Raw genomic sequence first — 54,787 nt, forward strand, 5'->3', positions numbered from 1 at the left:
TCTTCTACCCTGGTCGATAATGGTCGATAATAGGAAATGTGGAATGTGGGACCATTGGATCAACAAAAATATAAACACCAAAAGTGGAATTGAATTTGTTATGATTCCAGATATTGTTGTTAATCTACACCAGTAGGAGTTGTCATATATTACCACCAAGAGTGGAATTGAATTTGTTATGATTCCAGATATTGGTCTTAATCTACACCAGTAGGAGTTGTCAAATATTAACACCAAAAGTGGAATTGAAATTATCTGATTCCAGAAAATGGTATTGGGTAACACCAGAGGAGTTGTCCGATATAGATACCAAGAAAGTGTTAAATTGAACACCCTTGGTGTTAATTTTAACACTCTGGTTTTTGCAGTGTACGATCATTGCTACGTAAGACATGAACAAGTTCAACTCAAATTATTACAAAGTATCTTACAGCTAAATTCATCATAAATATTACTTGTCAACTAGAACTGGGAACGTTACTATTGACCCTAGTTATTCATGCGTTTTGAGATGTTTGACGGCAAGATTTACACGCATAGACGATTGTTTAGTTAGGAGGTTTATTTTATGACAGGAATGTCAATAATTGCTCATTAAAACATTAATCATAATTTCCTTTTTACACTTGAAAGATGCCATGATGTCCTTAATATTGGCAATAATATAATTTACATAATTATATTCTATACGACAATTATATTTTTTCATAAAGTTAGACAAAAGCTGTATGACAAAAATTAAACTTAATGTATATCTCTTAGAGTACTTTAAGAATTATGGACGTGTATTTATAAATTTCACTGGCTGTGTAAAGAGTTTAATTCAATAAATGATAGCATAAATTCTTAACTTAAAGTCCGCCAGCATAAAGTAAAAAGGGGACATACCTCAAACACCACAGTGGTACTGTTCTGCAGAGGATAAGTGTGTGGGCGTGTGCGTTTCCGTGTATGTCGTGTTAGTGCGTATGAGGGTGGTTTCGTGAAAGTACGCGTGTGTGCGTATGTGCGTGTGTATGTGTGTAAAATGCTACCATTTAATTGGATAAAACTGGCTGACATTTAGAGACTAGAGATTTTCCAAAACTTAAGGCGATTTGAGAAATATATATCAGTATGACCAGTACTAACTCATCATTGTAATTTGCATTATGGCAATTGTTGTACAAAGGAGAAAACAGCAGGTGATCATTCATCACCACACACACCTGGGTAAGCAGCATCCATAAATTTGAATACATTCACTTGATAGACGACTTCACATAATAAATGGCGATGCCCATGTGGTGAAAAACTGTACATTATTTTTGCTGTATGCCTCTTTCATAAAATTTGGTGGGTAATCTTGTATATCAATGGGCAAGAGTATAATAAATCTCTCAGAACAAGTAAAGTTATTTCTTGGAGTGAAGTTTCCTTTAAGTCCTTACAGAAGGAATTGTAGATATGATGATTAACGCCTTACCCCAGGGACAAGCGCGACCATTTGTTTCTAACCCGAGATCTCCCAGCTACTAGACCACTGGTCTACAACTGAGCCATCTCGCATACACCTAACAACAGTATTGATTATTGTTCAACAATGGTGCATATAGAATCGGTTTCAACTGAATATCAACATTTCATATCAACGTTGTTAAATAAAGGTTTATGTACAAAGTCGCGACCGTTTTTGGTTTCAACCGAATATTAACATTTCGTATCAATATTGTTGACCAACCGTTTACATACATGTCGCGACAGTTCAAGAAAAGGTACAACTTAAATTATTTTAAAGGTCGTCATGTGGTTTATTAGTTTGATATGAAATGTAAAAGAAAACATTCCAAGATCCCATTTTTAAATGGGCCACTATTTGTTTATTAGGGGTGAAAGTAAAGGTCATATGCAATTCAGCGGCTCGAATTACCCTCAAATCGAATGAATTGCATTGAAATTCCATAACATTGTCACCACTCATAGGTATAACCTTCATAATCTTGTTTTAATCACCATTTCGACTTCATCACTCAACGTAATTTTAACAGTTAGAAAGCATATACAGTGTACTACCTTAATTTTGTTCACAAAATAATTTTTGAATGAGTCTTTTAATCTGTATAATACGAAGTTAAAGATACATCTTCAATAATCAGGGGAAAATAAAATCTAAACCGTTTAAGGGAATGTTATGTTGATATACATGTGAATATTATTGCATTTCTGGCTGCACTTAAGTAATAACACTTAGGTAAAAAATTACTTCATTCAGCAATTGTGTACAATTTTCATCCCATAATATATATTGATAATGTGATTGTGAAAGCTATTTACACGTAAGGAATATAAACAAATGATATACCAAAGAGTAAAGTGTTAACAATAGACTCCTTAATGAATTTCAAAATATTGAGAATAAAGTACATTGTATTAAAAACTCACGTTTGCAGGGTTTAATAATGGATATTGCTCGAAAATGTAAGATTAACGTAGACATTTAGGCACCCTCATTACTATTTCACAAACTATTAATTAAAACATCACAGCGTTCAATTAAGGTGTTGGAATGGTCCAATAATAACAATACATTACAATACTTCATGGAGACATCCTGAAAAGAGTTGTAATGCTTATACTATATTTCAAACAATCAATTTCTCACATTGTATAAGTATAATCATTTATTTTCCTTTTCAGGAAATTTGGTTTCGACTGGTTACAGAGTATTACAATACAATTATATAAATGAAATATTACAGGACAGTGATAAACATACACATATGATAACCATACATTATGAATGAGGTAATATATGAGTAAGCCACGGTGTAAATGGTGGTTATAGAGGTAATATCAGATTCCATTTTACAAAATATGAAGCTAAATTATTTAATATCATTGATTATTCCATAGTAAATCTTAAAATGATAATAAATACCTAAATTATTATTATTATTATTTTTATTATTATTATTATTATCGATTACCATTTTCAGTAGTATAATTATAACCGATATCGTTATTATTGTTAACTTTATTAATGACACATACATTGTACTTACTGGCTCAATCGGTAATAGGTAAGATGTAAACAGAAAATGGTCTACCACCTGTTAGAACAGATTTAGTGCTTGATCATATATTCCCTGCAATCCCTATTTAAACCCTTATCTCTATTAACGTGGCTAAAGAGTCTATAGTCTGTTTAAGGTCTCTTGCGATGGTATTGCTGTACACTTTCTTGATTTTGTTTTAATCGAACAGTTTACAATGATGTTCGATAAGCAAGCTATTCGTTTCCTTTTCCCCGGCATAACAAAACACAAATCAGTGAGTAGGGAAAGGAAGGGCACAATTTTGAAAGGCATGGTGAGTGAATAGATGTGCTATCTTCAAATTGCCATGGTAATGAAAAGAGTCACTAGCAGCAACATGAGTGCAGGAATAGGTCGAGATGATGCGGCGTCCATATCATTACAATCGTTAGTGTTACAGCATCTATGGCATTCAGTCTTGTCCATTCCACCGGTAGGTTGCGCGTGTCTGCATGACATTGAAGCCATGTTTGCACCCTCACAATACATCACAGTAGAAGCACACTTGCGTTCGACGGAGGTGTGTGTTGTGTTCGAAGTCTTTAATGTCTAAAATATAAAGAGCCAGAATGACGAGAGAAATTCGTTTCTTCCGAGTCTGGCATTCAATGTTCAAGTATTTCAAATAAAAACTAAGGCCCTTTGAAAGAAACGTTTTCAAAATGAACGAAGGTGTAATCATATAGATATTTCATTTGCTTAATTCGACTTATCTACTCCTCTTTGTGATATTTTTCCACATCTACTTCATTAACTGATTACAACGTAATATTAACCAAATATTACGATTGACAAAATTATCAAAATAAAGTTTGTGCATTATCGCATTAGTGATTATAGCGATAGTGTTTTCTTTCTTTTTTGCTCGCCAATTATTATGTTTGGTTAACAACATTTGAAAAGATTTTTTTTTTAAAGAATTCTGTAAACTATTCATAGTTTCCTCTCAGTGTGAATGACCTACCAGGCAACTCTCTCCAGCTTTACACATGTGAGTGGAGAATGCTGTGATCCGCGATCCACCAATTGAACAAGAATGCGTGAGGTCATTAGTGCTGCATGCATAACATGTCAAATCCTGTAAAGGGGATGGTCGAAGTGACGGGAAAATAATCATAAGATTTCAAATGAAATATAATTAGTAGGAGACTAGCCTGAAGGTCCCGTGACCAATCTCTGGGAACAAAGATTTGAAAGTGTTTTTGTATTCCCTGATGAATACCGAACAATTTTGACTTGGCCTGCCCCCTTGAAAATCTCGGGCATTTTCGTGACGGGCCAACAAAGGTCAAACAGGGGTCGAAATTGAAACATATTCAAATCGTGTCGATATGCATATCAAATTTCTCGTCTGGCCATGAGGATTCCAAAAATGTATAGTTTGTTTTACCTCCGACCTAAAATGAGGGCGCTATGGTCAAAGAGGTCAATGCACTTTAGACTGGTGGTCAAATTCACCAACACTTCGATTCTCATGATTTTAGTGTCTAATAATACGTTTTCTGACATAACAAAGTCAACTGAGCAACTTTTAAAATCAAAAGAGGTTTCCATAACCTTGAAATTTCCCCCAAACCCATGGATAAGAAGTTGTTAAATGTTTGTCACCGAAACGGCAGCCATTTTGAATTTTCATGGTCAAGGTAAGCACTTTTACTTTTGAAAATTGTATAGTTGAATTTGCCATGTCAGAAAACATATTATTAGTCACTAAAATCGTTAGAATCGGACGTGTTGGTGAATTTGACCACCAGTCTAAAGTGCATTGACCTTTTTTACCATAGCGCCCTCATTTAAGGTCGGAGGTATAACAAACTATACATTTTTGGAATCCTCATGACCAGACGAGTAATTTGATATGCAATTTGATAAAATTAACTGTGTTGCTGAATTTGACCACCGGTCAACAGTGCGTTGACCTTTCAACGTTTTTGACCATAGCGCCCTCATTTAAGGTCGGAGGTATAACAAACTATACATTTTTGGAATCCTCATGACCAGACGAGTAATTTGAATTTCGACCCCTGTTTGACCTTTGTTGGCCCCTCACGAAAATGCCCGAGATTTTCAAGGGGGCAGGCCAAATCAAAATTGTTCGGTTTCCATCAGGGAACACAAAAACACTTTCAAACCTTTGTTCCCAGAGATTGGTCACGGGACCTACAGGCTGGTCTCCTACTAAATATTGATAAACTACTGCTCTCAATATCTGACCAGATAAAGATTGTGTTGATCGACACTAGCAGAACTCATTTAAATTGTCCTTAAATAGATCCACTAATCGACACATTCGAGTTTATATATTTTTTTTTTCCTTTTATACAGTTGGTTTTCGCCAGGAAATTAAATACGCATAGATGTGTAAATATAATGACTGTTGCCGCGACAATATCGTTCAGCTGTGTTAACAATGCTATTTTATTGCGATTCTTCGCGGTCTATATCCTACACTAACTGGAGTCCTAACAACAACCCTGGCTTAAACACTATAACTTACCCTGGCCCTTGCCCTTACTCAAGGCTAAGCCGAACAACAATCCTAACCCTAACCCTAACCCTATATCTTTGACGGAGCCATTAATGCTGTAGAAAGTATCCTTTTTTTCGTTAGTGCTTTGCATGTTATGTCTCATATGAAGAAAGAAAAAAAAAATCAAAAAAAATCTGCCGAACTGTATAGATCTGCATTATATTGCTTACTGTCAGGGATGAAAAAAAAATCACCGCTCATTTACATTAATGAAGAAAAAAAATCATTATTTGTATCAATCAATTTGAAATTTTACACCGATTCCTACAGATTGTAAATTTGTATCCAAATTTGTATCCGAAGACACATTTCACTTACCGAATAAGCGCTTATAACAGTTACAGGAGCCTCAGTAATAACTGCAAAATAATGGAATCAACGATGGAACACATGAAGTACAAGAATTAAACATGTTAGTAGATAAACATTAAGCCTATAATGGTAACTTTCCCTCCTTCCCAGCAATGAGTAAATATACCGTATACCACAACACCAAAAAATTCAAATGGAACATAAACATGAATAAAGTGTGCATTGTTATAAAGGAATGTTAGATATTATATAAAGCACAATGAGCAATGTCTTTCGATATATTCTCTCTTTAACTGCTGAAGAGAGAGAATTGCCAGATGGAATATGCGAAGTATGATGATTTATGGCAATAATCATTAAGGAGAGGGATATGGTATGTTTCGTGACCTTGACCGTTTTTGTATTCTTAACTTCCAAATTGAACGTTGAATGGTGAAAACATCATATGTTATCGATTTCTTTATATAGATTTATGTAATATAATCTCTTCATTCGTGGATGTTAATGAACACACGAAGTTTTTGTTTTATTGTGTAATTTCGACATGTGAATCTTTTCATAGTTTGGTATAATCCTATTGAATCCGTAAGTTATAACTCTCAGCAAAGTGCTTAAAACCATTTTAAGAGCAGTGGAAATGTTTTTAAAGAAGTTCTGATCACTACTCACGGGTCCGACCAGAAACCGTTGAGTTGTAAGGAATTCCATTTTCGTCCAAGATTTCGATGTCGTTTTCATTGAGAATGAACTCTGTCAAAGTGTTCACTATCTCGTCGCTAGGATGGATAATGTCAAGAATGCCATGAACCATAGGAGGATCAAGAGAGAAGGTTGTAACATCTGCTGTGATTGGGCAGGTACCGTCCCACATGTCAGATGTAGCATTGCAGTAAGCCCTTTCGATCTGTAGTATGACAGAATTTTTCATCAAACAGATTTCAAACCATTTCAAAAAGGTTAATGAAGGATGCTACACCTGTCTCATGTACTTTTGAAATATTTCACAGTTTAATTTTTCTGGAACCATGAAATGTTTCTGATTTTTTTTCTTCTATCAATCAAACTTCTTCATTTTCCGGATTTTGTTTGTACCAATGAACCCAGAACCAGACATAGTTTAATTTATTTTACAGCACCTAGGTTCATTGCAATATTGATAAATAAAAAATTAATATAATTATCTCTACCAAAATCTGACCTTTAGAAAACGTCAGACTACTCCTTTTAATAAATATTATACTCCTTAAATTTAATTCACATTGGCAATATCTTTATACACTTGGAAACGGAGAGGAAATCGGACGATGTCGGTAAAAAAAAAAGGCACCCGTTTTCGGTTTCATAAACCAGAGACTACCTTTCTATTCTTTCAATACTGATACTTCAATTAACATCTATCCTGGACATTATTGGTATGCATGGCTTCGAGTAATGCTAAGCGCTTCGAAATAATGATAACCCGGCTTTTTGGTTATGTATAAACGAGTAACAAAAGTACCCTGCATGTCAGTATTATCATACTCACCGTTCCTTCCCACATTATGGCGGCTATCATGAATTTAGATGAAGAAGTGTCACCTATGGCTTCTTCAAATTCTTCATCGTAGACAGATATTATAACACGTATCGAAGCTATTGCTGTTTCTGTGAAGATCACCAACAAAATGTAAGAATAAAACGAAGGCTTTAAACAAAATATCTGTGATTTTTTTTAAATGAAGGATTTGTATGAAGAAACGATAAAACTAATTAAGTAGATATTCCTTAATTTATTTATTTAATTTCTACAGAAATCAACAACATTTTTGACATTTTCATCTTAAATTGTATTTGGGATCTGTATATAATCGTACGTACCATTACCTGCAGCGAACTGCATGCAATGACAATCTTCTATCATCCTACTAAATAAATCTAAGTTCATTTTTATTTTTAAACAGTAATGAATCCTGCGTTACAATTAACTTTCCATTTGACATGTTAGTCTTGACATTGCTTGTGAATAACAAATGTACATCTCTCTTTCTATATATATATATATATATATATATATATATATATATATATATATTTTCTATTTCTAAGTACAATAATTACATTATCCTGCAAGAGCAACTTAAAGCTTAATATTTAAACCTCGATCCATGGTTATTCCTGTCCTTTCTTCATTGAGTGGTCAATATTGTTAGAAGAAAGTTAAAAATGATAATACATGAGAAGAAAAAAAAATCGTTTGACCCGTTTACAGTCTCTTGAATAGAACATACAAGTTTCGTCATAAATATGTCAGGTTGAAAATGGCCTTTAACTAACCTCGAACTAAAGCAGTTGAATTCTCAGTTGTGTGATATTCATCATAGGTACCATCGCCGGTGGTTCCCTGTGTCATGTCGCTATCTCCAGATAAAGTCGTCTTGAGGGATGTCGTCTTGGGGGAAGTCGTCATGGGGGATGTCGTCATGGGGGATGTCGTCATTTGGGATGTTGTCATGGCACCAGTAGTTTGCATGGTAGTAATATCCGGCAACAAAGTAGTTCCAGCATTTTTTACTTCAACCAAAGTCGTTGCGAATACCAGAGTAGTTACGACGACCTCATCTTGGCCGGCGGTGGCAACATCTAGGGTTATCGTTGAAGTATCCTCAGCTGAATCCATTGTAGTTACGACGACCTCATCTTGGCCGGCGGTGGCAACATCTAGGGTTATCGTTGAAGTATCCTCAGCTGAATCCATTGTAGTTACGACGACCTCATCTTGGCCGGCGGTGGCAACATCTAGGGTTATCGTTGAAGTATCCTCAGCTGAATCCATTGTAGTTACGACGACCTCATCTTGGCCGGCGGTGGCAACATCTAGGGTTATCGTTGAAGTATCCTCAGCTGAATCCATTGTAGTACCCTTTGTATCTCCTGCATCCAAGGCTCGTGTTACTACCATGGTGAAAATTGTGTCGGTCTCATCTGAGGTCGGGGACGCACTGGTGACCATAGTGGTAACAAATTGAGTCGCTGATTCGCGTGCCATGTCTGTAATATTGCCAGTGGTTGAAACTTCGATAGCTGTGGTAGCGCCCATGGTTGAGTTCTGTGTTGTAGATGGGGCTTTAGTGGTAGTATATTGAGCTGTGGTTGAGTTCTGTGTTGTAGATGGGGCTTCAGTGGTAGTATATTGAGCTGTGGTTGAGTTCTGTGTTGTAGATGGGGCTTCAGTGGTAGTATATTGAGCTGTGATAACTTCTGTGACGGTCATAATTTCAGTTCCAGTGGGGTTTTGCATTGTTTCAGTTCTATCACTTGTTTGTACAGCCATGACAGACGTAACAACTGAAATGAAACATAAAATGATAAACCAAAATGTGCGATTTCATCACACAGCAATATTGAATAGATGATAACATGTACCATTTTTCTTCCCTTGTGTTGATACATTTCCTATCTCTCCCTACCTTATAAAAAAGTTTGCCCAGGGAATCCAGAAAAGTAAACTCCTTGCATAGGACAGGTGGAAATTCTTTGTGATGAATTGACAATACAATAATTTTCAGAACCAGGAAACTTTTGAAGTCGTTGCAAACTAAATTTATATCACTATCATTGTGGCATGTATTTCACTAGATTACTTCACTCAGGCTGATTTTTTTCTAGGGCAAGCAATATACAAACTATTATCACGCTATAACAATAACAGAACTGTAACGGTAATGTATCCTAGCTTCGGAGACTCCTTTTATCAGGAATGTACGCATTTGTTTATGTCTGGCTCAGAAGTAAATGTTAAGGTATCGACAAAAGGCATGTAGTGCTTGGCTGAAAATCGAACCCTCAATATTTCGCTGGGAATCCAAAGAAATGAGATCCTTTACCAACTATGTCGGTCTGGTGAGCCTAAGAAGAGTTATGAGGAGACTCAAAAGACCTACATGTCGGTCTCGGCCTCGAAGGCTGTATATACAGCTGATGTTCTTTTAAAACTCAGACTAATGGCGAGACAAGAGGCAGCTCAGACTAAGGTGTAAATCAGAGTTCGTTTATAATTGTGTCTTACCTGACATTACGAATAGGATAAGATGCAGCGTTGCAGGCAACATCCTATGAGAAGCCATCTCGTGATGCCAATGTTTGCAGCTGCTCGGGATGAATATCTGGATATTTTTGTTCCGCAAAGTTCCTTAGATAAAATTTCCAACAAGATGACATTTAGTATATACATTAAATTACAGAAAGTAACCATCGGTGGTTTTTTTTTTCTCTCTCTCTCTCTTTAAAGTTTATACAATTGTGAACTCCAAAATCGAAAGAGTGTACATAATCGGGAAAATATTAATACTTTCTACCTAAATATACAACCACACATAATTACGCAAGACACTGCCAATTTTAGATTTTTCTTCCCTTCTGGTTACTGGCATACTCATTGTACGTACTATGAAAATAAATAAACAACAATTGTGTAACGTGACTTGATAAACAATCTTGTACAATTCCAGCACAGCATCGCTGGTTATAGATCAGATGAAGAACACACAGAATACATACAAAAAGTTAGATGGTATTACGTATTAAAATGAGATCATTAACATCAATGAAATAGAAAAACTGGTACGATCTCACAAGTAAACAAAATATATAACTGGTTACAGAGAGCCTGAGTACCAAAACATTCACATTATTTCTCATTTTCGAAGAAATATCGGTCTTCGAGTCCGAGAAAACTGACATAAGAAAAGTAAAACATAAGACCAGTTACTTCTGGGTGTGGAAACGTAGTATGTAATTAAAATTCATACATGAAACGTAAATGAAAACAGAAGAGCGTTCAATAGAAAAAAAAATCCATCTTTCAGGTCTTTATTTTGATAAAGCAGCGTTTACCTGTTACCTGCCGTTTCCAAGCAAATATATATCAGGTTAAAAATAATGATGTAGTCTGCATAATAGAATATTACTCCAGTGTAGGTATAATAGTAGTAGTAGTAGTAGTAGTAGTAGTAGTTGTAGTAGTAGTATCAGGAACGGTAACAGTAACAGCGGCAGCAGTAAATTAGTGGTAGTATAATTTATATCAGTCTATGGAGTAGTAATAGATATCAATAGAAGCCATGGTGTTAGTATAAGTATTTGTATTAGTAGAAGTAGTAGTAGTTTAGTAGTAGTAGTAGTAGTAGTAGTAGTAGTAGTATCAGTAGTATTAGAAGAAGTAGCAGTAGTAGTAGTAGTAGTAGTAGTAGTAGTAGTAGTAGTAGAAGTAGTAGTAGTAATAGAAGTAGTATTAGTAGTAGTAGTAGTAGTAGTAGTAGTAGTAGTAGAAGTAGTAGTAGTAGTAGTAGTAGTAGTAGTAGTAGTAGTAGTAGTAGTAGTAGTAATAACGCCAGCAGTAGCACTCGAGACCGATAACGAAAGAGACCGTCAAAACAAGGAAATAAATTCATAAACATTATTGAAAACAAGATTAAAGTATGGCAATCCTTTTTTGGGGGGGAATAGAGAAAACGTAAAGACATGTGAAGAGAAATATAAATAGAAGATGAAAAAAGGGATGGATTGTTATCGTCAGTCTTTTGGGTTGTTATCCTTGAGAACTCGTGAGCTCTCGTGAACCCTCAAGAAAGTTGTCAGGAGGCTATAAAGTGCGACGAAATCAGGCGTTGTGGCGTGCGCCTGTATTAAATCCAGCTAACAGTGCACAGAAGTTACAAACTGATTCAGCCGAGGTCCGAGGACGCAGGTTCGAAACTGAGTCACGTTTTTCAGATGGTGACGTTTAAAGGTCGGTCCCCAGACGTAAATAATCATATCTGATTGATACACGTCTGTAAAACCAAATACACACACACGCACACACACACACACACATTCATGAGGTGTCGGTCTCATGGTAGTATAGTCACGGAAGTAGCATTAACAATAGTATCGTAATGACCATGGCAATTGAAGGAGCAGTAGCAGTAAGAGTAAAAGTAATAGCACCTGCAGTATAGGTAATTCGTAATTAAGCTCAAGCGTTGTCTACTCAAAGACATATTTCAATAACAGTCGAACAATGCTTGAATATATTCATTAAATGAAGTTAAGCGATCAAATATTTTTGAGTACAGTAGTATAAGGAACTTTGAGTAAGTTTTTCTGGAGTTTTTTCTACTTAAAGGCAGTCATTCTTCTCGAAATACGTCAATGCAATTTTTCAAATTGGCGCAACGAAGCAAAACCCTCTTTCTTTCTGTTTCTTTTGTCACAGTTCACGAGTAGTAATGGATGTAGGAGAAATAGTAGTAGAAATTGTACAAAATGTGATCACTCAAAACAAACCTTCCAGACGATGATATGCAGATAAAAGTGCCGTAGAAGGTTGATCGAATTTAACTTAGGTGAAAACTTTTAGATTTAACGTCTTATCCTTGAGAAGTCACAGGTAAAAATGATCGAGTCGCATCTGCTTCAAGCTCTTTTACTTAATTTGTTCATTCTGCTTTTCAGAAAACTGTTTTGTTTATCGGCAGTAAATTAGCTCATCGGCATGGTGATAAACTGACGTACTAATGCATAAATATTCTAGTAGCTTTATTAAACGTACAAAGTATCAGCAAAATCTGTATTGCCTAAAAACGAAAACCGTAGCAACTCCTAGGCAAAGTGGGTGTGCCTTAAGAGGTACGTGCTGATGTCCACGTAACATAAAAGTAGTTGGCGCCACGTTTATGGTATAATATATTCCTCTCTTGTTGCATTTGGAAGAAGAAAACCCTTTATATCTACAGAGACAAATTGCTGACAATCCACTTAAGTATTATATGACCACGTTGTTATTATTTCAATTTTATTCAATGTGCAAAAATCCTCGCATCTAAAAACTAGATTTCATATTTGTTAAATACATGTTTACTATGTAAAAGGAAAATACATGTATTAAATGTAAATAAACAATGATAATGATTATAATAATACTAATCATAATAACATACTAATAATAAATATAAATCAAGAGAGATGGGTGTTCTAAGGAGACAGACAAATGGTGCAAATAAGACATGACGATGAAATAAAAAGAGCTTACATTTTCGGTAATTCAATTTTAAAGAAAATTCAACTTTAAAACACAAGCAGAGAGCGAGTTTCCGTCAGAAATTGAAAACAAGAAGTAAGGAAAATATTAGGACACAAGAAGAAGTTATCAGATAGACTTGGATGAATGAATCTCTGAGAACCGAACCAGTTGAAAGACGGTTGATGCAAGAAACAGAAATTAAGTCTTAGGAAGTCTATTAATCACAGAATGAAATCAAATGTGAATTTGATTATCCATTCTTGCAAATATAAAAGGGGAGAAACCAAAATATGGATGAAGTTATAAAAAACGAAAGATTGCCGAAATTAACATTTACTAGGATATATTGCCGGAGTATTATAGCTAAATGTTCATTGATTTATAGCGAACCTTTCACTCCGAACTTGCATTCAGTCATTTATTATGAAGAGAGATCATTTCTCTAGCAACAAAAGTGTAATTGTGTACGCACATTTTTGTTTTTATCGTGTTAAGTTTAACATAGATGTGAAGGAAAGAGTTTAGATTTGTTTTTGAGAAACGGAGCTCAGAAATGAGCATCTGAATGATGTACATCTCAATGTTTTCTGACATAGCCAAAACTCTATATCAAAATAAATAAATGAAGATAAAAGGATTAACGTAAAAAGAATAGTAGGACACTCTTTCATTTAGATTATGACAGCAGCCTGACACCACGACGAAAATATGAAATATACATTCCTTTTTCATTCATATCCCATGCAACGGCTTGAGAGTAAACAAGAGAGAACGTTGAATCGATCTTCTACATCTATTAAACAAAGCTGCTTCTCGTTATTTTTTTGATAACAGGCTTTCAATATTTTCCTCGATTTCTGAGACATATATAATTATTATACGAACTACAAATTAATAGTGTTTTTCTTACAACAAAATTTTACATTAATTTTGCCTAAATCATTTGCAGATATTTCACAACTTACCAATATGCAATGTGCCAAACGGGCTCTTAACCCTTCTCTCGATAACTGAACTTAATATCAATCTCTATTTTTCATTTATCTGTAGGTCTATCATAAAAAAAATAGGTATTGCTTATACTCAAATAAATCAATGTTGTTAGTACTCTTACTTTTGAAGGCGAAAAGGAACTGTGGAATATATTAGGAAATTACGAATTGTAGAAAACATTCTACCGTAAGAGTAATATGAAAGAAAATATAATATCAATATAATAGATATCATGGCATTTAGTGGATGAATGCTTAATGAAATGGATATTGTTGCGAGTTGCGACAATATGACATTTATACCAAAACAAGACGGAAACCGTGACATTGTAATGTTGACATCTGTTGGCATTTTGGATTATCAGACAATCAATACAGTTTATCATCACGCGTTACATACATAATGAGCTTTCTCGTCATTGCCTTTTGCCTAATTCTATTGATTTGCCTAATTCTATATCGATTAGACGCAAAACTCAGTACTATGTGGCCTGTTTATTGGTGGTAATAGTTGTTATTGCTTTCTAAATGAAATGTTAAAAGTCAACCATTCAACTTCTTGTTAAACATGTTAAATATAAAGTCATCAAACAGCTGGGGCCCAAGATTATGACCTGTGACAAAATGTAGAAAATTGAATGACCTGCTTGGTTTAGTATAGGTTACTGATGTAAAACGAATGTGTATCATTACAAATCAAATACAAATATATTAATTGCAGCAGGTGTTCGTTTCTAGGAGGAAAAGTATGAGGTTTCCATAGGACTGGAATTCATTGTATCAACACGAAGTAAAATTGTCTTATGTTTGATATTTTCAAATAGTTAATGAATGGTTTTGCACGATTCACGGTCTTAAACATAATAATAATTATAATATATGTGAGATTTGTAAGGCGCCAAATCCACTTGAAAGTAAATGCTCAATGCGAACTTGTGAGAGAAAAAAGAGATCGCATAAAAGCATCTCCATATAGATAATATACATGTAATCATAAGTTAATTATACTACTTATTGGTGTAAATGGTGTTACATTATGAAAAAGGGAAAAGAAATGTTACTATAGATCGAATCGAATGGACTTGTTCTGAGCTTAGATATAAAGAGGAAGAAAGAAAGGAAATAGGCGAAGAAGCAGCCTCTCCCTGCCTAAATATACACTACATTAAAGAAATTTGTTTGTGGATGTAAGTTGTCAGGACGATGAAACGTTGACACTAGTAATTAGGAGAATCCCCCCCCCCCCCCTCCCCTCCTCATACGGAATCTTACCCACATCGTAGCATAATGGTTGCAAAATCTGTGTTAGACTCATAAAGAAGCTCCTTTCCAATCTAACAAAGATTATATCGCCCATTCAAATGTTCAAGTCTGCATCACCAAATGATCAGACTTATTTTCATGTTGCTATCTACCATCAACCACGGATATTACCATAATAAACGTTGTACCGTCAACCTGTGTGTTATGAATGACGAGTAACCTCTACTATTTGCAATCGTTTGCCATTTCCATTAATGAATAACAATCATGGTTTTAATCTGTGGGCAGTAAAATAACAATACTCTTTAAGAGGGATGTACTCCAGTGGAAGAAGAAGAAGAATGTTATTCTGCCTTGTATCTAGTTGTCTCTAGTCCTTTTCAAACTGTGTCCACCTAGGTGTTTCAGATTTGAATGACCGAAGTGGCTTTGTTCATGAATGTGTGGGGGAGTGTTTGAGAAGTATGCGTGTGTGTGAGTATGTGTATGTGCGTGTGTGTAAATGTGTGCTTTGGGTCATGAGACTCATATCATAAGGATTTAATACATTTAACCATAGGCCTACTACACAGTGTAGACCACAAAACTTTGTATTGAAAATATGTCAAATTTGACAGAACCTGGTTTGCTGAAACTCTAAATCGTTTTTTTTTTCAAATGAAATGATAACATGCTATTCGTTGAATTGGCATAATTAATCATGTTTCCAGAGCAATCGATCATTATGAAATTCTGAATAAATGATAGACAGGACAATAACGATTAACAAGAATAGAATTTTTTCAACTCTACAGTTGAATATACTATTCAAGATTAGAGCAGTTTTTCTAAAAAGACAATCTCGGAATGAAATCACCGACGTCATTTCGAATTCACCATTGTACTTAATTGGAACAACGGCCGTTGGCCTATTACTCTTTCGCCAATTTTATGTCAACAAAGAAGAAAAACGGTCCCTTAAACGTATACATGCACGGGAGGTCATGCGAATTAAACGCAATGCATATCGTCGCTACGTTCCTATGGCAACATGTCAACAAATCCCGACGAAAATGTTATGGTCTGAAGGTAATGAAAGGTAATTGTTCCATTGGCTTTGAAATCGTACGAAATCGTACTTGTGTCTCCATCGGGGCAAATCGATAATTTATTAATATGACGCTTACGCCATTAGTAATCGTACACAGATTAAATTTCCTTTAAAAGAATTGGGGGGGGGGCGAGTACTAACATTGATTCATTGGGCCTTCAGCAGGCTCCGCCTCTCTATTTAGAGCGGTAAATCGATATCGATTGAAAACATATCGTCTGGCTTGCCGTTACTGAACACGTGATGAGCTAATATTATTTGGTTATATCACAACTTGAATTGGATATTGTGCAAAATCCCCTTTGATTCCATTTCATAGAGAAATAACACTTTTGTATTGGGGTCATGTGTTTTATCGGGTTTTTTTTTGTATCTACAACTATAGTAGCTTAAGAATGTGTTTGGGAAGATAATGACGAAGGTAAAACCGAACCTATTGCTGGCTTGCTGCATGAAAAAAGGGTGAAGTTTGCTACCTGATCACAGTTAGGCTATTTCTGTGCCTCGTTAACTTCATGTGTCCATTAACGTAAAAGAAGATTTATAATCCTAGTTTCTTGATCTTTTCATTCTTGTTTCCCAAAATTTAAAAAAATATATTTTCCCCATGCAATTGCAGATGACATTATATAAAGACACATAAACTGAATTCTAGATAATATAAATAGAAAGGAACCCTGCTTTAGCCAGATCTTGATTATTTCATTTTGTAGTATAAACACAATCATGATCTTTCGTTAATCTATCTCATCCATATTTACTCGACGACATCTCAATATTATACGAGACTGGATATTTAATTTGATAAGACCAATCAAATATTTGCCTTACTTTTTTGTCATTCTTTTTTTTACTTGGCTGTTAAATCTGATGCCTCTCGAGCTTGTTTAGACCCATTAGTAACGTGCTTATTACGTCAATATACTCCTGTAAATCGAAATAATAATTGTCTTTGTCTCGCTCATCACCTTTCCTTAACCCCCCCCCCCTCTTCCATTATACCCCCCCCCCCCACTCTAACCCTTCCATCTCTGTCCCTAATCTCTCCCCCCCCCCCCACTCTAACCCTTCCATCTCTGTCCCTAATCTCTCCCCCTCCCCCTCCCCCCCCCCCACTCTAACCCTTCCATCTCTGTCCCTAATCCCTCCCCCCCCCCACTCTAACCCTTCCATCTCTGTCCCTAATCTCTCCCCCTCCCCCTCCCCCCCCCCCCACTCTAACCCTTCCATCTCTGTCCCTAATCTCTCCCCCCCCCCCCCCCCACTCTAACCCTTCCATCTCTGTCCCAAATCTCTCCCCTCCCCCCCCCCACTCTAACCCTTCCATCTCCGTCACTAATCTCTCCCCCTCCCCCCCCCCACTCTAACCCTTCCATCTCTGTCCCTAATCTCTCCCCCTCCCCCCCCCCCCCACTCTAACCCTTCCATCTCGGTCCCAATCTCTCCCCTCCCCCCCCCCCCCCACTCTAACCCTTCCATCTCCGTCACTAATCTCTCCCCCTCCCCCCCCCACTCTAACCCTTCCATCTCTGTCCCTAATCTCTCCCCCTCCCCCCCCCCCCCACTCTAACCCTTCCATCTCTGTCACTAATCTCTCCCCCTCCCCCCCCCCCCACTCTAACCCTTCCATCTCTGTCCCTAATCTCTCCCCCTCCCCCCCCCCCCCCCCCACTCTAACCCTTCCATCTCTGTCCCTAATCTCTCTTCCATTCTCCCCTTATTATTTCACCACTCTCTCTCTCTCCAACCTCTTCCTCCCCCCCCCCCCCCCCCCCCTGCTCTCCTCACTTTTACACTCTATCTTTCTCATTCCTAACTATCTTTCTCTCTTCTCTTCTCTCTCATTGCTAACCCCACATTATTACATCACGATGCTATATACAGTTGACGCATAAGACCGAGTCGTAATAGATTTTAAGGGGAAGACACTCATTATTCTGTCTTTATTATACAACATAGCAATATATATCGATAAAGAGGACAGGCGTACAAAATGGACATTTGTGTTGAGGTGGCATATCATGTACATTCGTCACAGACTGCTAACCAATAACATGCAAAATAAATTAACAATATATTTTTTATAAACTTGTTCCTGTTTTGATCGTATTTGCCAAAGCTGTTTGCAAAGTTACTGTGCCGGCTGTGGTATTGTAGACCAAAGCAAAATAATATGAGATGAATATGTCCATGAACAATATTAGCATTGGAGGCAAAACTTTACAATGAGACAGCTGATCAAACATTTTATGTCAAGATATTATTCCAATTTCTGCTGGAAAAGGTGTTGAACCATTGTAAGATGTCCTTTTCATAACACGTTGCATTAAATGCCAATATAGATGTCATGTTTGAATGGCATTTTTTGGAAATACATGTATTCCGGGTTTGAAAAGACTAAGGAACACAAAACTGTCATCACAATAAGTGTCTCCATCACATATTTATTAAAACCAGAAATGTACCCCAAGTGTGCAAAATACTCAACCTAACTCAACACAGTTGTGGTTTCTGCTGTCTATCATCATCAGGGCCTTTCTTCCCAATATAAATGACCACGATCACAAAACCTGTTGCTTTTAACCTCATTTTACAGAATTCATCATATATCCTCTTTTCACTTGTAGAAGAGTTGCCCTCACCAGACAAAGAGTCTTATTACAATGCATGCATTAATATCTTTTAGAGGTCAATGAGAAAATGGGCAGAAACGGTATTCCTATCTAGTAAATCTGAGTACTTCAATTCAAGTAAACGGTTTTCACTTATTAATGTCCAAACAATGAGGTTGCTTGGAAAGGAAAACAATATTTTAATTATCAACTTGGGTCAATCATGTGTGTGACTTCACAAGAAGTGCTTTAAATGTCAGCTAAACGTTTCTTTGCAAAGAAACTGTACTATCAATGAGCTCAGAAAGTAAATGTTTACTTTGAAAGTTATAGGAATTACAACACAAAGAAGACATAGCCATCTTTTTTCGCATCTTGTTCATGAAATTAACGAATCAACATATTTATTATTGCTTTTCAATAGAAAATTCACTTCAACAGCAGTCAAACAAATAGAGAATATCATGTGGAGCACTTGTCTACAGTCACAATATGTATGACATTACTTTGTGTTCTCCATGACAAAAACGAGATACAAAACACGCAAGGTAAAGTTCACAAGTCTATTGATCATCGTTGCTATAAACAATGTTGCGTTGCTCATAATAAAACTGACTGTACACCAGTTGCTAATAAAAACCCTGGTGAAAAGTGGATATACTTATCTACAGTTACTATGGTAACAACATGCATAGAAAAAGAAGCTCGACTGTAAATGGACTACAATATAATGAAAACCGCACACCACTCTGCTGTGTATAACCTAAACATAATTGCATTTAAACAGGCAAGGCCACTGCATATCAAATATGAAGTTGCATCTCTTGCCAACTGTGAAAATCATTAGATATTCATTACACATGGCCTCTGGGATTATTTATGTTTGGTTGTTGTCTTTCTTCTCACAATACCTTATCTATTTTACAATATATGTGCAAATGTATAGAATACAAAATACAAGGGAAATAAAGATTTTGACTTATTTATATACAACTATGTATCAGATTTCAAAATGATCAATTGAAAAAAAGATACATGTATACTGATATAAATGAGTTGTTGATGAAACATGAGGGGTATAATGCTTAACCAAATGTTCTCATTTTCAAAGGTTAAACCCAAGAAATCAAATGATAAGTGTTGATTTTTGGAAGCACTTTCTATAATGAACTATATTACAACTGCCTAGCTTAACTACTGAAATCACACAACTTATGATTTAAAGATGGGGTTCATCTCATTTTTATACATCTCAAAATGATTATATTATTTGGAATTCTCAAAAAAAAACAATGTAATCTCCGAGAACATGTGCCACATGCGACACCCTGATAAATCTATGCCTAGATTATTTGGTCTTCTGAAATCGTCTGGATTTGTCTGGAGTGACAGTTTTTACAAACCCTTTTATCTCACTATATTTAGTACTATTAAAATCCAACACCATAAAGGTTGCATCTAGCATGTCAGAAAAGTTCATCTACAACTTTGATTATACTGTAACAGCTTAGCTCTTTTACAAGTAAATGTTGATTTAACAACTTTATTTTTTTCAAGTTTACTATAAAGGAGAGTCTTGTACAGAGAAATTGGTTGTGCAATAATGTTTATCAAGTAAACATGTTCAATTAATTACTATTTTATACTCCTCTTGGAGTGCGGATCCATAACTCTACCTCATCTACAAGTTCTAAATTCCTGAGCATGCATACATATATGTATCATGCCTTAAAGGTAATTCAAAGTTTGGGGAAATGTTGAAAATTGGGTGGATAGTGATTCTCTACAATTTTGATATATTTGGATGCCCCTGTGGATGTATTATAAGCACTAGAAAATTTAGCCCCTAAAACACTTCTGCTTTCGAGAAAAATTGAATATAATATATTGAGCTTAAGAGGGAGCTATAAAACATAAAGAGGTTATTATTTACAATTTCATATCTTTAGACTTGATTTCAACTGCGACAATGATCACTGAATATTGTAGAATCGCATATGCTTCCAATATGTTCAATTGAACCAAATTCATGACCCCACTCCAAAACTTTGTATTACCTTTAAGAGGTAGACCCAACAGTTTTAATGGAGATGGATCTGTTATGAAGATCAAATTTCATTTCTGATTCACAATAACGGTGATGTATAAGTGTAGGTCAGATTTTAGGGGTGAATAAGCAAAGCAAACACAATTCGTGACTCAAAAAAATCTCCATGCCTACTATTAAAGAGTCTACTGCCTGAGGGTGCTCATCAATTATTAAAGCCTTTATACCTCTGCCATACAGTCAAATTGACTCCCAAACGACCTCTGCATGCTTGGCTATTTGGGAGCTATGTACTGTAATTTTTTTTTTCGGTCTGACATCTCAAAATCTTAACAATGGTCCACAGTACCCGCCAGATCTGAAAATATTATTAGACTACAGATGTCGTCTTATCTAAATGCAATCAGGCTCAATTCTTTGTAAAATTGTATTTGAGTAAACACCCTAACGGCTGTCAGCTGAGCCTCCATCAATTCTAAACTGATGGCATATGCCAAATCCTGCAAGACTGAGTATGAACAGTATGCTTAAAGATGATGATCAGTGAATGTTTCCTACAGATCCACACTCCTTGCATTCTCCATCATAGCCCGACATTTGTCTGATATTTTCTGAAAATTAAAGAAAATGAAGAGAATAAATTTCAGGAGTAATAAATACCAATTAAGCTCTGAACTTTCATATAGGGTGTGCCTTTTGTTTAAACAATGAATTGTAAATACTTACACAAGATTTTTAATTTGATGAGACGCTGCTATAAACAAATATTTGCTACACTCAGGATGACTGGAAAGGAAACTGTTATCTTTTTATCCATCTCTTCCTATCTGTTATGGTTTGCTATCTGTCAACCCTCTCTAGAAAATTGCATTTATGACCTACTATTAGTAATGCAAATACATTAAGATGTCCATACCATTTACATTATTCTCTTTATTTGTGCATTACTTTTCTTATTTAAAGGGTAATTCCACCCTGATATTATCATTTTAATAAAAGCAGAAAATTGAGAGAAACAAATAAGTGAAAGTTTGAGCAATATTTAATTTAAAAAAAGAAAGTTATGAGTTTTTGAAGTTGTCTTTAGTGATGCACAATTTGGTTCCAAAAGTCAGCAAAAAAACTTCTGATGATAGGATTATAAAATTCATTAGCTCAATACATGGTTCAACCCAATGACTGACCTGCATCGATCACAGCACAAGCCACTCAAATAATGTCCTTCTCACAAACTAAATCTAAGAGGAATAATTGCCCCATACTTTCCATCAAGGTTTACAATATATGTCACAAGAATTTTAATTTGATTTCGCTTCTGATCACTTAAGAATTTATGACATTTTTTGCTTAAGTTTTTATATTGTCATGTTTAAAGGAATATTATTCAAAATCATTATTGGTGTCACTAAAAGATGCCTAACTATGTATGCGAGTATTTCTAGAAAATAAAGAGCATTCTGAGCACTGCACCACGGATTAACTTATGAAGGAAATCGATGTTAGTGTCGGCATGGTAACAATCACAAAAATTTGGCAAAATTCCAAATCACTATTCAGAATCAACACGCTTCCAACGGTGTTATTCCCATGATGCAAGGCATGATATTAAGGGACTTTCATCATATTAAAAAACCAGGCTCTAGCTGTGACATATTTTCCTTAGGTCAACAAGCTATCCATATATGTACAACAGCAACATGGCTCACACCTCATCATAGAATGGAAAGCAATACAATGAAATGTTTAAACTGTAGTTCAAACATTTGCTGTTGTACTATGGCCTTTTTATTTCATATTTTGAAAAGAAACGTTTTTCATCTTACAATCAGGAATATGGCATATTCATGACATGGATGAAACGAGAATCTCCCACTGACATTGAACAAGATTTAGTTGGATAGGCCACATACAGACAGAGAAGAGAGATTGATAAATAAAATGGTGAAAGGGTGAGAATTGGAAACTTCTGTGAATAGGGATTCATATCTTTTACATACTGTGGGTTCATGAATATTTGATAATCACGCAGTCAATGTGGAGATAATGAAATAGAAGCACATATTGCTTTGGCACGCACCATCATCATCATCAACAACATGCCCCTCCTCTTTTCATTATGATTCAGCCAATCACATACGCCGTTACAAAAAACAAAATTGTCAGTCCGCCTTGCCTCTGGCCCACGGTCGAATGACCTAAATTGCATGCAGGTAATGTGAATGGCTCAGATGATTCGACACTTTTGGTTTAAATCGTCTCCACCCCCATTTTTAATGTATTTATTCTTAATAGCAATGAGATGAATAGCATGGTACCCATTCATCATGTCAGGTTAAGGATTACACTGCCAACATACATATGAACAAAATTTAACAGATGGACAAAAGAGTGATCTGGCTTAAGATATTTGTATTAAAACCTATCATCCATTACAAGCTAATTTAACAGCTAGCCAAGTTTTCTCCTTCAAAACAAAGTTATACATAATAACATAGTGCATTGGACTTAATTCAACTATAATGAGAAAATCTCCCCCCCCCCCCCCCCCTCTACCATATCATATCATTTACAAATATTACAAATATACCAATGTGACAGGCAAAGCCTTCACATATGTGCAAAAACAAATAATATAAAAGGAGAATCCAAACAACAAAAGAGCATAACAATATATATAATTTAGATTTAAAATATTGTAGATATTACATACCTTCATTTCTTGTGAGTTAGAGTGCCAAACATATGTGTTTTCTTCAAGTTTTTCTCTAAGAACTTGTACTCTAGCCTTGAAAGCAAGAAAAGTATTTTATAAAAGTGATCAATAAAACAAGTAGCCAACTTTGTATGCATTTAAAAATCCTTTTCACCAAAATTTAAATGAGATACCGATCATAGACAATGTAGATTATTATTATTTTTTTTTTTTTTTTTTTGCATTTTAGCAAACAAATAGCCTTCATTGTAATCTATGCATCCTTCTTTCACTAAAGGTTATTTTGAATTTGTTATAAATTTGCTTTATTGATCAACAAAAGGAATACGATAAACTTGCTTGATGAAACAAGGTACTGGGCAAGTATTAATACATAATAATTGGTGTCTACGGACTGAAATTGAGTTCAAAGGTTACAACATTGTCTGAAAAATGGTTGAGTGATGAACCTACTCTAAATAATATTTTAATGAAAATACATGTATAATGAACTGTTGCATTCCGCAAAACATCTTTGGAATTTTGAGGTTCAAAATGTTTGAGTCTTATCTAGATATTAAGCAGGAACTTGTTGAAATATGCACAAAAATAGAAATGAGATGAGAGGAAAGATAGCTTTGAAAAGCATCAAGAAAGCACACACAAAAAACAAGTGATAGAATATTTGATAATAAGAAAAGTAAAAGGGACATTTCAAAACAGCAACCAGGTCAATCTAACTAAAGGTCTAAATAATTGCTTCTAAATTATATTCATACTTAATTAACACAAAATAGTGACTACAACACTGAGGTCTAGTATGTGTGGGTTCCAATTTTTTCAAAGAGCTATTTATGAAATTGATGGTCTTTTTTCTGTTGCATAATTGACACTCACCACAGCATCACTATGCACCTGTCTCCGCTGCTCTTGATCATGCTCCAAGGCCACAAGGGTCACTTGGATAAAGGACAAAAAAAGAAAAAAAAGAAAGAGCGGTAAATACAGAGACAGTTAAAACTTCCTGATACCGGAACAGAAAGTCAGTCGAAAGATGGGCAGCAACGATAACCTTGTGGGGGGTATCGTAGGGGGCATCGTGGGAGGGGGGTATCACCAGGATAAATATAAGGTAGTTGTTGGTGGCTACCATCTAGGTGATAACCCATATCCTAGTCATTCATCCTCCTTTTCTTCTTTTCCTCCACCTCCCCCTCTTCCACCTACTGCTCCCCCTTCTCCCTTCATGAGCATCACTGCATTATCATCTTCTGCCCCGTCACCTTACTGTTATTCCTTATTTGTACCCTTAATCTTTTCACATTTTGTTTTCTCTATCCTAATTTTTCTTATCACTATCATGAATCTGTTGGGCAGAGTAGATACATATTATTGGATTTTTAATATAGGGGCTTCAAAACATCAGTTAAAGTGGAATTTAATGAGAATGATGAGAATGAGAATGTGAAGGTTCAGTAATCTCTTATAGAAAATCAGGCGTGCCCTGAATTCATGTCAAACAACATTTGTACAATGATGTACCTGTACAACATTAATGTATTTTGTACAGTTTGCCCAGTATAAAATGACAAAGAAGTATCCAGACTAGAGAATATGTTACATTTGTATAATACACAGTACTACATGTCTACATACCTGGATTGATGCCTGATTTCTCGAGAGCTTCTTCAAAGTTTCTCCTGAAGGAAGGAAGGAGGAAAGTGTGTCACTAAACCACTCAACATGGCAAACAGTGAATAGAAAGCATTCATTGTCAATTAATAATATAACAATAAGAAAGAAAGTAGCCCTCTTAAAAAAATATATAAAAAGGAAAAAAGATGCACCATCTGATGCACCTAAAGCATTAGATATCCATCTGCCAAGTCATAGACATTTCGTTCAGCATGCAGAGTATTCTTTAGTCTATTTGGAAGCATTATGTTATGAAAATCAGCAATGAATCAACATGGATTGATATCTGGCAGAATATTTTTGAGTTTACTTTTTGGTAACATCGTGTCACAAATAGCTTGAGAAATTTGCCTTTTTCATTTAATCAAAGGTTATGTACAATATTTGTAAATTTGTGATCTTTCTTATTACATGTACACATGGGGATTTTGCTATTCTTGTTTCCTAAGAACCTTTAGAAACATGAAATTGAAGATAAAGATAAAAGGCCAAACTGGGGCACCCAAAATAGATTCTGACCATCTAACACAAAACTGGCAAAAGGTCTAAATAAATTATGCATGCAATGAAATCTGTCATATTAAAGTTTGGCCTGGCTTGGCTTGATCACGCACTCCCGATTTGCTCTCAACCACCTCACCGTTATTGTGAAAGCAACAATTACATGATTGCATTTTGTTTAGTTTAAAATATATTGGTGCTTTCAGCATTTCTGCGAAATGGACATTGCGCTTTATAAATATTCATAATTGTTAAAATGGCTAAACAAGTGCCAATTTTTGCATTAAGTACATTATACCCTAGCTTAACAAACTGAGCAATGGTAATGTATATAATTTAAAGTTGTGCAGAATTTCCTATATTTCATTATAAAACGAAATAAATAGTTCTAAAATGAAAATAAAAATCATAGGAACTTTAGATTAGATATTCAAGCCTGGAACTTGATTACATTGTATATTTCAGTCCAAATGCATTCAGGATACAGAAGTCATTTATAATTACAGATTCATTTATAATCGACATCTCGTAGCACGAAACTTCATCCCAGAACAAAATTCTTGTTACATGCAAACCTCATACAACGTAGCTAGATAAAAAAATAAAAAAACTAACTTCTCATCATGAGAAAACATCACCCTTAACATGCATTTCCAACATTCCACACCCTTCATAGTCTCATAAGAAATGATATAAATCACAAAATGAAACTCTAGTCTTAAGATGCTATCTTTTCATTGTCATACTATTCAAATTCTCTTCTTATTATGACTTGTCCTTCAATTATGTACTATATAAGGGTGCCAGCAAAGAAGAGTTTTGATAACCATAATCTGTGTGCCTCAAGCTGTAACATCAAATATTCCTATCTCATCCTTTTCTTTTCATAAACATAATTTCATTTAGCTCATGAAGTATTCTAGCAGATAAAAATATAAAAGACAAAAGATAAGTTCAGATCAATTTCATGGTGTCTACATTTATAAAATTAGCACACTATTCAATAATTCCTTAGTTGGGTCATTTCTTCTGTGAGAGATAGACTACATATTGAGACTGATACTAAGCAAATCCATGCAAATTGGAAATTATGTCACATTAGTACTGCACACATTGAAATGTTCATTTTTCATTCATCTCAATGCCTTTACCACAGAACTAGATGTCTAGATTCTGCTTGAAAGCTTGCTTATGTTACTCTTTGTCTCCTTTTCAACTTAGAAGAAATTTAGGAACGACAATGTTTACCAGACAGGTATACGGTAACCACATTATGAATAGATTCAAACTTTGACATGATTTCAAAAATTCAAAAAATTCAAAAAATTTGTAGAACATCTCTAGTACATTTGGAGTACCATGGACTGCCACATGACATGATCATTGCCGTAGTCAAGGATACCGTACAAACAATAGCAGCATATCTCCAATATAAAAAGACAGAAATATGTATGTTGGGGACATGAGCAGAACTATTTTTGCTTTCTATACATTTACACTTACAACTCCTATTGTAAAGTACATTTGGAGTACCGTAGACTGCCACATGATCATGGCTGTAGTCAAGGATACCGTACTTACAATAGCAGCACATCTCCAATCATAGTACCAATTTGTGCTTGGAGACAGACCCTGTGTAGGGATGTGGTGGGGTGAGAATGATCAGTGGGTAGGTGAGTGTGTGTGCGTGCGTGTGTGTGTGTGTGTGTGGGTGTGGGTGCGAGGTGAACGTGTTTGATTATGTGTGAGGTGTGTTGTGCACCTGCAATTTGTGAGCATGTATCCATAGTTACAGGAAGGCGCATAGAAGAGGCCTATAGTGTGGTGTGGGTGAGGGTGGGGTCTGTGTGAGTGTTTGGAAACACGCTTTACATTTCATTTTCAGCTGGCAAGCATGCATGATTTAGCAGACAATAGACTTCAAAGTAGCTGACTGCAGCTTGTCATATCATATTAAATCTTGCTCGGTGTAATCTGGATAGATCTGGTAAACAGAATCATTCTTCACTTTATTGCTTATCTTTGTGAATTCTATCAATTTAACCTTCTTGCTTTACTTATAGGAAAATCACAAGTAACAGCTACATATGCGTACCCTAAATAACACTGAGTGGGGGGCCAGGGTTGTCTTCTTTCTTTTAATAGAGGAAAACATATGCACATGGCTATGAGCATTGATGAATCTCTATATATCAAAATATCTTTATTTCTATTCTAGTCTGGACTTGTTTAATCTATTTATCTTTTCCTCAATGTGTAATAATAATAATTGAAATTTCATTCATAATGAAACAGTTTTAAACTTAAAAATGCAATTATGGGGAATTATAATGTGATATATGAACAGTACAATAAATCTTAAGCAGAAATAAAGCAATTAAATGGTTTATGATCATTGCTATTAATCAGAATTTTCATTTAGATTAATGGCTTTCAAATACTTCAAAGGGACTCTAAAGATATCACTGTATTAAAGATCAATTCGAAAATACATGTAGATTACATAATTTGTTGGTTTGATAAATCCCACAATAAATATCCAGAAGTTAACATCCTTGTATCAATTAGTAGTCTGTTTGTATCTCTTTATCACTGAAAGTTACATTGAATGCTAACAATACCACATAAAAAAGAACTTTATTAAAAAAGTTAACACCTCTAAATATTTAAGGAATTTATACCCCTAATACAGTTAATACTTGTACTGTGAGGTAGATAACAAATATTCCTGATCGCTGTTTATTTTATTGAACTTCTTTTTTCAACACCTTCATGTTTTCAAGCACCCCTTTTCATATTTTCAGTCGTTCAGAATTTCCTACCTGATGTGAAACTTAGGTTTCAATCATACAAGAAAATGATGTCACATTCAAATATTATGAGCCTAAGGTTATAAGCAAGCGACTTTACTAAAACTAACAATAAATTGCAAGGTGCCTAAGACAGAACCTTCCCTACACTGCCAACTATCTCAATCAAGTGAACAGCCTCTAATCAATGTGATTAACTCACAGGAAAACAATTTTAAAAAGTTTATATGAAGGAAAATTATTACTATGTCAAACGTTATTGGAACTAAATTATTTTTCATCAGTTGTAATAAGCATATTACTGGATTAAAAAAAAAACAGTGACTGAAGTATTTTAACTCGACGTGCCACCTTGTACCATGAACTAGGGCATTTTTGTTTTACAGACACTGTTTCGCACGCAGGGGGGTTCAAGTCTATACAATCTACAAGCTTCCCGTTGATGTTTACATCTATTGTCATAGTTGCCATGGATTACCCTTTTACAATTCATGAAAGAAACGTGTCCTTCCTTGCAGCAAAATATTTTGAAAGTCTTCTTTATGCTATTGATAAAAGGATACTTGCGGTAGATTTTCAATAACACTTTTCTCGCTTAGTGGATTTCAATTAAGAAAAAAAACGATAGAAAATAAAAAAAAGTTTATGGTTACTGGTTTAAAATAAACTTTTACAACGTGCAATCAACCGACAGTCATAAACAATTTCTAATTCAATACCTCTTTTCTCTCTCTAGAACGCCAAGGGCCATTAGCAACCATTCAAACTGTTTGTTGCTGATGTTGTACTGGTACAATAATACATATTCACTCTCTACAGTAATTTAAGAAATCGAACTACACATATATGCATACCGGGTATATATCAAAACTTTCAATGTATGTCATATTTCATATGATTAAAATATATCTATTAATTCATAGGAATGCTTTAATTAATACATCTTATTTGTATTGTCTAGTAAAAGCAGTTGCAGTTTACTTCTACCCTGCTCACTGGATTCAATTACAATCCAGTGAATCTACAGTACACTTACATTCAAAACCTGAGTTTGACCCCTGGACTTCACATCTCTAGTCAATGATTCAACTCATTACACAATCAAACCTGTGCATTCCACCAGCAGATGTGCAAATACTTTCTGTCTTCATATCTTATTCTATGATCTACATGTCATTTACTAATAAATATTATTTATTCTACTGTGTTAGCTTCATTTGGAATATATTGATACAAGTGAATCATATAATAGTTTGAACTGATCAATAGATCTTAGAATATATATTCAATGTGTGATATTTATTGTTTCAACTTGAAGTGATCACATTTTTTAACATCCAAAGATAGTTATAAAAGAGATAACTAATGGGCCTCTGAACGTAATCAAGGCTTATAAATGTATAATTATTGCCTATAAGTAGGTCATCATTCACATAGAATATAAAATAGTTGTCAACAATAATTTATCAAACAGTTGGGGCACAGTAATCATTCACAGCAAGCTATTGCTGCTTTGCATCAATCAGCATAGTCATGTAACATCTTATTCCATTATTACTCCAGTGAACAATTGAATATTATGCTACCGGTATATCATTTATGTAAAGTCACATGGTTTGGAAAAGAAGACCTTCAGGTTACAAGTTAATCTTTTTCTTTTCCCGGCATCCATGTTACTGCTGTTTTGGGTTCACTGTTTTCTTGATTTTGTCTTTGCCAATTTATACATCATTCAATCAATCAATGAATAACACTACTACTCCTACTACTAATAATAACAAAATATAGTAATAATATCAATAATAAACATTATATCCCACTATGATTATTTTATTTTATAAACAAGTTTAATAGACTATACATGCAAACAAAAACAACAAGAACAAATTTGGAGGGTAATTAAGCTCTTGTAAGCTGAAATTTTGTTTTCAGACATGCTGAAAACAATATGAAAATAACCTCAAATGATATCCAGGAACAAATCTGAAGAGCATACAGCAAGAAAAACAACATCAAAAATTGTACAAAGCAACCTGTATGCGTGTCATATTAACCTAATTACCTTCTCCCCTTAAACGCCTTCTCTTTTGTGAACTCCCTACTAGTACAAAATTGATAGATTTTTCATCCTGTCACTACAAAAGCCTATTTAAAGTGACTCAGTAACATTGTTGAAGGTTGTTTTTTTAAAAAATGTAATTTTTGTTGAAATGTTATTTATTATATTCCTTTTACTGTACTAAACCTCGAACATGCAAAAGATCCTGAAAAATTCTCAAACCACAAAGATATTTATGGTTTTCTTTCGGAGGGTAACTGTGGGTAACTGGTAAAAGGGTAAATGGTATATACTGTACAGCCAATTAATTGCTTTGTGACAATTTACATTCACCTAAAATGTAATTAAATTGTAATAATATAGTTAGGAGAATTTCTCAATTTTTATCTTATTAATGATGGTCTGTATTTACTCAAACTTTCAGATTATCTTTCATTGTACATCTGGCATTGAAGTCACTACCTTAGTTTCATTTTCTCTGATCTGAACAATGTTACCAAGTCACTTTAAGGCAGTGAGCTTAACATATATCACAAAGCAATTAATAAAGTCAGATATATAATTTGATTGGTTCTCACTTTTGAGGCCTTTGTATTGACGACATGCCTGAGTCAGCAACTAATTCATTTATGCCAATGAAAACAATTTGGTGGTCATGACAACTTCTACCTACTATCAGTAGTGCTCAACTGTCCTATGGAACCACCAAAAGAAATGTTCACCAAGAAGAGCTTGTGATTTCAATTTCGGAAATTAGCTTTCTATGGCAACGGGGAAACAAATATGCCAGAGATTGCTTTGAAAATGCTGGTTAGGAAGCAGAGAACGTTTAATGAACAACAAGTGCTACTCAAGTTATCACATGTACACTCAGCAAAAAGAAAAAGAAAGTGGACACTTTTATTGCTCAAAATGTTCATATAAACCATCAATTAAAACCAAGTTTTGAACTTTGTCTTTCACACTTGGATGGGCACATTTATTTAACCATTAGAAGGTCTGATTAAGAAAGGTGCAAAAATGGAGCAAGTAGAAATTCAAAAGACATTTTTATTCAAAAATGAAAATAAAAGTATGAGATAAGAAAGAGTATTATTAACGGTAGAACTGTGGACTGCATAGCTTTGACAAGCACATTCAACATGCCACTCCTGTTTTGTATCTTGCGATTGTTTTTTTAATGGTTATAATTGTTTAATTTGACTTTACAAGATTGCAATTCTCATCTTAAAATCTTAAAATCTTAATCTTAAATAGTGTCCACTTTCTTTTCTTCTTTTTTTTTCCTTTTTTCTTTTGAAGTACCTATACTTCTATTGTGATAAAGTGCACATACATGTTACTCTAATGTATTATTTAATTTTTTTATATAAACTTGATATTGATATTGTACAGTGTAAAGAAATATGCTGGTACTTCAAAGGTTAAAAAAGAGAATTCAACTTGATATGCTAATGACAATTACACTCAATAAAATGACCAATTCAATAATACATATAAAAAGAATTAGTATTCAAATGGCATTAGTATGAATAGGTATAAGGCATCTCTACACTGCCTCACACAACAATTTGTCATAAGACTTCAAAGAATGAAATTGAATATCATGAATAATTATCATTACAAAGAGAAGAAGAAGAAAGATATATATAATTTGCATAAAAAGGGAAACGTGAGGGGAAAAGGGGACTAAACAGGGGGAAATGAAGTCGACAAGTAGGAGAAAACACACAAATGAAATATATAGAAAAAAGGACAAGAGACAGAAAAAGGGAGGAAGAGAAAGAAATGTATTTCTTTTGTCTTTCTTTGGTTGTTGGAAAAAACTGATAAGGTTCAAATAGATTACTTTTGGATGCCACAATGATGGAAAAGCATATCCCAAAAACATTTTGCTCTAGAATTTCATATTTACGTGTAAACAAGATTCTGGTGTAGCAGATGATTCACCTAACACTTGATATCTCAAATTAACTTGTGATTTTCTTGCCACTTCTAATACTACTGCTTTAAATATTGATGTACATGTAGGCCTACAGTATATGATTCCAGCTCTAAAACATGTCTTGGGGGGGGGGGGTATGGTACACTCTAGCTCTCTTTGGTACTATACAACTAAAGATCCAAGTAAAAATGAGTGTACATTAACATGTCCTTGAATTAAAAAATTGATAATTTTCACAAAAGGTTTGTTATATTTGTTTTGTTGTCAATGGCAACCAGTCAATACATTATTGCCCATTACTGATGAAACATGAGGCTAATGGCACTTTTTGACGCATCAAATCTGTTTTGCCAGTGTAACTGCATTTTATGTTTACTGTTGAGATAGAATGCATGTCTGCTACTTAGCTCAATGCTTACAACAGTATTACAGTTTAAATACATATACAGACAAATTGGTCTATACATGAACAGGCCATAGTGGGTACTTTAGCAAGGTGGAGTTTCTAGAAATGTTTTATTGCACAAATTTCTTCTTTGATGGAATCATGATGTGACCACTACAGGCAAGGTTCTTATATAGACAGGTCATTGACAGGTCAAAAAATTCCCATGTCTTTTTGATATGACTTAATTAATTACATATCACATCGATAACTGTATATTACAAACGATAGTACAATTTTGTTTTCAGACATGCTGAAAACAATATGAAAATAACCTCAAATGATATCCAGGAACAAATCTGAAGAGCATACAACGAGAAAAACAACAACAGAAATTGTACAAAGCAACCGACATGCGTGTCATATTAACCTAATTACCTTCTCCCCTTAAACGCCTTCTCTTTTGTGAACTCCCTACTAGTACAAAATTGATAGATTTTTCATCCTGTCACTACAAAAGCCTATTTAAAGTGACTCAGTAACATTGTTGAAGGTTGATTTTTTTTTAAATGTAATTTTTGTGTGAAATGTTATTTATTGTATTCCTTTTACTGTACTAAACCTCGAACATGCAAAAGATCCTGAAAAATTCTCAAACCACAAAGATATTTATGGTTTTCTTTCGGAGGGTAACTGTGGGTAACTGGTAAAAGGGTAAATGGTATATACTGTACAGCCAATTAATTGCTTTGTGACAATTTACATTCACCTAAAATGTAATTAAATTGTAATATAGTTAGGAGAATTTCTCAATTTTTATCTTATTAATGATGGTCTGTATTTACTCAAACTTTCAGATTATCTTTCATTGTACATCTGGCATTGAAGTCACTACCTTAGGTTCATTTTCTCTGATCTGAACAATGTTACCAAGTCCCTTTAAGGCAGTGAGCTTAACATATATCACAAAGCAATTAATAAAGTCAGATATATAATTTGATTGGTTCTCACTTTTGAGGCCTTTGTATTGACGACATGCCTGAGTCAGCAACTAATTCATTTATGCCAATGAAAACAATTTGGTGGTCATGACAACTTCTACCTTCTATCAGTAGTGCTCAACTGTCCTATGGAACCACCAAAAGAAATGTTCACCAAGAAGAGCTTGTGACCTCAATTTCGGAAATTAGCTTTCTATGGCAACGGGGAAACAAATATGCCAGAGATTGCTTTGAAAATGCTGGTTAGGAAGCAGAGAACGTTTAATGAACAACAAGTGCTACTCAAGTTATCACATGTACACTCAGCAAAAAGAAAAAGAAAGTGGACACTTTTATTGCTCAAAATGTTCATATAAACCATCAATTAAAACCAAGTTTTGAACTTTGTCTTTCACACTTGGATGGGCACATTTATTTAACCATTAGAAGGTCTGATTAAGAAAGGTGCAAAAATGGAGCAAGTAGAAATTCAAAAGACATTTTTATTCAAAAAATGAAAATAAAAGTATGTGATAACAAAGAGTATTGTTAACGGTAGAACTGTGGACTGCATAGCTTTTACAAACACATTCAACATACCACTCCTGCTTTGTATCTTGCGATTGTTTTTTTTTAATGGTTATAATTGTTTTAATTTGACTCTACAAGATTGCAATTTCTTATCAACAATTGGAAATCTTAATCTTAAATAGTGTCCACTTTCTTTTCTTCTTTTTTTTTCCTTTTTTCTTTTGAAGTACCTATACTTCTATTGTGAAATAAAGTGCACATACATGTTACTCTAATGTATTATTTAATTTCTTGATATTAACTTGATATTAATATTGTACAGTGTAAAGAAATACGCCGGTACTTCAAAGGTTAAAAAAGAGATTTCAACTTGATATGCTGATTACAATTGCACTCAATAAAATGACCCATTCAATAATACATATAAAAAGAATTAGTATTCAAATGGCATTAGTATGAATAGGTTTTATTGGATTATTAATCCTGACACATAAGGCATCTCTACACTGCTTCACACAACAATTCGTCATAAGACTTCAAAGCATGAAATTTAATAACTTGAATAATTATCATTGCAAAGAGAAGAAGAAGAAAACTATATATAATTCACAAAAAAGGGGAAACATGAGGAGAAAAGGGGAATAAACAGGGGGAAATGAAGAGGACAGGGAGGAGAAAACACACAAATGAAATATATAGAAAAAAGGACAAGAGACAGAAAAGGGGAGAAAACAAATGCTTTAAAATAAATCATGAATTTATATTTATTTGTTTAAATGCCTTTGGTTGGATTTTAAAGTGCGATACAAAGACTAAGTATCTGAAAGAACTTCATGGTTCAATCAATTTCAAATAGATGTAAGCAACATTTTCTAAAGCAATGAAATATAACAATGGTAATCAATTTATGTAGAATCAGCTTTATTCCTCTTAAAAAGTACAATTGTATTGAACATTTTCAAGTGAATGAGAAAGATTTTGAATTACACATATTTTAAAGTGCTTAAAGAGCACTTGGGGAAATCCCTCTATGTAGACATAATGTTAGTGACGGTGTTGAGAAAGAAATGTATTTCTTTTGTCTTTCTTTGGTTGTTGGAAAAAACTGATAAGGTTCAAATAGATTAATTTTGGATGCAACAATGATGGAAGAGCATATCTAGAATTTCATATTTACGTGTAAACAAGATTCTTGTGTAGCAGATGATTCACCTAACACTCGATATCTCAAATTAACTTGTGATTTTCTTGCCACGTCTAATACTACTGCTTTGAATATTGATGTAGGCCGATAGTATATGATTCCAGCTCTAAAACATGTCTTGGGGGGGGGGTATGGTACACTCTAGCTCTCTTTGGTACTATACAACTAAAGATCCAAGTAAAAATGAGTGTACATTAACATGTCCTTGAATTAAAAAATTGATAATTTTCACAAAAGGTTTGTTATATTTGTTTTGTTGTCAATGGCAACCAGTCAATACATTATTGCCCATTACTGATGAAACATGAGGCTAATGGCACTTTTTGACGCATCAAATCTGTTTTGCCAGTGTAACTGCATTTTATGTTTACTGTTGAGATAGAATGCATGTCTGCTACTTAGCTCAATGCTTACAACAGTATTACAGTTTAAATACATATACAGACAAATTGGTCTATACATGAACAGGCCATAGTGGGTACTTTGGCAAGGCGGAGTTTCTAGAAATGTTTTATTGCACAAATTTCTTCTTTGATGGAATCATGATGTGACCACTACAGGCAAGGTTCTTATATAGACAGGTCATTGACAGGTCAAAAAATTCCCATGTCTTTTTGATATGACTTAATTAATTACATATCACATCGATAACTGTATATTACAAACGATAGTGAAATCAGAAATCATGTTACCTGAATATATTTACATCAAAAACACGAAAAAAATAATATACACACTGTACATGTACATGAAAAACAAGAACTTGATAGACAGTGATATGTAGTCTTAGATCTACATCACAATGTACACAATATACTATTTGTTTTACCAATGTACATGTAAGGTGAATTTGCTAATGGGAGCTAGATGTTAGCACACATTTTGGCACAAACCTAGTCCATTCTTTGGTTAACTGTTTTGTTTGGCTATTTATCTATCCATTCATTTATCTATTTTAGATATCTGCATTGATATGGTTTTGTATGTACAAATATTGAAGAAGAAAAAATACATTATTACTAAACTTTTTACATTTTTACAGAGAGAGAAAAATATACAAGTGATAGAATTTTTTTTGGATAATTACAATAATTTTTATTTAAAATAGAAATCATCTATAGGCAAATGTACTGATCAATTCATAATGATTCATACTGATTATCTGATCTGAAGTGTAGTAGTAATAAGATGTGCCCACATTTCTAATATTTAACTACCACAGGAATGAAAATTGTTACATTGTTCACCTGCTCAAATTAATACACTCCTTATCAGCAAATGAACTTTTTGAACTTCAAATGTTTGAAATTTATCTTAGAAGTGTTGTTAAGTACAAGTACGTACCTACTCCCTAATAAATCAATATTTAATAATCATATCAAAAAGAAACTTTTACCACACACGACTCTCATGCCCAACCGCACCCCCTTTATTAGGATTCTGTTTTTCAGTGGGATGATACAAAAGAACACAAGGGGGTATTACGATAAATCACTGTCTAAGCTTATGAATAGCTTATATGCTTATGAATCCCCCCAGCAATGCATCATAGGTTGCATCGTCATGATGTTGCTAGGGGAAACAGTCTTCAACATAAAAAAAATAAACAAACATGGTGTTGCTTAGCAGCCGGTGCATGAATCAATGGTATTGGTTGGTATAGATCTGGGAATGACGCCACCTGCAAACTAATGATTGGATGACTTTGCTCTACAGAGCAAAGACATACCGTGTACACCAAATTTCACAATAGTACAGTACATTGGACTTCAAATATATATATTTATGGATAAATGTGTTGATTATGTTTTCTTTTCTGGCCTTCACATAGTGAAGTAAAGGACGATTCCTTTGGAGGGAAAAGGGTTTTATGCAGGAAATATTTGAATAATTATGTATCATCATACTCAATAGGCTTTTTATACATATTGAGATACCTAATTCTACCAAATAAGCCCTTGTTTACCAAAATTTGATTTATAATGCACGTAAATTCACAGAGGTCTTAATATTTGAGGAAATTACTGCTTTTGGACATGTAGAGCGGCAAGTAGGCAGAGGCAAAAATCAGCACGCTATCTTGTTTAAGAATAAACCAACACCAGGATAGTCACGTTTCATTTTGAATCTTTTTAATGACAATAGAAACTCATACCAGACCCCTCTCAGGTGGGTTCCTTGGTAACACAGTAAACAAAAATCTTTTCTGGTGGCATTATTCAAACAAATCTGCAACCACACGCAAAGTTTTCATAAAAAAACTTAAATAAACTACAGTGATGACACAGAACTTTACTCAAGTGTGAAAACCTATAGACAGAGGTCACGGTTCAGCTCTCAGAAGTATGAAAATCCTATTGGATTCTGATTGGTCTCTGTACATGTACATCAGCAAGCCATGTATTTGCACCTAGCTACGCCCCTATCTTAGACAATTCAACAGGCTGAGCCTGTTCTTACTCATACACGTTTGAAAATCATTGTAACTACATGTAGGTAGATTCACAAATGTGTTCACATTTAGAATGACAGATATTCACTTTCCTACATTTAATGTGAATGGTACACTTCTGTCTAAATCTGACCTGTAAAACCTTAGATCAAAAAGTTACTAAATAAAATCAATATGGAGACCAATTTGTGCATGAACAGAAGTAAAATGGACTAGGACTAGGTATAACTTGGTTATTAGGAATCAACTTAGATTTGAAATGTGTGAATCTAAGAAATGTAATTTACTTTGATTTGGTGAGATCTTTGTTGCTTTTTTTTATTTTACAAGAGCTTTTGTTTCTTCAAAACGTTTATAGTCAAAACAAGATTCTCTCATAGAATATTTTGTGTACTTCTTTTGTCTTTTACTACACCTTTTGAACTAGCGCTTCTCCTAGTGCTTTTGCTGTTGTGGTTCAACTTATAGGAAATAATCAGGTAAAGCAGTGAATTAATGTATAATTCAAGTTGTATTGTTTTCTGAAAAGGAATGTTGAAAATGTATCTTGTGTGTTACCACCCAATGCACATTGTATAATGAGTTTGAATCAATGTTGGGAACTTACTTTCCTTGTCCAGGCAGATGCCTTAGAGATTCATGCAGGCATCCACATGAATCAATTATTATCAGGCGACCTCTAAAGGACAATATAATACCTATGGTAGTAATTTTTAAATAGATCATGCACCTGTGTAAATAGCTTGAATTACTCACAGTTTTGATTCAAGACCTTGAGTCTCCTCTTGACAATGGCTCACAGACTCTAGACATGAAACAAAAAATGAAGGGTAAACATGATATAAAGTGCATTGATTCAGAAACTACAGTATTATACAAGATATGTATCTAAATAATTAATGTTTTAATCTACTGTATACCCAAACTGGATGAAACTAATAACTACATTTACTTAAGGCTGTTATTGCACAGTTATACAATGAATTCCCCCTCTTTAAAGGCTTATGAAATATATGGAGTGTAACAGTGAATATTGTAAAATATCAGGAATAGAACATTTCCTGTAGAACATTTTTGATAAAAATATAAAATCATCTTTTTTTATTAAAAACAAGATGCAATAAACATGTTTATAGTGATAATGCTCTGATTGCATTTTCAGGAAAGTCTTTTTTATGTTTCTAACAACAGCTTAAAAGCACTTAAAATTGATATACAATTCAAATTGTGAGTCACCACAAGTACATTGTACAGGCAAGTGCAAGCATTATAATGTTGAATGAATAATCAATCACAGTCAGTGCATTGTAACAAATTACTTTATCATAAGCATTGTATGTATTATGAAAGCAATTTCAAGCACTATGATATTGACAGGATAATCCATCAAAGAGTATGTTTCAGCATTTCCGCCACAAGATGGCTCTTTTTCCTATAATCAGCTGTAATTGAGTAGATAAATAGACACATGGTTCTTAAAATAGGCATGATGACACTGTTCACAACTCACCAGAACTATAAGAGGGCAGTATTGGGTTTCCAACACCAGTAAATTTTGATGAAAACTCTTTTGACTTCACATAATTCACATAAACTGAAAGTAATACTTCGCATTATAAAGAAAAGAGAAAAATTACCTTACAGTACAAGTATGTAAAAAAGAAAAGAAAATCTGCTCTAAATTCTGAATTTCAGGCAAACATTATTTCATGTATTAGAAGGGGATTATGCCTTTCTTTTGTCTTGTTTCTGCATCAGTTAGGTCAACTTTGTATACAGTACTAGACAAAAGTGTGGGTTTTTTAATTTGTATGTTTTTGAAAGAGTATTTCTAGATTTGTAGAATATCTTGGTGAGCACTCCTGGTCTGATTTTCCCTCATGTCATCTTAACATTAAATACATTAATTTCATTGCCTTTATTAAATGTTCCCATCAGTTTGATCAAGGTGGTAATATCAGATGCATATTGAGAAATTCTAGATTTTCAGTTCATGCACAGTAAGTGAGTGTAATATCAACAGGTGAAATTTATCAGTTAAAGAGAAACTTCCATAAAACAAAGCAATGATGAAAAAAGGTGTATTTTATAAGAGACAAAATGTGTATTTTATAAGAGAAAAAAAATGGTGTGAGGTAGATCTTAAAAGTTCTAGGCTAACAAAAAATAGTAAATAAAGAATTATCAATATGGCAACATATAAAAGTTTTGAAATGAAAGAAATCTAGGTGGCAAGGGATGATCCTAGATTTCTTTCATTTCGACCTTTTATATGTTGCCGTATTGATAATGTCTTTGGGCATGATGGTAACCCTCTTGGCATGGATGGTACACAACTTTTACGCTATAAATAAAGCCATTCACTCTTACCCTACCTGTAATCCCTCAAATTTTCATCTAGCTAGTCAACCCTAAATTACTTATTGCCCATAATAGATCCATAAGACACCATGCTCCAGCCCTATGGAACTCTCTCCCAGAATCTATTAAATCATGATGCTCCCTCTACTCATTCAAGGCAAAAGTTAAAACAATGTTATTATCAGAATATTCAAGGTAAAATTTCTGTGTCAACTCTTCAATCTTTACCATAACGTCATCTCTTCCTTCATTCGAATCATCATCATCATCATCATCATCATCATCATCATCATCATCATCAACATCATCATTCGAATCATCATCATCATCCTCAGTGTCATCCTCATCTGCATTGTCAATATCTCCTTATGTTTTGTATTTTCAATTACTTATCCATTCTGCTTAATAAATGTGTTAACCTATTTCATGAGTTTTGTTTGGGGTTGTTTTATTTTCAAGCAATCTGCTTACAATGACAGTCCTTCTTCTGCAAATAATTTTTTTAATGTTTGATGAAATTTAGTATTCATGACAGGTTTATCATTCTGTTTTGAAAATAACAATTGTATGTATTTGCTTATTTTTGATTCACTGTCAGAAAAAACTTATAGTATTTTATATTACTATTGTTATCGAAAACCAGTGTACTTATAAATGCAGAAGAAAATCAAATCAAATCAAAATCAAAATATAAAAATAATATATTACATGATTCTAAAGCTGGTTTAATGGTATTTTACATCTTACTATCATAGACATAATTCTTTCTCCAATCAAACACTATGAATCACCTTTATGTTGCTTATCGTCTTCCTCCAGTCTCTGTTTCAGCTCTTTGTTCTCCTTCTGTAGGTCTAAAACAGCTGTCTGTATTAAAGGGTTGATATAATAAATCAAATACAGATGTGAAAACCAACAACAACCCCCCTCCTCATCCGATGTAACAGTTTCGATATACTTTACTAACTTAAACAAGAATATACAACAACAAAAACATGTTTAAGATGTAAAAACATATAAATAGATTAGTTTGGCTAAGATTGACAAAATAACCATTGTTTATTCAGGTTTATCTTAATCATCCGGTCTCTGTTTCAGCTCTTTGTTTTCCTTCTGTAGGTCTAAAACAGCTGTCTGTATTAAAGTTCTATATAATATATCTAATACAGATGTGAAAACTAACAAGCCTCTTCCTCATCCAATGTAACAAAATCAATATACCTAAACAAGAATTTAAAAAAAAAAAAAGTTTGAGATGTAAAAACATATAAAATAGATTTGTTTGGCTTAGATTGACGAAATAAACATTGTTTATTCAAATTTATTCAGGACAATAGTCTACTGGCATTTCTCCTGCCTTTCCTAAAACAATGTGTACGCACAAGGGAGAGAGGTGTGCAGTCTAATTCACTGTAGCGCTAGTACGTGCTACACTCGACCACATATAACAACTTGTTGAGTGTCAAGTGACACCTTTTTAGCCAATAGGATACTTGCTAACAAATACTTTATCTAATGTGATCAATTATACTATCCGTAGGTTAATAGCATAACTTGCATAATATGTGGGGGAAAAAAAAAACAATTTATCAAAATCATTTGCACTACCAGTAACGGCAGTAGACATTTCTAGCATAGAAATTAACCTCAGTGAAATGACACTGTTAATTACAATCACTAAACAATACACAGCTATTATTTAACTAATCAAATAAAAACATTATGAATGGTTTTTAGGGGTAAAATAAAATTTACCTTTGATGAAGAGGTAGCAGCTTGGTGTTTTGCCACCTTCTGTTTTAGATCTCTATTCTCTTCTTGGAGCGAAGAAACCTCAACTTTCAGCTTAGAATAACTGAAACAACACAAGTAAATATAATCAGATGCAAATCAAGGCACCTATCAAAGCATGCTATAACAATGAACATACATCAATTTGGCTCTCTATAAATGAACTTATTCATCTCATCATTTTATATTACATTGCTGGTGGTATCTTTTTGAAAGAACATACTGTGCAACATTTAATGTAAACAATTTGCGTGACTTTTCAGTCTTACAGTACCCTTTATTTGTTTTTAAAGTAAACACTGTATCAACATTTTCATCACACACCTTTATCAAAGTAAATGAAGGGGGAAAATAAGCATATGTACTTTAAAGAGACACTTTATTTTATTTATAATAATAATACACAATATTTATTAGGCACTTAATACGGGTGTCTCCAAGCGCATCATAGTCTGACTAAAAAATGATTTACCAAAACTTATAATAAACACACAACTATACAACTGTTCTTTATTCAATAAACCATGCATTTATAATAAAAATAAAAATGAGAGTGAGATCAAACATACATAAGGTCAAACATAGGATCAAACAAAGGATTAAACATAAGATCGAACAAACAAGAAATAAGATGACTGATTGATTGATTTAGATAATTACGTTCACTCATTTTTTTTATTCATTCATACATTTTTAAAGTTTATATTAATTCCTCATTACATTTGTAATATGTTCTTAATATTTCTTTTATAAGTTTTTATTCATTCAGTTATTTATTCAATTGTTTAACATAATACCACCTATTTAGGTGGTCTGTCGATATCGACAGATCACCTATTGTTTTCGTCAGAATTTTCTTTCTTTATTATTCTTTATTTTTATTTCTCCCCGTTTTTTGTTTACAGGATAACTCAAGATCGGTTGTGTTAATTTCTTTTAATTTTGACACAGTCATAGGTCATTGTCATGAGACGTGACAGTAACCTTTTCAAGGTCATCAGGTCATTGTGACGTCATCCAAGCGCCATTTTGTGAAATGACATTATCCATCATATCTTCATGATGCATCAGCAAAGGTCATCAAGTTCATATCACATATATTTCAAGTCAAGGGTCAACAGGTCATGTCATCAAAGGTCACATAGAGGTCACGACGCGCGCGTACGCATGCATCAAAATTTTAAAATGCTCAAAATCCTTCAACTATTAAAGGAGAGTACGAATCAGGTCATTTTAAGCATTTCAAAATTTTCCGTCCGTACGTGTCCCCGCGCGCGTTGCGCGCGCTCACAACGCGCGTAAAAGGTCAAATTCAAATTTTTTACATGATTTAGATTTCTCTTACCGTAAATGACAATTTGCATTAATTTCAGTCACTCTTGACCTTTCATAAGGCCGTGAGCGCGCGTCAAACTTCAAAATCCGCGCGTGCTGCTATGGGAAATATAATGCAAATTTGATCAAAAACATGCCATTTTAAAAATCGAAATAGCTCTTCAGATAGTCGTTTGACCCCCAACTTTTATATCATGATTGGAAAAAGCATGAGTTGGAGATATGATTTCATGTCTCATTTGACCCTCAATTAACTCATGACGTCATCATAATGGCCTCCGAACTCAAAATTTCAATTTGCATATTATGACGTCAGCAGATTTTTGCAAAATTGATTGTATCTCTGTAAATATTGATCAATTTTCTTTCAAATTTTGATATGTTCTACCTGAGAATATTCTCTACAAATTTAGTTACACTATATTTCATTTTGACAAAGGCATCATGGCATATTTTTGCAATGGAGGCATGTCAATTTTTCACATTTTGCGTGTATTCTCTATGGGACATGACTTTTTCTCAAAACTGGATCTACATTCTCGTCTTTCGCGAGCAATATCTCCGTCGTTTTTTCTTTGTTTACGCTGAGCTTTGAGTATGTTGTAGCTGAGACAATAAGCTATCACAAGTGTGCCCTTTATTTTTCGATCAGATGCCGGGATCATGCTCATATTTCACTTACAAAGTGGGCTTTGAGAATTCAATTTTCAGTTTACGTGTAATCTCTATTGGAAATGTTTTGGTATATCGGTAACGCACTTGACTTCCGACCTCGAGGTCCCTGGTTCGAGTCCGGGCGTTTCCAACAATTTTTTTTCTTCACTTTTTTTTCTTTTTGACCTTTCACTGTACCATCTCCTTTGAATATTAAAACACGTACAATCGCAAATAATGTAATAAACAACCATATTTACTTTAATATTACCCTATTATCACTTGATCCATTACTTTTGGCGTGTAATCCTTATGGGAGATGACTTTTTCTCAAATCTGGATTCTACATTCTTGTCTTTTGTGACCAATATCGCCGTTATTTCGGCTTGATTTTTGTTGATTTTTGAGTATGTTGTAGCTGAGACTATATACTATCTAAATGTTCTCTCATTTTTTTCAGTCTGATGTCATCGTGGTCTGTTGATGATAATCATCATCATCATCATCATCATCATCATCATCATCGTCATCCCCATTACTATCAAGATCATCATCATCATGATCATCATGATGATCATCATGATGATCATCATTGTTTACATGTCTATATAACTTCTCCCTTTCTCAATATAGTAAATATTATAATCTATCATAATGTAAGACTTGAAGACAGACCACCTAATTCAATTAGTTCTTGGCTTTACTTAAATATTTAATTATACATTCATTTATTTTATATATTTATGCTTTCATAGTTTCATTATTTATTTACTAGTGAAAACCATGGAAGGCACTGGCAGCTAGAGAAGACGAGAATTTGATGCTACTGAATTAAATAGCGTACAAAGCAGAACAGCTGTGAGTTAACTTCATAGAAATGGAAAGAGAGTGAGATGGGCAAGATCGAGAGGAGAGAGCAAGGACCAATATACAAACAATTACTTCAGAAAAAAAGGACAAAAACTTTAAAAGTTTGTGGCCTCTTCTATGGGGCCTACATGTCTAATAATCATAGTCTCTGATATTCAGTTGTTCCACTAAGACTACATTGGGCTTTTTCTTAAAGAAAAAAAAATTGGCACACAGACTGTTAAAGGGCAAGTCCACTCCAATCATTACTTACATGTACTTCAATAGAAGCAGAACAATCAGACAAACCAATCAAAAAAAGGTTTGAGCAAAATCGGATAACTAATAAGAAAGTTTTGAGTTTTTAATGGCATTAAAAACTCTGAAAATCTCAAGACAAATTGACAACTCACTCATGAGTTTGTGATGTCATTGCCTCATTATATCCACTAGTCACTGTTTTCTTTATATTGATAATATAAATTTCCCATTTTCCCCTTAAGAATTTTATTTCCTCACACCAGCATCCAAGTTGTATGGATGCGTTATAAATATATATTTTGTTTATTGTTAAATCCTGAAAAATGTGAATTTTAATAAACTATTTATATGAAAATTAATAATTATGAATATAATACAGTACTAAAAAAATAGTATCAATTTGTCAAAGTTCATAAAAGATGCATGCAATATGAAACAAATCATAGAACCTAAGAAAAGGCATGGGGATAAAAAGGGGAATTAATGGGATAAGAGTACTGTATATAAACCAATTGATAAAAAGTTAGGCAACAATGTCACAAACTGATAACCAATTTGGCAATTTGTGTAGTGATTTTCATTGCTCTCCATACTTTTTCATACTTTAAAAAAAAAAATCATAACTTCCTTATTTGTGATCCCATTTTCCTCAAACTCATTTTGCTCTGTTTCTCCTGTTTTTCTGCATCTATCGAAAGTGGCTTAACAGAAAGTTTAAAAACAGAATATTACTACATAACAAACTGAAACTAAGACTGTGTGAGAGAAAACTATTCTGTGGATCCTGGGGGTCGAAACTAACTCTATCTGAGAGAGGGGAAGCACAAAGGTTACTAACATCCAATTTGTTATTAAAAACATCTAAGAATTGGTAATTGACGAAACTCAAGGTTGCTTTGGCAACGAGCATATAATTTGGAAGTAAGAGCATACCATAACTCATATATAATCCAAAGAAACCCTAATTTTATTTCTAGTTTAGAATAGTATGAAAGCAAGATATTTTATGACTCAGAGTAACAGTTTAAATATTAATTTAAAACATAATATGCTACGATTTGTGTCAATATTATGATAGAAAAGAGAAAATATCTAGAAAAATATCTACACGAAAATTGTCGCCATTCTCTTTGGTCTGCAATTACAAACTGTTCAATCTTCAGCGACTTTTCTATGGTAGACCAGGGGCTGTATTCTGAACCCTGTGTTATCTCTACTATTGTTGTATCTTTGAAGATAAGATAAAGATAGTATTCTGACAATTGTTGTAACTTTTGTTGTATCTTTTCTCTCATCTCAAACTGGGCTCAAACTGTTGTGTGCTTGTAATTGTGCATATTATTAATAAAATGGCTCTTAATCCTCATTTGCGTATGACAAGATAATTGGTATTCTGAAAATGTTTGTATCTGTTATCTCTTATCTGGCATTGGATTTACAACAATATTTACATTAGGTAGGGGCAGGGGGTTGTTATCAGGGTTGTTGATTTTTTTAATTTAAATCGGATTTTTATGATTTAAATCAGATTTTTTTGATTTTTTTCCAACGAAAAATAATGGTCACACTTAACAAGTTTTAGACTATATTTAAACTGTTTTACACCAATAATAGTGGTCAAGTAGTCTTTTGAACATTGTGTATTGTACTATTTGACACAATAATCCACTTATATACAGGTAATTTTTTTTTTTTTTTTTCTATTTATTTGCATTATAGAGAGGGACATTTTATGGAAGCCCAAGTAACGTTATGTATTATGTATACATTTAAACTCTTGAAATTTTTATATCAGTCAGTTCAAAACATCCGAAGTGTTACTCCAATGCATGAAGTACTCAAAGAACTTGAGAATTTCCAACAAAATTGACATTATTAAAGGCCTGTTAGGGTTCTTATACTGCCCTTGGGAATTCTAGCTGGGAATATTTCCTAGAATTATCACATGGGGGATTTTAGCTAGGAATATTTCCTAGACCATTGTAAAGCTTTATCATATTAAGACTTGTTTCCACAGAAATAGGGTTTGCAACTCTAGAGCTACATCTGGTATACAAAGCATTCGCAAGTCACAACTGTACGTTAACATCTAATTTGAATGTAATATTTAACCAGATTTGCAATAGGCACTTCCTGATATGCTTGTAACAAAATACACATTTTATGTTTTCATTACAGTGTAACCTCAGTTCCAAATAAAACTTCAATAAATTTCGTTGCAAGATGCAGGATAAGCACCACTGTCCACCACATCATTGATGTGCTGTTTTTTCAAACTATTACATGAACAAGCAAGCACAGCAGTTGTATTGCTGCATACAGTAACACTTGCCCAGCAACTTTCCCATTTTTAAATTATTACTTATTAAGTATACATGTGTACTTTGAAATTGTGTAATTGAATGTATGGGTATTGATAAGAAAATACACAAGCATGCAAATATACATGTAATTCTTATCAAATGTACACATATGCCTTCAACTTAAGTAATTGAAAGAATGGGTATTAATAGTAACAAGAAGGAGGTACATACAAGTAGTTCAGCTGTTTTGTAAAAGTATCCAAGTTGTGGACTTTGAGCACCTTTGTAGATTTTATATATTATTTTATTGAAGATTTAACAGTTTGGTGTACATACAGAGAGTTATTTATCATTACTTCGTTAGAAACTTGTTGTTTCATCAGTTTTGCTTGTTTTACAATTTGAAAATAAAATAGTGGTGTTAAATCAGACTCCATGAGGGTGTATCATTCTTTTAAAGTATCTCTAAAGCATGTGGAACAGAAATGAAAATGATTACATTGAAAGTATCTGTTAAGAAGAAGAGAAAATAGAGAAAACTAATTTTTTTCATAAAAGTTGATTTAAATCAGTGATTTTTTTGAAAAAAATCAAGTGATTTAAATCGCGATTTAAATCATGATTTAAATCGACATGATTTAAATCAAACAACCCTGGTTGTTATATCTTTTGTGGTGATATAATGGCAGCAATCTTCCTTGGCCAGATCAACTTTGTGCCAATTGACGAGTTAGAAGAAGATTGTGTGTTGACCGGAGACATCACAGATGAGAACTTTCTAGGAAATTACATGCTAGGATATGACAATTTTAATGCTCTCATCTCTGTGATGTTTCTTAACCACTAATAGGGTGTCTGATCGCGCACTTGGTTTTGTGTGCTAAAATCCTTGCCATAGAGATTGCACACATTCCTATGCAGTCAATGTGCATTGCGCGCTCATGCAAAATTGGTCAATGTTTTTATTACCAAATTGAGATTCAAACCAATACTGCTCGTGATCCTGAAGGTGATACTCCATACAATGTAAGTGAGCTGTCATATGAAAGAGCCGGTTTTTCTCTATATTCCCCAAAGGGACTCGACTCTGAACTCTACTAATATCTTGATCAAAACAGCGATTTAAACATTGTTTCCATCGTAACTCAGAGATTTACCAATTTCAGTAGGCCAGCTGTAAGGAATACCGGGATACATATCCATGCTCTAGTCCCAAGGGATAACTCGCTGTGTACCACTTTTTTGTCCATCTGGACAAAAATTAAATGAATATTGCCTATATTTTGGGGAGCTGTATCTTTTGATAGAAACATCAGTGAGCCTTGAAATTTGAAATGTTTTCTCCTGAGTGGTTTTTTTCAATTATCCAACCATGATGGTGAAAAACAAGGGAAAATTGAAAAATCGTTAAGACACCCTACCACTAACTTATCTTCATGATCCACGTGCCACAGCGCATTTGATGACGCGCATAATAAGCGCTCAATTAACTAATTACGCCCAAGATTAGTTAGTATGCGCTGGGCGGGCGCATCTTCAGATATGGCATAAAGTATTTATATTGCCTTGATTGACCTACTTATCATATTCTTACCGGTATATAAAATTGATCTTGATTGGTAGCGTAGGGTCATAAAAATAGGCATGTCAAAGATAAGATAGAGCCTTAGAGGCGGTCCTTCAAGAGATAACACAGGGATAAAATGATTTTCAGAATACCAACTTACAACAATATTTAGCGCTGTATTATCTCTGGAAGATACAACAAAAGATAACACAAAACTTACAACAATGTTCAGAATACCGCCCCAGGCAGCGCTCAAAATACACGGGGGCGATGGGCGATTCGCCCCCGTTGAGCTACATAATCGCCTCCGTCAGGTTGCTCACGGGGGTGATTGTAAAATTAAAAATCGCCCCCGTGGAATTATAAAATAAAGATTATATTTTCTGTTATAACTTTAACACAATATTGAGTTTCAATTTTCAAACTTTAAACCAATGAAATGGAACTTAGATAAGCGTGCAAGATTTCTCGCTCGAATTTGTCGGTTTCTACTCTAGATTGTAAAGGCCGCCATTTATTGTAAAGAAATGTACGCTTATTCGCCGGAGGATGGCGCTATATCTCCCAGTAATACCGATACAAACAACGGAAGCTCGCAGCACAGTGCGGCCGTCAGCAGTGGCTATACTGCGCAGCTGGAGCTGGAGGCGATCGCACACGGGCTGAAACATGGTCATTTGTAATAAGTGCTATATAAAAATTAAATATTATTATTATTATTAGAGAAGTTTTTCGTTGCGAAAAGCGTGAATCCTCTGAATTCTTGTGATTCAAAAAGACCAGCAAAATGAACCTCGACCATTTAATCAATATTGAGAAGAATAGGAAGACGTTGTGGAAGGATATGGCAACATGGGCGGATCTAAGGGGGGGGTTAGGGGTCCCCCCCCCCCCCTGGGCTGCCAAGTAAAAATGTGATGTGCATAGAAAACGCCATTATCCTGATTATGTGTCCAGACCCACACAGTATTAGTAGATGTTCGTAGATGCCAGGAAAACATCACTTACGGGGGTTCAAAATAGCACCCCAAAAAAAAAATCGCCTTGCCGTTATCAGTAGGGGCGCTGGTCCGAGAATAAGGATCGTCTTCATAAACGAGGATCGTCTTCGTAAACACGGACCGATGCGTCCTCAAAAATAAGGACCGTCTGCATTTTTGCAGACGTTTCATATTTTTGATCGGTGCATTGGCGATGCAAAAAACAGATTCTGCAATGATTTTCTTGATGCATTTTACATTGACATTGTACAGAGACTTTCACATTATAAGCAATAAATCCTTGGGAAGACGGACAACCCATAAAAGTAGACGGTGAACTAGGGTTATTTTCCCCCGGGGAATCCATTTTTGGCATCGCCAGCAGGCCGTTCTGTAACATGAAACCCCCAGAGCGCCGATGGAAAAAAAACGTCCTCAAAAATGCAGACAACCCTTATTTTTGAGGACGCATTTTGTCCTCGTTTATGAGGATATCCTTGTTTATGAGGACGATCCTCATTCTTGGACCAGTGCCCCTACTGGTTATGCGTACTCTTTCGTACGTTAAGCCTCTTATTTGGGTAGGGTCGACGTCGGCTCTGTCTCTAAAGAGAGATCTAAGAGAGAGCCGACCCTACCCAAATAGGAGGCTTAATTTTTAACGAACGAAAGAGACTGAAAATTCGGTCTAGAGCCGACCCTACCCAAATAAGAGGCTTAACGAACGAAAGAGACAGAAAATTTGGGCTACTGTGCACCTAAAAGAGGAGCCAGCGATCGAGAGAAGCTCTTTTCGGTTAGCCCGAATCCGATCCGAGACCGAGGCCACGGGGGAGCTGAGACTGATTCAGCTCAGGTCCCACACTAACCCCAGAGAGCGCCGCCGCAAAGGCGGCGGCGGAGCTCCTTGGGCTGGAGATAGTCCCACACCACAGCTCCAAACAAAGGTTACCTGAGAGTTGGTTGTTTTTCCGTCATATTTGGTCGTACTTTCTTCTTCGTCTGAAAGTTTGGCTGGGGTATGTGTGAATGACGATTCATCCTTATGTTGCAGCTAGCTAGCTATCTTATTTTTAAATAAATCAAACTCGAAATTGCAGTAGGCCTAGAAACTTTTTTTTTTTAATGAACCGCGTCGATGTCTTTTTTGAACAGAACAAATGAAAAAGGAAAAAAAAAGGCATCTCGAAATGTACATCTACGTACAATACCTTATCATGTCTGAGACTTGAAAGGCCAGTCAAAAAAGCATATTTTAGGGGGTAAATAAAAAAAAATGCGAAAGAATTGTTCCACTGCTGTGATCTTAGGAGTATTCCTCTAAAGTCTATTATAAATTTGCATAATATGCAAATCAGCTGTCATATATTTCCTGCCAGTGTTAACAAATTCATATTTTCGCTACAATAAGAGGGGCCCTAAATCGACCCTTGTGGAATTCCACATGAAATATTTTGCATTTGATATTGATTATTTTCATTTAGAAATCTACTGTGATTTTTTTTTCTCTTGGTCATTAATTTAAACCAAAAGAGGATCTGCATCTGATGCCATGATATACTATTTGTCTAATAATATTTCATGGTTTAAACAATCACATGCCTTTGAAAGGTCTATAAAAAAAAACAGTGACTGAAATATCATTATCAGGCTCCACAGCTCTTGACATGGTTTGAGTTTTGTGTGTGTGTTTCGGGGTGGGGAGCCTGAAAAAATGCATGTATATGCAAAATTGTGGTATATAATAATGTGCAATATACCGGGAAAACTGTTGATATTAATGATACCTCCCCCCCCCCCCCCCCTCCCCATATCGGAGATATTCGTCTCCAGCAGAATCAAGAATCAAGAATATATGACAACGAAGTTATTACATTTTCTTAAAATCCATACAGATGCTTCCAGGCTAAAAAATGGAAGTACGTGCAGGTTTAGCTTTATATCCCGAAACTAAAAATAAGACATAAGTACAAAATTTGTGAAGTTAATATCATGAGGGCTGAACTAGCAGCGATCCTAATTAAATGGGTAGCACGCATCACCAAATAGCTGTAGTAGTTTTAACTGATTCTAACTCGGCTCTAGAAGCCATTAGAAATTTCCATGAAAGCAGTATGATAGTCGAGATATATGAAAAATTAATGGCAATTAATCTATTTGGAATAGAAGTAAATTTTGAATGGGTTCCAGCACATTGTTGCCTAGCAGGCATTGAGGATGCATATGCTCTAACTATTAAAACAAATGGCTTCAAAAAACAATATAGACATTTTTGTCAATAAACAGACAAGAATTTTTAAATGAAATGAATGATTTTATACAACTGCATAGAGGAATTGTGGGAAACTACCGAGAAAGGCAGATAATTTATAACAAACAACGATATTTAAAATACACGGGTATGATAAAAGGTTTTTGTCGGAAGGATGACGGAATTTCCGTTTTGGTAAGTGTATACTTAATTATTACAATTACTCAATAAAAAGGCATAATACTGACCTTTGTGACAATAATTGTCATATTTTCGAAACTATTGAACATTTAATGTTATCATGCCCTAAATATGAAAGACAGAATCGTATGTGTCACAGACTCAAAACACAATGTGACGAATCCTAACCTAAAAAAACTAGTACTCGGAAAAAAAGAAAACTGCTCAATTATGTTAGCCTTTATTAAAAGGTTCTGGAAGATATAAAGAAATGTAAAGGAAAAGAAAAAGAAAAACAATTTACCAAAGCATGTTTGTGTCGTTATTATTTTTGTATAAGTTATGCCCTTAAGGCATAAAAGTAACAAAGTAAGAGTGAGAGGAAATAATGTATATACGAAGTCTGAATTAAATAAAATATGGCAGCCGATTAAATGCGCATACTATTTAAATATGAGACATCTTATTTATCATTAACTCTATAAATTGACACCCAAACTTCAAAAATATTAGTTCCAACCACTTTTAATATTAAATAACTAACAAATAATGAGTAAAGAGCACAAACTAATTCTCCATAACCTTGCACTATACGCCAAAAACAAAGGTCAAGGCAAGTCTTTATCTCACACACCGTAAGTATAGAGCTGCAGAAAGAGAGAGAGAGAGAGAGCGCAAAACGCCCTCTCACACCAAGCCTGCATGTCGAAAATCATCGACATCGATGGAAAGCGCCAACAAGCTACCAAACAACAACACCCCCCCCCCCCCGGTTTGTATAACTTATGCAATTTCATTCGATATTGGAAAGAAGCAGTGTATTCCTTTAACCATTGCCGAATATGCTTTCCTATCAAATGTATTAATGAACTTGAATTCACTACGGCTCGCGATCCGAATCTCCCACTGTAAATTTTCGAATGCTCTTTAATTGGATATCGATTGCCTGATGTTAACTGTTAGCTTAATTACCCTAAAATCAAATTGAACAATGATCATGATAATCATTCAAATTCAAACGAAAGCGAACGACTGACAGTTAGTGTTACCTTAGTTTATATCTTCTCAGAACTTATTGATTAATCTATAGAGGTATAGAGATTGATCAATAAAGTTCAGAGAAGATATAAACCTTATTTAAACAATATTCTATAAATCATTACATGACTCGAGATTAAAAAATCTAGTAATCTAGAAAGCAAATTTTCCGACAACACGTTGCACCCTAATCTATGCCCACAGATCCCTTCCCTCCATATAGCTTCACGATGTAGTAAGACCATTATTTTCAAAATTCGATGTGTCCCTTTATAAAGCCTACTACAATTATGTTTCGAGTGCGATCCGACTTTGGTCGATATGAACTCTTTTTTTTTTTTTTTTTTTTTTTTTTTGAAGTATTCAATCTTATTATGAAAAAAAGCAATGGCTTGTTCTAGTTTTGGGGATCTTTAATCAATTTCTCTCACGGAATCCCTATATAAAGACGTCTTGCATCTCTTAAGCATTAATCTATGATTTTCAATTATATGTTATTGTTTGTTTCTTCTTTTCTAGAATTCCCTTTGATTTGTTTTTCCCCTGCTGGCAGTAAAATATCATTTATGTTTTCCCTCCTGTGTTGAAAGCATTTTCATTATTGCATAAACTTAAAAGGTGGCTGGTGGGCTTTAGAGAAAATCTGTAATACCATTTAGATCTTATTTGATACAGATGTTCTCCAGTAATCATTTGTTTCACCTTCCTAAACTGATTTGATTAAGAGCATTGGCTTTCCTTCCAATTATAGACCTAGAGTGCGAAATAAGAGTCTTGTATACAATCAGTTTTGCGTTGCTACAGTGGAACAAAATTATTGTTTGATGTTCTTGATAGAACCATTGGAGTCATTATTCAAAGCAAATTGACTCGGAAATAGCAGTTTTTCTTAATATTTCCTTAAGTTACTTCCTTTCTCTTTTTTTCTTTCATCCTACACTGTCGCTCATTAAATTGGAATATTTTTGTTTTACAAATAATTTAAAAATAATTGATCTAGA

The 54,787-nt window shown here is 34.3% G+C and overlaps 2 protein-coding genes across 2 annotated transcripts; both read right to left on the reverse strand.

The window, feature by feature from the left end:
* Positions 1-8,224: 8,224 nt before the first annotated feature.
* LOC115929623 (cell wall protein IFF6-like) lies at positions 8,225-10,071 on the reverse strand. Its single transcript, XM_030999200.1, has 2 exons — positions 9,962-10,071; positions 8,225-9,240 (listed from the first exon to the last, which is right to left on the reverse strand). The coding sequence occupies exons 1-2, from the start codon at positions 10,017-10,019 to the stop codon at positions 8,225-8,227; spliced, it is 1,074 nt and encodes a 357-aa protein (XP_030855060.1). The 5' UTR covers positions 10,020-10,071.
* An 11,190-nt stretch (positions 10,072-21,261) lies between these two features.
* On the reverse strand, positions 21,262-51,435 carry LOC105439525 (huntingtin-interacting protein 1-like). Its single transcript, XM_030999492.1, has 8 exons — positions 51,270-51,435; positions 42,333-42,432; positions 41,369-41,444; positions 38,973-39,021; positions 25,311-25,354; positions 24,552-24,613; positions 23,673-23,747; positions 21,262-21,573 (listed from the first exon to the last, which is right to left on the reverse strand). Exons 1-8 carry the CDS (start codon positions 51,356-51,358, stop codon positions 21,517-21,519), a joined length of 552 nt encoding a protein of 183 aa, XP_030855352.1. The 5' UTR covers positions 51,359-51,435; the 3' UTR covers positions 21,262-21,516.
* Positions 51,436-54,787: the final 3,352 nt, after the last annotated feature.

Source organism: Strongylocentrotus purpuratus, unplaced genomic scaffold (assembly GCF_000002235.5).
Source record: "Strongylocentrotus purpuratus isolate Spur 01 unplaced genomic scaffold, Spur_5.0 spur5_scaffold_5, whole genome shotgun sequence".
Classification (NCBI taxonomy): domain Eukaryota; kingdom Metazoa; phylum Echinodermata; class Echinoidea; order Camarodonta; family Strongylocentrotidae; genus Strongylocentrotus; species Strongylocentrotus purpuratus.

Bases quoted from the DNA above. Each gene is read 5' to 3' on its own strand.
- LOC115929623 (XM_030999200.1), bottom strand. From the start codon at position 10,019: ATGGCTTCTCATAGGATGTTGCCTGCAACGCTGCATCTTATCCTATTC. The intron at 9,241-9,961 runs GTAAGACACAAT...GTTTCATTTCAG, and splicing joins TATCCTATTCGTAATGTCAG to TTGTTACGTCTGTCATGGCT.
- LOC105439525 (XM_030999492.1), bottom strand. From the start codon at position 51,358: ATGAATCGTCATTCACACATACCCCAGCCAAACTTTCAGACGAAGAAG. The intron at 39,022-41,368 runs GTGATTCATAGT...TTTCATGTCTAG, and splicing joins AGACGATAAGCAACATAAAG to AGTCTGTGAGCCATTGTCAA. The intron at 23,748-24,551 runs GTGAGTGTCAAT...CTTGCTTTCAAG, and splicing joins AGGTGCATAGTGATGCTGTG to GCTAGAGTACAAGTTCTTAG.